The sequence below is a fragment of the Triticum dicoccoides genome, chromosome 3B (genome assembly GCF_002162155.2).
Source record: "Triticum dicoccoides isolate Atlit2015 ecotype Zavitan chromosome 3B, WEW_v2.0, whole genome shotgun sequence".
Lineage (NCBI taxonomy): Eukaryota > Viridiplantae > Streptophyta > Magnoliopsida > Poales > Poaceae > Triticum > Triticum dicoccoides.
In genome coordinates this window covers 743,701,034-743,765,266 of record NC_041385.1, presented here as the reverse complement: position 1 = coordinate 743,765,266, position 64,233 = coordinate 743,701,034, and the positions used below count along the sequence as shown (strand labels likewise).

The following is a 64,233-nucleotide window of genomic DNA, read 5'->3' as shown; positions in this document are numbered from 1 at the left end:
TCCCTACGTGCGGCTGCTAATGATCGATCGATCGATCGATCACAGCTCCATCGGTCGACCGACGGAGACTCGGCTCAGAATTCCGGGAGGCCATGATGTGCCGGCGCCGGCGTGCACGGGCCATATATCTACGGATCGATCGGTCGATCTCACGTGGTCACGGACGCCGGCCCGGTCCAACTCATCACATGTGGAAAAATGATGGATATAGCGGAAGATCACCAAAGTCGTAGGATCCGGTGCCCGTTTTTTTGGACTACGCATCTTGTTTCTTCCGCGGAGGAGAATGAGATACTACTAGATGCGATCATGCGATCGACGCAACGCGAAGCAATCATCATCATCATTCGTCCCGGCCAGCCCGGTCCGGTGGCCACCACCACCGAATCCATTCCCGTCCCACACGACGACCTCTCTGCTGCACATTCGGGGCCGCCAACCGACCGGTCGATCGAGACCACACCACACCACACGCACCTGAATAAAATTTGTGTTTCTCGGATCGGGTAGAGAGGGATCGGCCGAGGAGTGATTCAGGCGGATGAGATGATTTGGAGTGCAAGTTAGAGCGGGCATGAGTGGATTTTGTTGCCCGCCATGATTGTTCATCATCCGTTGCTTGGCTTGGGAAGAATTTTGTAACCACCACTGCTCGCTCAAGCCCGTCTCCATCAGATCGGTTTGCGCCATCGATCGCGTGGTTACATTGCGCAAGTCTTTTCTGGGATATATTGGCAACACATCAATGATCTCTTCGCTTGGTTTTACCATCTTTCCGTCTGGGCATCAAGTGCTTCTACTAGCTAGCTGGTGGTGAAAGAAAAGAAAAGAAAGGAGTATTACCATTATTGCTCGCTAATTATTACCACGAGCGAGGGGGCAAACCTTCAAGGCCGCAATGATCCCATGCATCCTCCTCCATGGATGATGAGACGGTACATCTGATCAGGGGAGGAGGGGGGAAAAGCAGAGCGAGAAATTCCCGGGAAAATCATTAAAAGGGAGATTTCAGCGGTGCAATGATTTTTCCCTACCATCCATCCAACCAAAGCTGGTGGTAGATCAGAGAGGGGGGCAAAAAAAGCGGCGATAAAAAAGGAAAAGGTTTAGGGAAAGTAATCTTTGGATCAAGCTGCTTAAGTTAAGCAAGTCCTGTAGTAAGCTAAACCAAACCAGTGTGTGTATCCGTGTTTGTGAACAGAAAGAAAAGGTGGAGCGTCCGTGCGTGCATACTGGTTTATTCACATCTTGCTGAAGCTGAAGCTGATCGATAATCCGCACACCCCCTGCTCTGCTTACACACGTGCAAAGCCCACTTTTGCTTTATTCCCTGCAGCCGCAGCAGCAGCAGCATCTTCTGCAAAATATCGCGATGCAGTGGCATCTCTGATTTGCTGCAGCTTGTCAAACTACGTGGAAATTGCACCGGCACTTCTTGCGCTGTGAGTTTCTTCTGAAACTTCCGTGTAAAATTTGCAGTAAGAAGGACCAAATTTACAGCCCTGCAACAATTCAAGCACATTCTATACGCGGCGCCACTGGTAGCCAACTAGCCATACGAATCATATGAGCTCGGGTGAACAGTAAAATCGAAAAAAAATCGAAATTTTTTCAAAAAATTTCAATTTTTTTTTGATAGAAACATTGACAAAAGTTTTAAGTGCTTGCAAAAATTCATCATGAAATCACATTTTTAGAAGGCGTGGCAAAAAAAACAAAATCGGTACTCTGAAAATGCTGCTTTCAAAAGCATTTTGGAGGCTGATTTTGTTTTTTTTTGCCACGCCTTACAGGAATGTGATTTCATGATGAATTTTTGCAAGCACTTAGAAATTTTGTCAATATTTCTCTGAATTTTTTTTTAGAATTTTTAGAATTGTTTTTGATTTTTTTCGATTTTACTGTTCACCGAGCTCAAATGAGCACTACTACTTCTACTACTACTACTAGTGAGCACTGATGGTGGTGGAGTATAATGAGACGCCGACGGATTTAATTAGCGTCGCGATTCGTGGATTATGATGGAAAAATGCCCGCCCGCCCCCGCCATGATGGTTTCCACTCCACCAGAGCACTCACTGCTGCCGCTCTATACAGACAGCCTACGGACCCTGTCGTTGCCATTGCCAGCACTGATTATTTGCCGATGGCGTGTACGCATACGAACGCGTAGCTGTACGCCTGGGCGGAGGCCGTCCGTCGCCGCGACGATCGATTGCTCCTGCTCGCTCGCCCGCCCCTCCGCCGCTTTGGCGAGCCAGCCAGCCAGGGAAGTTACCGTCACGGCTTCTTCCACCGGCCGGCTGCCATGATGGCGAATATATCGGCGAATAAAATCACTTGCCGCTGCTTTCCTCATCATGGAAAGCTCACTCGGAAGATTTATATCTACCGATCGATCGACCTCGCCGAAGCAGGGCCATTAGCCACTGTTTGTTGTTACTGTTAACAACATTATTCTGCCCGTTTATCTGCGGAGGAGGAGGAGGGGTAGCGTTAACGAAGCTTGGGACGAGGGAAAAATGTGGCGCCACGCAGGAGTACGCTATGATGCTCTTGGGAGATTATGGGCGCAGAAGAATCCGGGCCGATGGCGATGGGGACAAGCTGCCGCTCGAATCTACTCATGAAGAGCATTCAAAGCTACGCAATGAGAGGAGGGGAGGAGGCCATTCCTCATCATAATTGTGTCGATTCCACCCTTGTAATCATACACTGACCGCCCATTTCGTTTCCGCCTTCAATTAACAAAAATCTGATACTAGTACTTCAATTTCCGATAAGGGTTGAATAGCAAGAACTTGTTTGGTTTGGCTTTGCCTCTGCGGTGCCGCCCACCTTCAGGTCGATTAAAAATCCCTTGACTTAGAGAAAAAACTATTGTATTTGTTTACAGAGGATTATATTTGTTTACAGAGGAATAAATATGAACCGTAGCATAGTTATGAAAAAAAAACAATTTCTCAAGGAAAACATATGAGCTACCGTTTGTGTGGAGACAAGCGCAACGGGGTCGACCAGAAAGAATAAAGAAGGGGGAGGGGGGATGATGAGGGACACGATCTGTACAAAACACGACGATGACCTCGGTAGACAAGCTCCTACCGTCGGATCGATGCCTCATCAGCATACCAACATTTGATGCATGCAACAGTTGTGGAGTCAGGAAAACAAAAGGATGGAGAAGAGAGGAGACATAGTGGTACAGGAGGGGGCACATAAGAGAAAGACAATGTGGCACCTCGTGGATCTTGAAAATTGACAAAATCACAACGGACACCCCAATACCAATGTAAATGTAGCCTTCCCATTGAAAGAATAATCCGCGTCGACAAGGCACCATGTGACTTTGATCTCCGATGATGGGCTGAAGGTACCACTGCCCTCCTAGCCGTACAAGCATTGGTTGGTTCTCATCATGAAAACACTCTGTTTTTCTCAAGCTACCACCCCGTTAAACGATGTACAATCAGCAAGGCAAATTAGCCTACGTGCACACTTGTTGTCCTTGGCTCCTTGCTACGTTTCATTCGCTCCAACCGGAACACGCACACAATTATTCTTACTTAACCCACACCGCACCCATCCCGTTCGGCACGACAAGCAACCCGTCCGACCAACCGGAACACCACCACTGCGCTAAACTACCACACGAGTATACCAGGAGGAGATCCCGCAAAGCGGCCACAGTGGCAGCACGGCTCACGCGCGGGACGCACAGCATATAATCCAGCGGCCGCGCACGCGCCAGGCCACACGCACGGACGCACACAGCCAACAAAGAACAACAAAGAGACACACGCCCGGGGCACACGGGCGGGCTGGTTGCTGCGGGGAGGCAAGGGCAAGGCAGCGAGAGAAAAGCAGCGTGCCGACTGCCGAGCCAACCCCCACCCCACAAAAGGAGGGGGGAGAGCGCGAGCGAGAGGGGCACAGAGGCGGCCGCGACCGAGGGAAGCGGTGGCGGCGGCGGCGGCGGATGGGGGAGGTGGCGGCGCTGCGGCAGCTGGTCGGCCAGGTGCAGGAGCTCTGGGACCTCTACGGCGCCGTCCACGCCCACGCCCACGGCCCCATCCCCAGGCAAGTCCCCTAACCAATCCCCAACCCCCCCTAATCCCCTTCGCTCGCTCTTCATCCGTTCCCCTCCTCTCCGCGCCGCCGCGGATTCGCTCGGATCTGCCCCGCGCCCGGCGCTCCTCCGAATTCGGCCCCCGTTACGCCGTTTGATCCGCGCCGCGCGCGCGGGCGGGGCCGCTCCGGCGGCGCGGAAATTAGGTCGCGCGGATCCTTCGCTGGCGCGCTTACACGGTTCGTTTGCTTGCCCGCGCTGTCGCCGGACTCCGTTACGGCGGCTCCCCATTTTCCCCCATCGTTTTTGCTTGGTTGCCCCGGTCGATTTGGTCGATGAGTTCGAGGCGCGGTGGCGTGCGACACAGGGAACGGCCGTGCCGTCGCCCGCACTGCTAGCCTGCTCGTTCCCTCCTCGAAATTGTTTGTTAATGCCACTATTTTATCCGGCCTCCGGAGAAGCCGCTTCGCTTAGCGTTTGACATTGCCCCGGCGCAGTTCACGCGTATCCACCACGACCATGGATGGTGGAACGAGGCGCGACGTACAGACTATTTTAGAGCATGTCATGCTGCTGCTCCTATAACATATCCTGATTAAGTTGACTTTGGATGCGCCGCGCGTTTGCACTACTCCGTGTAGGCAAAGGAACCAGGCGACGAACGGGAAATGGTGATTACTCTGACGGCGTCCTCGTTCAGACTAGTTTGCTGCAAGCCTTGAACGGGATAGAAAAAGGAAACAAGTTTACTGGATCGCTAGCGCCAAGGTGCCGAAATTCAGGGAGTAGTGTATATGAACTGGTGAACAACATACCCCACAAAAAAAAAAAAACTGGTGAACAACATGATGATGCATGCTTATTTTATTTGTTCATCACTTTATTGCTGTGCTTCTGCAAGCATTGCATGAATAGTGCTTACAGTTTGGGGATTATCTCTAGCCTAGCTTAGTTAAGCTGTGTATTTTTAGGAAGTAAAATATTTACTTGGTTTCCTGCGGATAAAGCTATACTAAAATCAACGATTCCGTTGGTTAAAAAGCTATGTTATTTGCTTGTGCTCACCAAGTCAGTATAGCTAAAACGATAAACAATCTAGACTCCATTTTGGTAATCCTATGGGTTGGATGGTGTTTCAAAATCTTTTTAGACTGCGCACATGGTCGCGCAGCTTGCCCTAGAGCGCATAAGTATCCTGACATGTTCATCCAATATGCATGTAAAGCATATTTCTGTGCCACTTAGTTTGTATTTGCAAGAGTATGTGCATGTTTTACACTTTGGTGAGCAATTCTAATATTCGTTAGAAACATCTAGTTGGTCTGGTAGCAACATGGATTGCTTTATTTGATCAGGCTACCTCTACGTTATTACCACGTGACGTAACAAATAATATAAAATGTAACAATCATAGCTTGCTACAAAAAGCTAATTGCTTACCTGTGTTCATGATTTGACAAACCTGTGAACACAGTTGTGAAGCACTTATTAAAGACAAAGTAATGACTCCTGTCCTACACTAAACTGTTGATCATCTCCTTTCCTTAGCAGTTTCAGAATTCTTCTATTGCTTTGCAATCAACTAAGATGAACTAATTTTTTTCAATATCTTACAGGTGGTATTTACTTGACTTTGAGCATGGTTCGGTCAAGGATGATTATTGTGGAGAAAGGACTGGATACAACTCGGAATTATTGAAGATCATGGAAGCTAACCAATCTCCTCCTCGCAAGCGACCACGCAGAGACAGAAACCGAGAGAAAGCATCCTTCCTGAACTCGGCTGAAGCAATGAAGCTAGATATTTGGAGCGAGTTCCCTGAAGACCTTTTTGAAACTGTCATTGCAAGGCTTCCAGTGGCTGCAATTTTCCGATTCCGCTCTGTTTGCCGGAAGTGGTGTTCTCTGGTAGGCTCAGACAATTTCTCTCAGCAGTACTCTGAAGTCCCACAGGGAATGCCATGGTTCTATACAATCACACATGAGAATGGCAACAACAATGTAGCGATGTATGACCCTTCGCTAAACAAGTGGCACCACCCTTCTGTTCCCCTTGCTCCTGCAAACATAGTAATGCCAGTGGCTTCTGCAGGTGGCCTTGTGTGCTTATTGGATCTTAGCCACAGAAACTTCTACATATGCAACCCTCTTACACAATCACTAAAGGAAATTCCTCCGAGGTCAGTCCAGGCATGGTCAAGAGTGTCAGTAGGGATGGTGCTGAATGGAAGAACTTCTAATGAGGGTTACAAAGTGATGTGGTTGCGAAATGATGGAAATCATGAAGTCTACGACTCAGTGCAGAATATGTGGTCTCAGCCAGGCGCGTTTCCTCCAAGCATCAAGCTCCCACTTGCTCTAAATTTCAGGTCACAGCCAGTCGCGGTTGGCAGCACGCTGTACTTCATGTGCTCAGAACCCGAGGGTGTTTTGTCATATGATGTAAGCACTGGGATTTGGATTCATTTCATCATCCCGCTGCCGCTGCATCTGACTGACCACACACTTGCCGAGTTCCAGGGGAAGATCATGCTTGTGGGCCTGCTGTGCAAAAACGCAGCAACCTGCGTCTGCATCTGGGAGTTGCAGAAGATGACTCTCCTCTGGAAGGAGGTGGACAGAATGCCAAATATCTGGTGCTTAGAATTCTACGGTAAGCACATGAGGATGACCTGCCTGGGCAACAGCGGCTTGCTCATGCTCTCCTTGAAGGCCAAGCGGATGAACCGCCTCGTGATGTACAACCTTGTGAGCAAGGAGTGGCAGAAGGTTCCTGACTGCATGCTCCCTTGCAGCCGCAAGAAGCAGTGGATAGCATGTGGCACGGCATTCGGTCCGTGCCCTTCCGCCTCACCCTGACGGTTCTCAGCAAAGGTTGACATTGTCGCTTTCATTTTGTTACACATTTCTGTGTCGTCGCGACTTGGCGAGAAGGTTATCTGTTATGTTATTGTACAAATTCATGTCAAAGTGATTGTTTTCATTACTTGCTGAAGCAATCGGACCGTTTTGCTACTGTTGGTTTTATCATCTGCGAGAATTTGTGTCGGTGCAATGGCAACTGATCAGTTGAACTGAATCTGTTCAGGTTACTGCGATCAAAAGGCTGAAGAGCAGACATCTGTTACTGTATTTCAACTTTTATTTGTTCCGTTGTTGTCATGTTCGGTATGTAATATTTGTACTAAATCTTGGGCCATCTCCCCAGAACTGAGCCTACTCTATAATAATAACAACTGGAGTTGTATTGATGCTCCCGCGTATGTTCTGTTAATCAGCATCACTTGCTTGTAGTGTAATGCGCTGATACAGTAATATGGTGGTGCCAATTCATGGTGAAGGGGGATTTGAATTTTTGATGAGATTTGCCATGACCAGTCCACCAAGATGAGATGCTGACAGACTGCTGAATACTTGAAAAGTTTCCGTGTGCTCATGTAGGTTGTTAAAGCTAGCAACAACGCAGGTTCCTTTTTCCCTTTTTCAACTGCCGAGACAGGAAAACTGCCAGGCACAACCATATCTCAAGCCCTCCCCAAGTGTAAAATACACTTCGTCCATTTGAAATTGCAAGGCATATTTTTGGGTCGCCACGAAGATAAGGAGCTAAGTAAACCAAGATAAAGGTACCGTGCTATTCATACTTTGCACGTTTCATATTACGAAAGTTATATCATGGAGGAAGTAGGTTTTGCCTGAAGAAGGAACATCCACACCCGTGAAATTATTTCACCTTCGACACGACACCCTTGATAACCATGCCCCCCCACTGGAAATTGAGTGCTCCAGAAAGCAATCATTCATGCGATTATGAATATTTTTAAGAAGTGGATCATTGCAGAAACACCTAGTACATGCCTACTAAAATGCACACGGAGTAACCATAAATCTAAGCAAAAGAAGTGTCCCTGAAGTAAATCAACATGGCACAAGATTTTACCTGGCGCAACAACAATGTCGTGTAATGCGCAGATACTAATGCATGATGACGGGAGGTTTGGAGTTTTTGGTGCTGCCATGAAAATCTTGTCCTGGATTGCCATTTATGCCAGGGTACCCGTGCCTGATGTCTGTCTACACTCCAGCAGGTGCTGGACATGCAATTTTTGTGTGGGTTCTTAAACCAAGTAACAGCTCCCATGGCAGATTCTTTCCCCCCTTCTCAACTCCGAGGCAGGCAAATCGCCAGGCCCAAAACTTGCACAACTCATGCCGTCACGCTTCCAGTATACCCTACCAAGTGTAAGATGCACTCCCTCCATTTCAATCGCAAGTTCATACAGTCAGTGTACCTACCACATAAGTACATATCAATACAAGGCTAAATCAAAGGTATTCATGTCCCCAGTGGAAGACCAGTGTTCCCAGAAAGCAATCATCTGGGTGCAGAACAAATCCATGAGGAATTCAGGTGACTCTAGGTACCACCAACGTTTACCCAGACACATAACTCTACACAAGACACATCTTTCGTCCATTTGCATGTTTTACTTTTATATGTGCAATTTTTTTATTTCGGGGACTTCATGTATGGCATATACATATCTGAACGGACATTACATTCATACTCCATAACTGAATAATTAGCAGGGTGTTAGAACCTGAACTTTGAGCATCAGTCTGAATTCACACACAAAATGGTAGAAGCCTTTGGCTCACTTGAATTTGAACCAGAATTTGCCATATGAATATGCTCACAGCAGTAGTACCATGATACATCAGATCATTTACAGTCAGAAGTAGTGCTAATTATAATCTCCAGGAATCTTTGCAAACCAGATGCAAAGAAGATCTGCACGCTCGTTCTTCAGAAACAGGTCTCCGCTTACTTTGTATTCTACTAGAAAAGAGTCTTCAATTATTTCGTGCGATGGATCCATCAATCCTGCGCTCCGGACCTGACGATGAAGAGGACGGCCAGGCCGATGACGAGCGCCGTCACCACCAGCGCCAACGCCGGCGCCGGCGTTGCCACGCCGAAATTCTGCAAAACACGTCGAAGCGGGCAGAGCGCCGTCAATAGCGAGCATCTAGCTCAGCAGAGCGAGGCGTTACAGGACAGGTCGATCCATGGGAGCGTACCTCGACAAAGCCCTTGCCGGTGGACACCTCGGCGACGACCGCCGCGGCGAAGCTCATCATGGCCAGGCGGCTCGCCCACACGTCGACGACGCTGCCGCCGCCCGGCTTGCTGCTCTGCTCGCACCTCACGGACAGAGACGACGGCGCGGCCCTGGTGCTGACGCGTAGTAGGTAGACACCATGATTGGGTGGGCGGCGAGAAGAGGCCGCGGGGACGGCCAGCGGAGACGAGCGTAGGATGGAGAGGAGCGCCATGAGATGGATGCGTGGCCTGCGCTCGCGCTCGCTTGTTGGTTTTGTGCTGCTGGCCTGAGCTAGCCGAAGTGAGTGGCCGTCGGTTGGCCGTTTGGCTGTCGCTCTATCCACGGAAAAAATGGTCGGACAGCGCACGTCTTGCAACTAAATCCAGAAACGTGATGTCCCTGGGCGCCGGCCGACCGGCGCCAGTTTTGGGCCGGTCACCTCCTAGCTGTAAGATGTGTTTGATTTGGATGCGCTTGGCCGTCGGATCGGCATCTAGCCTTTTCCCCCACACACAAACACACATCGCCGTCTCTCTCCTCGCTCGTAGTTTCCATGGCATGTCGGCTCGTCGCCACACACGTCCTCCCACCACCCCCTTGCAACATCGTGGCGCCGTTTGCCGGCCCGACGGTTACGGCGCCGATGCTTGTGTGGTCCGCCCCTTTGCAGCAAAACGAGTTGCCGATCTCAGCAAATCGGCCTTGCGGTTCCACCATTCGTTGTCGGTGCAGCGCCCGCCGTAGCCGTCGTCGAAGCTAGTTGCCGCAACGGTGGGTGCCGGTTCCAGTATCCAGACACCACGGTTGCAGCATCCCGCCGGGTCGTGATCACCATGGGAAAAGCTTCCGATAGTCGCGTTCCAGCATCTAGTGATCGCGGTTCCAGTTTCTGCCAACGCGGTTGCAACACTTGCCAGCCGCCATCGTCGGGTACGACCACTGATGCAACATCCTCCCAGCCGGTTCAAGCATCCTGCACTGCCAGTTGCAGCATACAGCCCCGTCGCTGGTTGCGGCACACCGCACCGACGGTCCCTAGCTCTATCATGGCTGGTTGCAGCATGCCCCCCACCGGTGGTCGCAACTTAGTTTGTCCTCGTTGGCACCGACGCGACGCGCACCCGAGGCATCGAATCACTTGTCGGTGTTGAACCTCTTGGATTCGCAGCATCCTCCCATGGCCGCCATTGTCCCGGTGGCCAAAGAGGGCACGACACGTGGATACAAGAGGTCATCCATGGCCGTCGAAGAGGAAAAAAAGGGAAAGAGAAAGAAGCGTTGAGGGGATAATGAATGGGTGGAGGAGATAATGGGAAGGAAGCAATGCATGGGGCCCAGAGATGCGTGATGCGCTGAGCGAGCAACCAACAGAAGGCTCAGCTGGTCGGCCAATTTAAAACAATTCCCAATCTAAAATGACTACACTTTCGAATAAATTCATACCATAATTTAAGTAAATAAGATAATTTACAAAATTCATATAAACAACGCAAACAGTGCAACAAGATCCAATTGGGGAGTTGTGAACTTCTTCAGCTGTAAGGACATATAATGGCACCTGATGCGAACACCCCATCATTCCCTCCTTTAGAACCCTCCTACTCTTTGCTGGGTTCAGAAAGTGGCTTCAACATAGACACAAAGCCAACAACTTCTACAGCAAAAAAAAACACTTTATGGCAAAGATAGACACTTGATATATTGATTCAAGCATTCCCTCAGGTACTGATAGCTCATGCCACAATAATAGCAGATGTCTAAAGTGTGATTGGCATTGGAATATTATGGCACGGCACGACACATAGGGAGCTGGGTGAGGTTGGACCAATATTTGTCTACAGAAGCCATTCACATTTTCCATAGAGGAACTAGAAGGGTTATCAACATTCACTTGGGGGTTATTCTCAAGGACTCGTCGTAAAGGACTAAAAGGCCAATCACTTAGTTGACATTTAGAATCAGTAATGTATAGAAGTGTTTTCTAATCTTAGATTTCGTTATCCTTTTGTGCAAGATTTTGTACGAGAGATGTCAGAGAAAGACGAGAAGATCAACTCATTAATAAATATGGCATTTTCTAAAGATGAAGCTAATATGGTTATTACATGATGTGGTATCAGTGCTTGTAAAATTGTTGGCTTGGTGTTCATTTTCCTATGAAAAAGGCACCTTATATATATATGTTAAAATATTTAGGTGCGGGTGTTGACCTCTCTGCATTAGTTGATTCGATTAGTGCAGCATAGGTTGCACGAGATTTTAACTTACAAGGCCAACATGTACTTTGTGGTTTGATGTACATTGTAACAAGAAAATGCTTTTGCTCCTTTAATTTGATCTAAGGGCACTGCAGTATGTGTACATTTGGTAGGTTATGGACATATGCTTCAAATCTTTAGAGGGAGAAAGAAAGCAAGAATGATGGAAGAGAGCAAGAAAAAGAGGAAGCGGTATGGAGGTACAACACAAGTCAATTTGGATTACAACCATGATTAACACATATGCCTATCCCAAAACCAATGGTTGGAGTTAACCTGTCCAATTATAGCCCACCATCAGTCAGAGTAACCAAAACTATTCTTAAACAAGATATTGGACAACCTTTTTTCTACTATGAAAATTTGGCCCAAGCTCCCTAACGTGTATGGACGACCATATAAAGATTCCTATATGAAATTCAACCCGAGTGTGTATGGATTCTAAGCATTTGTGTGCAATAGCAAGGAAAAGAGGCTACATCCATAATTTGCCAATTCAGAACACAACACCTCTTATTCCCCTGATTTGTGTGCAATAGCAAGGAAAAGAGGCCAAATTTGAGGCATTCCCTCATTACAAGAAGTAGTGGCCTTCTTGGGACTCGGGAACACGACCCAACTGATTGTGAAAAAGTTTGGCAAGCGTAAGGCTGGTAGAACGGTTCAAGTGTGATCTTTCCACCATGGGCAAGCCACCCTCAAAGTGTTCAAAGATATTCCATCAATTAGTGAAAAAGGTAGAATCTTGTCTGGGTTGGAAAGAACAACGTGACTCCATTGGAGCCTCAAGAGATTGAATATCTAATCGGTTACTCAAAAGCCACATAAGGGGAGGACAACTTATTCCAAGTTGATATTGTTGCTTACCACTTGTTGATATATGGATTGAAGTATCCCCTTGGTACTGATAGTTCATTCCATAAGAATAGTAGGATGTACAAAATGTGACTGGCATCAGAATATTATGGCATGGCACATGGGGAGGTGAGGCTGAGCCAGTATCTTTTCTGTAGAAGCCATCTACACTTGGTATAGAAGAACTAGAACTGTTATCAACATTTACTAGGGAGTTATTCTAAAGAACTTGTTGTAAGGAGCTGAAATGCCGGTCACTTAGTTGGCATTAAGATGTCAGTAATACATAGTAAGTATTCTCTAATATTAGTTTTTGTCATACTTTTATGCTTGATTTTGTAGGAGATATGTTAGAGAAGGACAAGAAGATCAACTCGTTAGTAGATAATGGGATTTTTTTGAAGATGAAGCTAATATGGCTATTAAAAGATGTGGTATCAGTTCTTTTAAAATTGTTGCCTTGATATTCATTTTTCTATGGAAAATGCACCTTAAGATAAGGGCCACCTTTTTTATATTATGAAAAATTAGCCCAAGCTCCCAGACATGTATGGATGATCATTTCAAGATCTCTATATGGCATTCAACTTGAGTTTGTGGGTTCTAAGCATTCGTGTGTAGAAGCAAGAAAAAAAGGCTACATCCATAATTTTCCAATAGAGAATAGAGAACCTCTTCTTCCACTGCCTTCAAAGTCCATTTTTGAGGCATTTCCTCATTAGAGGAAGCACTGGCCTTCCTTGTACTCGAAAATGTAGCTCAACTTGCGAAGAAAGTGTGGCAAGTGAAAAGCTGCCAGAGTGGTTCAGGTGTGATCTTTCTAGCATGGGCAATCCACTCCAGTGTTCAAAAACATGTCATCAACCAATGCAAAAAATAGAATCTATTCTTGGTTTGAAAGAACAAAAGCCGCTCCACTGGAGCCTCAAGAAATTGAATATCTACTCGATTTCCCTAAGGACCACACAAGGGGATGACAACATTCCAAGTTGATACCGTTGCTTACCACTTGTTAATATATTGATTGAAGTACCCCCTTGTGAACTGATAGTTCATGCCACAAGAATAGCAAGATGTACGAAATATGATTGGCATCGGAATATTATGGCACGACACACAGGGAGGTGAGGCTCCACTAGTATTTTCTCTACCGAAGCCATTCATACTTTGCATAGAAAAACTAGAAGTGTTATCAGTATTTACTTGGGAGTTATTCTCCAGGACTCATCATAAAGAGGTGAAATGAGTTTCACTTAGTTGGCATTAAGAATCTAGTAATACATAGCAAGTGTTCTCTGACCTTAGTTTTTGTTATACTTTTCTGCAGGAGTTTGGATGAGAGATCTCAAAGATGGACAACAAGATCAACTCAATAGTAGATAATGGTTTCATTTGAAGGAGAAGCTAATTTGGCCACTACAAGATGTGGTATCAGTCCGTGTAAAAATTATTGCCTTAATGTTCATTTTCCTACGGAAAAGGCACCTTAAGATAATGGACCACCTTTTATATACTATGAAAATGTGGCCCAAGCTCCATGCGTTTATGCACGAGCATTTCAAGATCTCTGTATGACGTTCAACCTGAGTTTGTGGGTTCTAAGCATTTGTGTGTAGTAGCAAGGAAAATAAGCTACATGCATAATTTGCCAACTTAGAACAGGGCACCTCTTCTTCATGTGCCTACAAATGCCACACTTGAGCCATTCCCTCATTACAAGATGCTGTGACCTTCCTGGGACTAGAGAATGCAGCTGTACTGCTTGCGAACAAGTGTGGCAAGTGCAAAGTTGATAGAATGGTTGTGATGTGATATTTCCAGCACGGCAATCCACTGCCTCAAAGTATTAAAAAATATGTCATCAATCAATGCAGAAAGGACAATCTTGTTTGGATTGTAAAGAACAAAGTCACACCATTGGAGCCGCAAGAGATTGAATATCTACTCGGTTTGCCAAAGGACCACACAAAGGGATGACAACTCATTACAAGTAGATATTGTTGCTTACCACTTGTTGATATATTGATTGAAGTATCCGCTTGTGTACTGATAGTTCATGCCACAGGAATAGCAGGATATCTGAAATGATTGGCATCCGAATATTGTGGCACGACACATAGGGACGTGAGGCTGGGCCAGTTTTTTGTATGCAGAAGCCATTCATGCTTCACATAGAAAAACTATAAGTGTTATAAACATTTACTTGGCGGTTATTCTCCAGGACTCATCGCAAAGAGGTGAAATTCCAGTCACTTAGCTGGCATGAAGAAGTCAGTAGTACATCGAATTTTTTCACTAATCTTAGTTTTTGTTTTACTTTTGTGCATGAATTTGGACGAGAGATGTCACTGAAGGACGAGAAGATCAACTCATTACTCCCTCATCCCATAATATAAGTTGTTTTGAGGCTATGTTAGTTGGAAAAATGTCTTACATTATAGACAGAGGGAGTTGTAAATAATGCTCTCTTTTGAAGATGAAGCTAATAGGGTTATTACAACATGTTGGTATCAGTCCTTTTAAAATTGTTGCCTTGATGTTCATTTGTCTATGGAAAAGGCACCTTAAGATAATGGACCTGTTGGAAATATGCCCTAGAGGCAATAATAAATTAGTTATTATTATTATATTTCCTTGTTCATGATAATCGTTTATTATCCATGCTATAATTGTATTGATAGGAAACTCAGATACATGTGTGGGTACATAGACAACACCATGTCCCTAATAAGCCTCTAGTTGACTAGCTCGTTGATCAATAGATGGTTACGGTTTCCTGACCATGGACATTGGATGTCGTTGATAACGGGATCACATCATTAGGAGAATGATGTGATGGACAAGACCCAATCCTAAGCCTAGCACAAAAGATCGTGTAGTTCGTATGCTAAAGCTTTTCTAATGTCAAGTATCATTTCCTTAGACCATGAGATTGTGCAACTCCCGGATACCGTAGGAATGCTTTGGGTGTAGCAAACGTCACAATGTAACTGGGTGGCTATAAAGGTGCACTACAGGTATCTCCGAAAGTGTCTGTTGGTTTGGCACGAATCGAGACTGGGATTTGTCACTCCGGTTAACGGAGAGGTATCTCTGGGCCCACTCGGTAGGACATCATCATAATGTGCACAATGTGACCAAGGGGTTGATCACGGGATGATGTGTTACGGAATGAGTAAAGAGACTTGCCGGTAACGAGATTGAACAAGGTATCGGCATACCGACGATCGAATCTCGGGCAAGTATAATACCGCTAGACAAAGGGAATTGTATACGGGATCGATTGAGTCCTTGACATCATGGTTCATCCGATGAGATCATCATGGAACATGTGGGAGCCAACATGGGTATCCAGATCCTGCTGTTGGTTATTGACCGAAGAACGTCTCGGTCATGTCTGCATGGTTCCCGGACCCGTAGGGTCTACACACTTAAGGTTCGATGACGCTAGGGTTATAAAGGAAGTTTGTATGTGGTTACCGAATGTTGTTCGGAGTCCCGGATGAGATCCCGGACGTCACGAGGAGTTCCTAAATGGTCCGGAGGTAAAGATTTATATATGGGAAGTCCTGTTTTGGTCACCGGAAAAGTTTCGGGTTTTATCGATAACGTATCGGGACCACCGGGAGGGTCCCGGGGGTCCACCAAGTGGGGCCACCATCCCCGGAGGGCTGCATGGGCCAAGTGTGGGAGGGGACCAGCCCCAGGTGGGCTGGTGCGCCCCCCACAAGGGCCCAAGGCGCCTAGGGTTTGGGGAGGGGGAGCCTCCACCTGACTTGGGGGGCAAGTTTCCCCCTCTCCCCCCCCTTGGCCGCCCCCCTAGATGGGATCTAGGGCTGGCCGCCGCCCCTAGGGGTGGAAACCTAGGTGGGGGCGCAGCCCCCTCTCCCCCTATATATAGTGGAGGCAAAGGAGCAACCCAATACACGAAGTTCTTCTCATGTTGGCGCAACCCTACCTCTCTTCCTCCTCTCTCGCGGTGCTTGGCGAAGCCCTGTTGGATTGCCACGCTCCTCCATCACCACCACGCCGTTGTGCTGCTGCTGGATGGAGTCTTCCTCAACCTCTCCCTCTCTCCTTGCTGGATCAAGGCATGGGAGAAGTCACCGGGCTGCACGTGTGTTGAACGCGGAGGTGCCGTCCGTTCGACACCAGGATCTCCGATGATTTGGATCACGACGAGTACGCCTCCTTCAACCCCGTTCTCTTGAACGCTTCCGCTTAGCGATCTACAAGGGTATGTAGATGCACTCTCCTTCCCCTCATTGCTGGTTTCTCCATAGATAGATCTTGGTGATTCGTAGGAAAATTTTGAATTTCTGCTACGTTCCCCAACAGTGGCATCATGAGCTAGGTCTATTGCGTAGATTCTTTGCACGAGTAGAACACAAAATAGTTGTGGGCGTTGATTTTGTTCAATATGCTTACTGTTACTAGTCCAATCTTTATTCGGCGACATTGTAGGATGAAGCGGCCCAGACCGACCTTACATTTACACTTACGTGAGACAGGTTCCACCGATTGACATGCACTTGGTGCATAAGGTGGCTAGCGGATGACAGTCTCTCCCACTTTAGTCGGAACGGATTCGATGAAAAGGGTCCTTATGAAGGGTAAATAGCAATTGGCATATCACGTTGTGGTTTTGCGTAGGTAAGAAACGTTCTTGCTAGAAACCCATAGCAGCCACGTAAAACATGCAAACAACAATTAGAGGACGTCTAACTTGTTTTTGCAGGGTATGCTATGTGATGTGATATGGCCAAGAAGAATGTGATGAATGATATGTGATGTATGAGATTGATCATGTTCTTGTAATAGGAATCACGACTTGCATGTCGATGAGTATGATAACCGGCAAGAGCCATAGGAGTTGTCTTAATTTATTGTATGACCCGCGTGTCATTGAGCAAACGCCATGTAATTACTTTACTTTATTGCTAACCGATAGCCATAGTAGTAGAAGTAATAAGTTGGTGAGACAACTTCATGGAGACACGATGATGGAGATCATGGTGTCATGCCGGTGACAATGATGATCATGGAGCCCCGAAGATGGAGATCAAAAGGAGCAAAAATGATATTGGCCATATCATGTCACTATTTGATTGCATGTGATGTTTATCATGTTTATACATCTTATTTGCTTAGAACGACGGTAGTAAATAAGATGATCCCTCATTAAAATTTCAAGAAAGTGTTCCCCCTAACTGTGCACCATTGCGAAAGTTCGTCATTTTGAAGCACCACGTGATGATCAGGTGTGATAGATTCTTACGTTCACATACAACGGGTGTAAGCCAGATTTACACACGCGAAACACTTAGGTTAACTTGACGAGCCTAGCATGTACAGACATGGCCTCGGAACATAAGAGACCGAAAGGTCGAGCATGAGTCGTATAATAGATACGATCAACATGAAGATGTTCACCGATGATGACTAGTCCGTCTCACGTGATGATCGGACACGGCCTAGTTGACTCGGATCATGTAATCACTTAGATGACTAGAGGGATGTCTATCTGATTGGGAGTTCATAAGATGAACTTAATTATCCTGAACATAGTCAAAAGCCCTTTGCAAATTATGTCATAGCTCGCGCTTTAGTTCTACTGTTTTAGATATGTTCCTAGAGAAAATATAGTTGAAAGTTGACAGTAGCGATTATGCGGACAGTAGAAAGCTTATGTCCTTAATGCACCGCTCAGTGTGCTGAACCCCAAAACATCGTCTTGGATGTTGCGAACATCAGACATACACGTTTTGATAACTACATGATAGTTCAGTTAAACGGTTTAGAGTTGAGGCACCAAAGACGTTTTCGAAACGTCGCGGAACATATGAGATGTTTCGAGGGCTGAAATTGGGATTTCAGGCTCGTGCCCACGTCAAGAGGTATAAGACCTCCAATGATTTTCTTAGCCTGCAAACTAAGGGAGAAAAGCTCAATCATTGAGCTTGTGCTCAGATTGTCTGAGTGCAACAATCACTTGAATCGAGTGGGAGTTGATCTTCCAGATGAGATAGTGATGTTTCTCCAAAGTCATTGCCACCAAGCTGCTAGAGCTTCATGATGAACTATAACAAATCAGGGATAGATATGATGATCCTTGAGATATTCACGATGTTTGACACCGCGAAAGTAGAAATCAAGAAGGAGCATCAATTGTAGATGGTTAGTGAAACCACTAGTTTCAAGAAGGGCAAGGGCAAGAAGGGGCACTTCATGAAACAAAAAATCAGTTGCTGCTCCAGTGAAGAAACCCAAGGTTGAACCCAAACCCAAGACTAAGTGCTTCGGTAATAAGGGGAACAACCACTGGAGCAGAATTACCCTAGATACTTGGTAGATAAGAAGGCTGGCAAGGTCGATAGAAGTATATTGGATATACATTATGTTAATGTGTACTTTACTAGTACTCCTAGTAGCACCAGGGTATTAGATACCGGTTCGGTTGCTAAGTGTTAGTAACTCAAAATAAAAGCTACGGAATAAACGGAGACTAGCTAAAGGTGAGCTGACGATATGTGTTGGAAGTGTTTCCAAGGTTGATGTGATCAAGCATCGCACGCTCCCTCTACCATCGAGATTTGGTGTTTGCATTGAGAATAGACATGATTGGATTATGTCTATCGCAATATGGTTATTCATTTAAGGAGAATAATGGTTACTCTGTTTATTTGAATAATACCTTCAATGGTCTTGCACCTAAAAGAATGGTTTATTGAATCTCGGTCGTAGTGATACACATTTTTCATGCCAAAAGATATAAGATAGTAATGATAGTACCACTTACTTGTGGCACTGCCATGTAAGTCATATTGGTATAAAACGCATGAAGAAGCTCCATGTTGATGGATCTTTGGACTCACTCATTTTTGAAAAGTTTGAGACATGCGAACCATGTCTATTGGTGTATATGCATGAAGAAACTCCATGCAGATGGATTGTTTGGACTCACTTGATTTTGAATCACTTGAGATATGGAAATCATACCACATGGGCAAGATGACTGAAAAGCCTCGTTTTCAGTAAGATGGAACTAGATAGCAACTTGTTGGAAGTAACACATTTTGATGTGTGCAGCCCAATGAGTGCTGAGGCATGCAGTGAATATCGTTATGTTCTTACTTCACGAATGATTTAAGTAGATACTGAGTATATTTACTTGATGAAACACAAGTCTGAATTATTGAATGGTTCAAGTAATTTCAGAGTGAAGTTGAAGATCATCGTGACAAGAGGATAAAATGTCTATGATATGATCATAGAGATGGGTATCTAAGTTACGAGCTTTGGCACGCAATTAAGACATTGTGGAAATTGTTTCACAATTAATACCGCCTGGAACACCATAGTGTGATGGTGTGTCCGTACATCATAGTTGCACCCTATTGGATATGGTGCGTACCATGATGTCTCTTATCGAACTACCACTATCGTTCATGGGTTAGGCATTAGATACAACCGCACTCACTTTAATAGGGCACCACGTAATTCTGTTGAGACGACACCGTTTGAACTATGGTTTGGAGAAACCTAAGTTGTCATTTCTTAAAAGTTTGGGGCTGCGACACTTATGTGAAAAAGTTTCAGGTTGATAAGCTCGAACCCAAAGCGGATAAAATGCATCTTCATAGGACACACAAAAAGGCTGGGTATACCTCCTAATTCAGATCCAAAAGCAATAGGGATTGATTCTTGAATCGGGTCCTTTCTCGAGGAAAAGTTTCTCTCGAAAGAATTGAGTGGGAGGATGGTGGAGACTTGATGAGGTTATTGAACCATCACTTCAACCAGTGTGTAGCAGGGCATAGGAAGTTGTTCATGTGGCACCTACACCAATTGAAGCGGAAGCTGATGATAGTGATCATGATGCTTCGGATCAAGTCACTACCGAACCTCGTAGGTCGACAAGGACACGTACTACTTCAGAGTGGTACGCAATCCTGTCTTAGAGGTCATGTTGCTAGACAACAATGAACCTACGAGCTATGGAGAAGCGATGGTGGGCCCGGATTCCGACGAATGGCTCAAGGCCATAAAATCCGAGAGAGGATCCATGACTTTGGAAGAAATACTTGATGGTCGTAAGGCCGTTGGGTAAAGATGGATTTTAAAAGGAAGACAGACAATGATGGTAAGTATCGCCATTAAGAAAGCTCGACTTGTCGTTAAGATGTTTTCCAACAAGTTCAAGTAGTTGACTACGATGAGACTTTCTCACTCGTAGCGATGCTAAGAGTCTGTTGGAATTATATTAGCAATTACTGCATGATTTATGAAATCTTGCAGATAGGATGTCAAAACATTGTTTCCTCGACGATATCCTTGAGGAAAGGTTGTATGTGATACAACCAGAAGGTTTTGTCAATCTTGAAGAACGCTAACAAATATGCAAAGCTCCAGCAATCCTTCTAAGGACTGGAGTAAGCATCTCGGAGTTGGAATGTACGCTTTGATGAGATGATCAAAGATTTTGGGTTTATACAAAGTTTATGAGAAACTTATATTTCCAAAGAAGTGAGTGGGAGCACTATAGAATTTCTGATGAGTATATGTTGTTGACATATTGTTGATCAGAAATGATGTAGAATTTCTAGAAAGCATATAGGGTTATTTGAAAAGTGTTTTCAATAGAAAACCTGGATTAAGCTGCTTGAACATTAAGCATCAAGATCTATGAGGATAGATCAAAAACCGCTAAATGGTACTTTCAAATGAGCACATACCTTGACGTGATCTTGAAGGTGTTCAAGATGGATCAGTCAAAGGAGTTCTTGCCTGAGTTGTAAGGTATGAAGTTAAGAGTTAAAACTCGACGACGGCAGAAGAGAGAGAAAGGACGAAGGTCGTCCCCTATGCTTCAGACGTAGGCTCTATAGTATGCTATGCTGTGTACCGCACCGGAAGTGTGCCTTGCCATGAGTCAGTCAAGGGGTACAAGAATGATCCAGGAATAGATCATTGGACAGCGGTCAAAATTGTCCTTGGAGTAAATAAAGGACATGTTTCTCGATTATGGAGGTGATAAAGAGTTCGGCGTAAAGGGTTACGTCGATGCAAGCTTTAACACCTATCCGAATGACTCTGAGTAGCAAACCGGATAAGTATAGTGGAGCGACCATTTGGAATAGCTCCAAGTGGAGCGTGGAAGCAGTATTTACAACATGACCTAGAGAATTGCGAAGTACATACGGATCTGAATGTTGCAGACCCGTTGACTAAAACCTCTCTCACAAGCAAAACATGATCAAACCCCAGAACTCATTGAGACTTAATCACATGGTGATGTGAACTAGTTTAGACACTAGTAAACTCTTTGGATGTTGGTCACATGGCGATGTGACCTATCAGTATTAATCACATGGCGATGTGAACTAGATTATTGACTCTAGTGCAAGTGGGACACTGTTGGAAATATGCCCTAGAGGCAATAATAAATTAGTTATTATTATTATATTTCCTTGTTCATGATAATTGTTTATTATCCATGCTATAATTGTATTGATAGGAAACTCAGATACATGTGTGGGTACATAGACAACACCATGTCCCTAGTAAGCCTCTAGTTGACTAGCTCGTTGATCAATAGATGGTTACGGTTTCCTGACCATGGACATTGGATGTCATTGATAACGGGATCACATCATTAGGAGAATGATGTGATGGACAAGACCCAATCCTAAGCCTAGCACAAAAGATCGTGTAGTTCGTATGCTAAAGCTTTTCTAATGTCAAGTATCATTTCCTTAGACCATGAGATTGTGCAACTCCCGGATACCGTAGGAATACTTTGGGTGTACCAAACGTCACAACGTAACTGGGTGGCTATAAAGGTGCACTACAGGTATCTCCAAAAGTGTCTGTTGGGTTGGCACGAATCGAGACTGGGATTTGTCACTCCGATTAACGGAGAGGTATCTCTGGGCCCACTCGATAGGACATCATCATAATGTGCACAATGTGACCAAGGGGTTGATCACGGGATGATGTGTTACTGAACGAGTAAAGAGACTTGCCGGTAATGAGATTGAACAAGGTATCGGCATACCGACGATCGAATCTCGGGCAAGTATAATACCGCTAGACAAAGGGAATTGTATACGGGATCGATTGAGTCCTTGACATCGTGGTTCATCCGATGAGATCATCGTGGAACATGTGGGAGCCAACATGGGTATCCAGATCCCGCTGTTGGTTATTGACCGGAGAACGTCTCGGTCATGTCTGCATGGTTCCCGAACCCATAGGGTCTACACACTTAAGGTTCGATGACGCTAGGGTTATAAAGGAAGTTTGTATGTGGTTACCGAATGTTGTTCGGAGTCCCGGATGAGATCCCGGACATCACAAGGAGTTCCGGAATGGCCCGGAGGTAAAGATTTATATATGGGAAGTCCTGTTTTGGTCACCGGAAAAGTTTCGGGTTTTATCGGTAACGTACCGGGACCACCGGGAGGGTCCCGGGGGTCCACCAAGTGGGGACACCATCCCCGGAGGGCTGCATGGGCCAAGTGTGGGAGGGGACCAGCCCCAGGTGGGCTGGTGCGCCCCCCACAAGGGCCCAAGGCGCCTAGGGTTTGGGGAGGGGGCGCCTCCACCTGACTTGGGGGGCAAGTTTCCCCCTCTCCCCCCCTTGGCCGCCCCCCTAGATGGGATCTAGGGCTGACCGCCGCCCCTAGGGGTGGAAACCTAGGTGAGGGCGCAGCCCCCTCTCCCCCTATATATAGTGGAGGCAAAGGAGCAGCCCAATACACGAAGTTCTTCTCATGTTGGCGCAGCCCTACCTCTCTTCCTCCTCTCTCGCGGTGCTTGGCAAAGCCCTGCTGGATTGCCACGCTCCTCCATCACCACCACGCCGTTGTGCTGCTGCTAGATGGAGGCTTCCTCAACCTCTCCCTCTCTCCTTGCTGGATCAAGGCATGGGAGACGTCACCGGGCTGCATGTGTGTTGAACGCGGAGGTGCCGTCCGTTTGGCACTAGGATCTCCGGTGATTTGGGTCACGACGAGTACGACTCCTTCAACCCCGTTCTCTTGAACACTTCCGCTTAGCGATCTACAAGGGTATGTAGATGCACTCTCCTTCCCCTCGTTGCTAGTTTCTCCATAGATAGATCTTGGTGATTCGTAGGAAAATTTTGAATTTCTGCTACGTTCCCCAACAGGACCACCTTTTTTCTACCATGAAAATGTGGCCGAACCTCCTAGACGTGTCTAGATGACCATTTCAAGGTCTTAGTATGACATTGAACCTGTGTTTGTGGTTCTAAGCATTAGTGTCCAGCAGCAAGGAAAAAAAGGCTACATCCATAATTTACCAATTGAGAATAGAGTACCACATCTTTCTCTTCATCCAAAGACAATATTTGAGGCATTCCCTCTTTACAAGAAGCGGTGGCCTTCCTAGGACTCGATAACACAGCTCAACAGGTCACGAACAAGTGTCAAAAGTGCAAAGCTCACGGAATTGTTCAGGTGTGATCTTTCCACATGAGCAATGCATCGCCTCGAAGTGTTCAAGAATATTCCATCGATCAGTGTGAAAAGTAGAATCCCGTTTGGATTGGAAAGAACAATGTCACTCCATTGGAGCTCCAAGAGATTGAATATCTACTCGGTTTCCCAAAGGACCACACAATGGGATGATAACTTATTCCAAGTAGATAGTGTTGCTTACCACTTGTTGATGTATTGATTGAGTTATCCCCTTGTATACTGATAGTTCATGCCACAAGAATAGCCGGATGTACGAAATGTGATTGGCGTTGGAGTATTATGGCACGACACATAGGGAGGTGAGGCCGGGCCAACATTTTCTCTGCATATATAAGCCACTCATACTTGGCATAGAAAAACTAGACGTGTTATACACATTTACTTGGGAGTTATTCTCGAGGACTCAACGTAAAGATATGAAATGCCAGTCACTTAGTTGGCATTAAGAATTCATTAAGATATAGTAAGTGTTCTCTAATATTAGTTTTTGTTATACTTTTGCGCGGGATTTTGTATGAGAGATGTCAGAGAAGGACAAGAAGATCAACACATTAGTAGATAATAGGCTTTTTTTAAAGATGAAGCTAATATGGCTATTACAAGATGTGGTATCACTCCTTTTAAAATTGTTGCCTAATGTTCATTTTTGGATCAAAAGGGCACTTTATGATAATGGACCACCTTTTTTCTACTATGAAAATGTGGCCCAAGCTCCAAGACGTGTATGGACGACCATTTCAAGATCTCCGTATGACATTCAACCTGAGTTTGTGGGTTCTAAGAATTTGTCTGTAGAAGCAAGGGAAAAATGCTACATCCATAGTTTTCCAATCAAGAATATATAATGCCTCAAAAGGCCATATTTGAGGCATTCCCTCATTACAAGAAGTGGCGGCCTTCCTTGGACTCGAGAACGGAGCTCAACTACATGAGAACAAGTGTGCCAGCTATAAAGCTGACAGAATGGTTTAGGTGTGATCTTTTCAGCACGAGCAATCCACCACCTTGAAGTGTTCAAAATATATCACCAATCCGTGCATAAAGGAGAATCTTCTTTGGATTGGAGCCTCAAGAGATTGAATATCTACTCAGTTTCCCACAAAATCAAACAAGGGCACGATAACTCATTCCAAGCACATATTGTTTCTTACCACTTGTTGCTATATTGCTTGAAGTATCCCCTTGTGTATTAATAGTTCATGCCACAAGAATAGAAGAATGTCCAAAATGTGATTGGCATAGGAATATTATGGCATGACCCATAGGGGCGTGAGGCTGGTATTTTTTCTGCAGAAGCCATTCATACTTGGCATAGAAAAACTAGAAGTGTTATCAACATTTACTTGGGAGTTATTCTGAAGGACTCATCGTAAAGAGGTGAAATGCTAGTCACTTAGTTCATAATAATAAGTCAGTAATACATAACAAGTGTTCTCCAATCTTAGTTTTTGTCATACTTTTGTGTGTGATTTTGGACGAGAGACGCTAGAGAAGAACGAGAAGATCAACTCATTAGTAGATAATGGACTTGTTTTGAAGATGAAGCTAATAGGACTACTACAAGATGTGGTATCAGTCCTTTTAATTGTGGCCTTGATGTTCATTTTTCAATGGAAAATGCACCTTAAGATAATGGACCACCTTTTTGGTACTATGAAAATGTGGCCCATCCTCCCAAACGTGTATGTAAGACCATTTCAAGATCTCTGTATGACATTCAACCTGAGTTTGTGGTTTCTAAGCATTAGTGTGCAGTAGAAAGGAAAAAAGGCTACATCCATAATTTGCCAGCTGAGAACGGATCACCTCTTCTTCATTGTCCTCCAAAGGCCATATTTGAGGCATTCCCTCATTTCAAGAAACAGTGGCCTTCCTGGTACTTGAGAATGTAACCGAAGTGCTTGCGTACAAGTGTGGCAAGTGCAAAGCTAACAGAATGGTTTGGGTGTGATCTTTCCATCACGCGCAATGCACCACCTCGAAGTGTTGAAAAATGTTCCATCAATCAGTCAAAAAAGGAGAATCTTGTCTGGGTGGGAAAGAACAAAGTCCCTCCATTGGAGCCTCAAGAGATTGAATATCTACTATGTTTCCAAAAGGACCACACAAGGGGAAGATAACTTAGTCCAAGTTGATATTGTTGCTTACCACTTGTTGATATATTGACTAAAGTATCCCCTGTATATGTGTACATTTAGTTCATGCTGCAAGAATAGCAGGATGTCCAAAATGTCATTGGCATCAAAATATTATGCCACGACATAAAAGGAGGTGTGGTTGGGCCAACATTTTGTCTGTAGAAGCCATTCATACTTGGCATAGAAAAACTATAAGTATTATAACCATTTGCTTGGGAGTTATTCCCCAAGGAGTCGTCGTAAAGAGCTGAAATGACAATCACGTAATAAACATTAACAAGTCAGTAATACATAGCAAGGGTCCTCTAATCTTAGTTTTTGTTATACTTTTGTGCATGATTTTGGATGAGAGATGTGAGAGTAGATGAGAAGATCAACTCATTAGTAGATAATGTTTTTTTGAAGATGAAGCTAATATGGCTATTATAAGATGTGTTATTAGTCCTTTTAATATTGTTGCCTTGATGATAATTCTCTTTGGAAAAGGCACCTTAAGATAATGGACCACTTTTTTCTACTCTATAAATGTGGCCAAAGCTCTAGACATTTATGGACGACCATCTCAAAATTTATGTATGACATTCAACCTTTGTTTGTGGGTCCTAAGCATTTGTATGTAGCAGCAAGGAAAATAGGCTACACCCATAATTTGCCAACCGAGAATAGTGCACCTCTTTTTCCTGTGCCTCCAAATGCCATATTTGAGGCATTCCCTCATTACAAGAATGTGGCTTTCTTGGGACTCTAGAACGGTGCTCAACTGCTTGCGAACAAGTGTGGCAAGTGCGAAATTGACAAAATGGTTCAAGTGCGATCTTTCCAGCACGGGCAATCCACCACCTCAAATTGTTCAAAAGTATGTCATGAATCAATGCAAAAAGGAGAATCTTGTCTAGGTTGGAAAGAACAAAGTCACCCCATTGGAGCCCCAAGAGATTGAATATTTATTCGATTTCCCAAAGGACCTCATAAACGGACGACAACTCATTCCAAGTAGATATTTTTGCTTACATCGTTTTTATATATTGATTGAAGCATACACTTGTGTATTGATAGTTCAAGCCGCAAGGATAGCAGGATGTCCTAAATGTGATTGCCATCAGAGTATTATGGCACGACTGATACGTCTCCAACGTATCTATAATTTTTGATTGTTCCATGCTGTTATAGTATGAACCTTGGATGTTTTATATGCACTTACAAGAAGATATCATTTTTGGGACTAACTTATTAACTTAGTGCCCACTGCCAGTTGTTGTTTTTGCTTGTTTTTGGTTTTCTAGAATATTAGTACCAAATGAATTCCAAATGCCACCAAACTTTTTGGAGATTTTTTCTAGACATAAGAGACCCTGGAAGCTTTGGGAGGGGACGAGAAGATGGAGTAGTGACCCACGAGGTACCAGGGTGCGCCCTGGTGGCTCATGGGGCCCATGTGGCTCCATTTGACCTAACTCCGCCTCTATAACTCTAAAATCAAGAAACCAACAGAGGATTCCATGAAATACTTTTTCTATCGCCGCAAGTCGCTGTTCTCGAGAGATACCATCTGGAGGCCTTTTCCGGTACTCCGGAGGAGGAATCAATCACGAAGGTGCTCTACATCAACCTTGATGCCCTTACGATGATGTGTGAGTAGTTTACCACAGACCTACGGGTCCATAGTTAGTAGCTAGATGGCTTCTTCTCTCTATTTGATCTTCAATACAATGTTCTCCTTGATGTTCTTGGAGTTTTATCCGATGTAATTACATTTTGCGGTGTGTTTGTTGGGATCCGATGAATTATGAGTTTATGATCATATTACCCATGAATATTATTTGAGTTTTCTCTGAACTCTTTTATGCATGATTATTATAGCTTCATATTTTTCTTCGATCTATTGATTTGGTTTGGCCAACTAGATTGATTTATTTTGCAATGGGAGAGGTGCTTTGTAATGGGTTCGATCTTGCAGTGCTCAATCCCAGTGACAAAAAGGGACATGTTGTATTGTTGCTATTAAGGATAAAAAGATGGGGTTTATTCATGCGTGAGTTTACTTCATCTATATCATGTCATCTTGCTTAAGGTGTTACTCCATTCCTTATGAACTTAATACTCTAGATGCATGCTGGATAGCGATCAATGTGTGGAGTAATAGTAGTAGATGCAGAATCATTTTGGTCTACTTGTCTTGGACGTGATGCCTATATACATGCTCATTGCCTTGAATATTGTCATGATTATTTTCATTTCTATCAATTCCCAACAGTAATTTGTTTACCCACTGTATGCTATTTTCAAGAGAGAAGTCTCTAGTGAAAACTATGGCCCCCGGGTCTACTTCTATCATATATTAGAAATCCTAAAAATACCTTGCTGAAATTTTACTTTATTTATTGTATTTTCTTGTTTTGTTCGATCTATCTATCTACCGACATACAATTTAATATTGCAATTAACCGTTAAGGGATTGACAACCCCTTGTTCATGTTGGGTGTAAGGATTTGTTATTTTGTGTGCAGGTGTTGTTAATGAGTTGTTGCGTGATTCTCCTACTAGATTGATAACCTTGTTTCATAACTAAGGGAAATACTTATCTCTACTATACTGCATCATCCTCTGCTCTACGGGGAAATCCTAACGCAGCTCACAAGTAGCATGAAGAATTTCGGGCGCCGTTGCTGTGGAGACATCATCAACATCTATCAAGTACGTACACACTAACTTTCATCTCCTTGCATTTACATTATTTGGTATTTGCCTCTCATTTTCATCTCCCCCACTTCTAAAAAAGAGTTTTCACAAAAACATAAAATATTTTCCATTTGCCTTTTTGATTATTTGTTTGCTTGCTTTTATTGTCTTCATGTCATGACGCAAAAACAGAAAAGAAATAAGAAAAATAAAGATAACCATGGATCCACTTAAAGTTTTTTTACTTGGATCATCTTCGATCCATTTGTGCTCATGCTGAAACCCCAACTAGTTTAGTTGATGGAAAATCTTTAGATGAGCATGCTCATTTTGTGCCTCACCGTTTGTCTCAGAAAATGAGACTCTTATGGAATCAAATAAATTGTTTGTTATGCTATGCTTGGAATCTTTGTGAAATTTATGATTTTACTTGTTGCTCTAAGAACTCTAAAACACCTTCCCTACCTATGTGAGTTTAATGATAATGAAATCTCGTCTTATTATGCCAAGGGTGTTTATAGTTACTACAATATTGAACAAATTGAATAATTTGTTGCTTTTAAGGGTGCTTATGAAGTCACTTCTTTGATTGAAAAGTATGATATCACTCTCTACAAATCTAATTTTTTTGACATACTTAAATATTTCTATGAAATCTATGCTCCTAATGTCTATGTTAGTGAATTTATTGAGAGAATGTCTACTGCTTTGGAAGGAAATAGCAATATGCATGAATATGTAGATAATTATGATTCCGTTTATTCGAATGAAATATCTTGATGAACGAGATGCTTTCTATTCTTAATATTAGTGATGCTTATGGAGATGAACTTGTGGTAGTTCCTTATGTTAAAAAAAATGAAATTATTGCTATTCACCCACACTTGATAGCTCCTTGAATGAAAAGCATGATTGCAATGATATTATTATAAATTCTACAAATGCCGATTATGCTAATGATATGCAAAGCTACAAGCTTGGGGATGATGATTTTGTTATGTCCACCAGTTAATGCAATGATCATGATTAGCGTGATGATGTTTCTTATGATCTTGAAAATTTATTTAAGCCTCATGATGAATATGATATTGATAATAATGTTTGTAATAATATTGAAAGTGGGTTTGGAAGAGCGTCAAATTTAGGTAAAAATAGTCCCACATATTTGGACAGTGTTCAATCTTATGAAATTATTGATAAAAGTGGGTTTGGAGAGGTCATGACTTTAGTTGACGATAATTCCACTATTTTGGAAGAGTGTCAACTTTGCATGCATGTGGATCATGTAGAGAATATGTTATGTGATTGCTATATTGTTGAATTTGAATATGACCCTACATTTACTTATTACGAGAGAGGAAATTATGGTTGTAAAAAATTTCATGTTACTAAATTACCTCTGATTATGATGAGATCGTAAATGTTTTATTCTTCTCCCTTGCATATGCTAGAATTGCTCATCTTGATAATTTGTTTTCCTATAAAATGTCCATGCATAGGAATTATGTTATACTTAAATGTGTTGTTCACATGTTTTATGATGCTCTCTTTGCGCTTAAACTCTTGTCTTTTATGTGAGCATCATTAATATCACAAGCCTATCTTAATGGCTATAAAAAAGAGCTTGTTGGGAGACAACCCAATAGTTATTTTTTTCTGTTTTCTTGTGTGTGAAAAATTATGTTACTGTTATGGTTGTGTTTTTATGTTTAAATTAGTATTTGTGCCAAGTAAAGCCTTTGGGATGATTTGGATGATAGTTGACTTTATTCTGTGAAAAACAGAAACTTTTATGCCCAGTTCTGGAATTTTATAAAATCACAGAAACGTGATTTTGCTCTGAATTTTGTACACGTAATTGATATAAAAATTTCCCATGTTTTCCTAATTTTTCATAATTGTTGGAGTTATATAAGTATGGTCAATGTTCATATTACTACAGACTGTTTTGTTTTTGACAGATACTGTTTTTGTTGCGTCGTTTGCTTGTTTTGGTGAATCTATGGATTGTATCAGGGGTTATAAGCCATGGTGAAGTTAGAATAAAGTAGGTATAATGCAATAATAAAATATGAATGGGTTTGCAATAGTACTTAAAGTAGTGATTTTCTTTATTATACTAACGGGTCTCATGAAGGTTTTGTTAAGTTTTGTGTGATCGAAGTTTTCAAGTTATGGGTGAGATCACGATGGATGAAGGAATAAGTAGTGGCAAGAGCATAAGCTTGGGAATGCTTGAGGCACCCAAGGTAATATTCAAGGAATCCCAAGCAACTAAGCTTGGGGATGCCCCGGAAGGCGTCCCCTCTTTCTTCTACCGACCATCGGTAATTTTACTTGGAGCTATATTTTTATTCATCACATGACACTACAAAAAAATACACTTTCGTGATGATACGTGTTTGTCATAGTAGGTCGCGTTTTTTGTCATTCATGTACATCCATGACGATTTTATGACAGAATCAAGATAGTCATACCTGTGCTATCGTAGAAGTGTTCCATGACATTACCAAAATTATCATCACGAAAGTGTCCACTTCCATGACGATAAATCGCGCGTCACAGAAGTGCTTTCGTCAAGGGTGACCGACACGTGGCATCCACCGTAACGGAATGCCGTTAAGCTATCAGGTCGGGTTTTGGATCCGATAACCCGTTAACAGCCCCGACCAATGGGAAATTTCCATGTGTAAAATTCCTATTGGCCGGACGAAACACGTGTCAGCTTGTCAGTGGGTCAGATAGGCGCCTATGATATGTCGACACGTGCCACGGCCCACCACTGGCCCATTTAGCTTACAAAGCCGGCCCGCTTGACTTGGTCAAAAGTTAACAGGCTGGCCCATGAAAAGCCTATTAACGGTCTCTTCGTAATAGCCCATTTTACGGCCCATTAACTCACGGCCCGTTAGGCCCTAAAGGAAATCGGCCCAACAACATCATGTGGGCCATCGAATATAACACCAGCCCATTTCACTTTCGGCCCATGTATGGCCCACAATGTCTTTCGGCCCATATGAGGCCTTCGTATCTTTCGGCTTTTTACAGGCCCACGGTGACTCTAGCCCATAATGAACAATAATTTTCTTTGTACCCGTTAACGACCCATGATTTACATGGGCCGTTTCCAGCCCGTGTTAGCTTTCAGCCTATTGATGGCCCATACATTCTTGGGCTCCTTTTCGGCCCTCGATTACTTCCAGCCCGTTACTGGCCTGTTCCTCTAATGGGCCAAATTCGGCCCATGGCAAGAGTCGACCCGTTACTGGCCTGTTACCCTGATGGGCCAAATTCGACCCATGGAAAGAGTCGGCCTGTTTCTAGCGTGTTAACCCGTTGCGCCGTTTCCAGCCCGTCCTATATTCTGGCCTATTAACGACCCGTTATGCCTGTGACAGAATTAAGCCTTTGCTGTCCTACGACCTGCTAACGGCCCGTTACCATGCTGGGCCGATACCAATTACGCCCGTTTACGGCCCATGTAGACCCATTTATCCGACGGCCCGAGGCCCACCGATTCTACGGCCCTGTTGGAGACCCATTTATCAACGGCCCGTAGGAGACCCATGGATCCTACGGCCCGTATATGGCCCATGGTAGTTGAGGCCACTAGCAAACCAGGGAAAAAGAAGACTAGGAAATAAATAAGGCTTGTCATGGAATTATCACGTCAGATGTCCTTGTGAAAGGACTTAGTCGTGGAGCCATCGCAACGGGTTAGCTTGAAGGGGTTAAACCGGACAAGGGACACGGGAGTTATACTAGTTCGGCCCCTTCGATGAAGGTAAAAGCCTACGTCTAGTTGTGATGGGATTGATTGGGTTTCGATGATCAGGGAGCGTAATACGCTTGCCTGAGTCTCGAGTTGTTGTATGTCGTCCCTGAACCGCCGCCGGGTCGCCCCTTTATATACACAGGTTGACGCCCGACCGGTTTACAGAGCCCCGAGGCCGACTCATACAAAGTGTCCGGCTCGGCCTCTCCTTTCCTAACTTATACTACAAGTTTACATAGTCATGGCGGTTTACCACTATGGGCCTAATCCGCCTTTGGGCTTCGGGCTTCTATGCTTCCTTTAGTAAAGCGCCATATTCCAGATCTTCATGGGCTTCAACATAGTCAAGGGTGAACCGGACCCTCCTGGCCGGTTTATATTCAGTAGCTATATCCTCCACAATGCTGAAACTAACAATAGGCTATTAAGGCGATTGCATAGATTACATCCACTCGGCATCAAAGATCACCACCAGTGCAAATAGAGGGAACACCCTATACTGGTGGCTGCACGTTAAGAATAAATTTTGTATCGCACCAAAACAAATTACAGCTATATAACAAAAGGAAGGTTGGCATAAAACTTAACAGTCTAGCAGATAAATGCACCACCAGAAGTTCAGAAGCTCAGTTCATTTGACCTGACTGTTACGTTTTCATGCTGTATTGTCCGATGGAGCACCATAACCCTCGCCTTCATTTCCCCTAGGCTCATGAACAACATAGCAAATGTCTGATAGTCTGGTTTCAAAACCATGCATATCTTGACGACATCGAACAGTGTCTCTCCTTGTTTCACAAAGGGTCTCTGTTAGGGAATGGACTTGTGTCTGGAGCGCAGATACAACATTGCTTTGAGCTTGCATATCTTGATCATGAGGCAGTTTGGACGATGTTGCCTTAACAACTAACCCAGTATTACGCAGGAACATGCTTTTGGTACTGTTAGTGGACATGTATTGACCCACTGCAGCAAGAGCTGGCATTGCGGTTATAGTTGCCTCGCCACCTTCAGAAGGTGGCGGTTCCACCATTTTTTCCATAGCTCGCTGAAAAGTTGAGGTTTTACATTAGTAGTACCAGAACAGAAGATATTAAGGAGGCAGCAAAACCAAACAAAATAGCTTTGGTCTATATACAGAACTTATTCTGGTGAACCCATGTAGAATATTAGTTGTATTTTATTGCAAAGTACATAATAAAACCAGGTTCCGAACATATGACCATGTACCATCGCTAATGTATTGTCTATTTCTTCACATTGTATTGAGGGCTAAGGATAAAGAGACGAAGTTTATAATACAGTAAGCATAGTATGACATCATTCATATCACAAAACAACTGAGAACGGACAAACAGGCAATTGTAACATTGTGTGGGCAAGTCCAGCACATAACTAGATTACGGGTCAAGATCAAAGGAATATGACTCCTCTCTTTTAAACCTTTTAAGGTGCAATGATACGCTAAGACAATTGTGTATAAAATTGAAAAGAGTAATAGACATTGGCTGTAAACCATGTAGTTCAAGGCACAAGTCAGAGTAAGTAGTAGTTAAAAGGCATGATGATTAAGGACTTACAACAGTGGCTTTGACTGGTGTAGTCATGCCCTTCTTCTTGCTGGTGACAGTCCTTGAAGATTTCCACATCATTTGATTCATGTACTTTTTGGTCCTTGCGGGCTTTCCTCTGCATTTCAAACAAGTCAATATAGATCTGATAATATGGTACATCGAAAAGAGTGAAACAACAGCTAATTACAAGAGCCTCGCAGTGTGCAATATAGCTACGAGATCCTGTCGTCTGTTGGAATTTCACTTTCGTACGGTTGGCCTTGTTCTTTGAATAGTTCACCTACAAGAAGATAGATTTGCGTGGCACATGCGTAAATAGGACTTCAACATGTGATCTGATCACATATATATAATGTACCTGATACTTCGGATTAGAGAGTGTTTAACAAGGCCCCTCCAGTCTTCATCCGATATATTTTCCACTGGAGATGTTTGGGAAAGTTCACTGTTAAACTTGCCTTCAAAGTGAGTTTTCCTCAAGTTATACCGATATTGTCGCGGAGCAGACTTGAAAACATGGGTGCAAGCTTGTCTGGTTGCATCATCTTGGCTATCCAACTTGAACCTCATCTATTGAAAATTATGGGAGTCTCATTATCAGCAACCTAGAAAGTATGGGACAGAGCAAGACGATATTACTAGTTTCCATACATAACCATACTTACAGATAAATGGTCGAGGAAGGTGTTGAACTGGGTTTCATCTTTGTCATTCCTGTACTGAATCCATGTTGGGAGGATACGTACATGACACCTAACGACAACCGCTGCCTCTGATACTAACTTGGCTGACTCTGTAGCATCACGTGGCCTTTTTAAACCTGCCTCAAAACGGATCTCCATTCTTCCTCCTCTAGATTTAGTTAACCTATCGAGCAATATCCCTGATGTTTGTTTCCTCTTGCGCCTAGGTGCTAGTCCAACAACGAACATAGGAAGTGTTAGTGTACATCAAACTGTGAGACTACATATAAAGAAGCATGCAACTGTAACTTGACTCCAGCAACTACCTTCTTGCTGTTGAAGCTCACAAGGTTCATCTGATATTGCCAACTCGTCTTGTGTCAAGAGTGCTTGGGAAGTAGTGTCAGGTGGCAAGGGAGCTTGGGAACGTGCTGCTAGCTCAGTTGACGCACGAGTAAGTCGTGCAGCTGGTAGTACTGTGGTAGGTGTTGCAAGAACTAGGACTGTCTCTGCTTGTTTGGTGGCTGCTATTTGTTTCTGTTTGGCTCTTTTGTAGCTCGTGTAGCATGGGATGGCGTGTTTGTAGAATTTTCCGCTGGACTTTGACCTTCTATTGCACCATTAGTACTAGCAGAATCTGCAGGATTCATCCGCTTCTCATTCCCTGCCATTCTGTGTTTCTTCCTCTTTCTCTATGCCATGTTAAGTCAAGCCGACAAGAAAAACGAATAACAATTTAGTTCTTCAGAACAAATTGATGTGTGATGCAGATGAACTGAACTTTGATGTTAGACAACCACATGATAGGAGGATGTATTATGTATGAAAAACAAGACGAAAGAGATAACCAAAACTATGATGTGTAAACTAAGAAGAAGACATTTCACCAATTTAGAAGCAATGTAATGGAAGGTAGACACCATATGAAAGATGCTAAAAATATCGCTCTGCCAAGTTAACAGTGTCTCATCATAAATGGCGTTTAAACAAATGTGAAGCAGTACAAGAAATAAATCATATGCAAGATGCAAACAACATCACACTACCATGTTAGAGGTCTCTCGTCATTAGTGCCATTGCATATTCACAGCATTGCATATTCACAACTTATGATGTGTAAACTAAGGAGAAGGCATTTCAACAAATTAGAAGCAATGAAAGCTAGACACCATATGAAAGATGGAACGAATATCACTCTACCAAGTTAAAACTATCTCGTCATAAGTGCCATTTCAACAAATTAGTAGTACAAGCTAGAAAAGAATGTGAGATGTAACCTATATCACACTCCGAAGTCAAACGTGTCTTATGATAAGTGATTGTTGCAGGTTACACAACAGTAGTAATTTGATGTAAGAACATGGTGTGATAGACAGATATTGTATGTTCTAGAAACAGGAACACGTGTCTTATTCAAGTATAATGTGTAAAGTAAGTAGATGGAATTCAACAAAATTAGAAGCAATACAAGCTAGACATCACACATAACATGCAACCACATATAATAGTGCCAAGTTAGAGGGAGCACCGGTGATGCTGCACTAGGGGAGATGTGCTCATCATAAACACATCTTTGTTGAGTGTCTATTTATGTGTTATCTTGGAAATCATCTTGGGGGTGTGGAGGAGTAGAAACTATAGAGGCCCTCTGTTCGGAAGGAGCACCTTTATCCGCTGCCTTGCTAACTTCCTTCCGCTTTATTGATTTTGAATTGTCAAGTAAAACCGACAAGAAAAAGAAATAAAATTCTCTCTTCAGAACTCATTCATGCATGATATTGACAATCACTACTGGCAAACACATGATACCAGGATGGAATATGTACGAAAAACAGGACGGCATGGCATGTTCACAATTGTTTGTGTAAACTAAGCAGAAACCATTCCAGCAAATAAGAAGCAATGCAAGCTAGACACCACATGAAAGATGCAACCAATATGACTCTGCCAAGTTAAAAGCGTCCCATCATAAATGGAATTTCAACAAATTAGAAGCAGCACATGCTATAAATCATATGAAAGATGCAACTAATATCGCACTGCATATACTAAAGGTGTCTCGTCATATTGATTGATGCGGGATACAAAAAACAATAGTTTTATGTAAGGACATGCTTAATAGACAGATGTACTATGTACTAAATACAGGAAGGCATGTCACATTAACATGTATAATGTATAAGCTAAGCAGACTAGCACATGCAGTTTCACCAGATTGGAAGAATTACAATCTAGACACCATATGCAACATGCAACCACATATCACGCTGCCAAGTTAGAGCAAGCACCTGCGATGCTAGTGTAGGCGAAATGCTGTAATCAACTACAAAGCTACATTCACTATCTTCATCTAGCATTTCTGTTTCTTGAGAATCATGTCGGGAGGCTGACGCTGCATTCTTTAAATGAGGAGTAGTCCCCTTGCCTGCCTGCCTCGTCATAAGTGATTGATGAGGGATACACAAGAACATTAGTTTGATGTAAGAACATGGTTAATACACAAATGTACTAGTATGTACCAAAAACAGAAAGGCATGTCATATTCAAAGGTATAATGTGTAAGCTAAGCAGATGCAATTTAACCAAATTGGAAGCAATACAAGCTAGATATCCGACTGGAGTGGTGAGCATGATCATCTAGGACCCCAGAGCCTGATGGGAGGCGGGCTGCTTCGCCACCATCGCAGCTTTTAAGTTGGCTTCCAGGTGATGCCTTTCTTTGCTGGGCTTGTCACTGGCTCGGCCAGTGCCCTGACTAGCTATTTGTCTTCTGGTGCTCACGGGATGGTGGTTCATGTAAAAAAATACCTTTCCTTATTAGACTAACTTTGGCCTTTCGAATACAAGCTAGACACCATATGGAACATGCAACCACATATGACACAGTGAAGTTAAAGCAAGCACCTGGGATGGTGGTTCATTCCAAGCAAGGTCATCAACTCCAGAGCTATGTTTACCGTCTCCATCTGCTGACACTGCACCCTTTATAGTGCTGTAACGTGTCGTGCATACCCGTGAAGAAAGCTGGCGTGACTTCTCTCTTTTCTTTGCTGCTTCTCTTTCGGCAGACTCTGAAATACCCTTGCATAAAAACACAATAGTGAGAGTATGGGTGAAGTGTGTGCAGAACTAGTGCACTGTAAAAGTAGCAGATAGTAGGTGGCTGAAAAATAAATGACAGGAGACATATGATAGCTCTACAACATTGCATGGCAAACAAAATTTGATTCTACTCCATATGATTTTGTAATATATGAGCACAGGAAATGCAGGTACTCCTCCAGCACACCACCACATGTGGTCATATCTAAGATACCAGTCGACTGAAAATAAATAGGTAAGTCGATTTTTTAATGAACCGTCCGATCTATAAGGAACGGGCAGATGGCCTTCGTCTACCTCCCGCCAGTCACTGTTGATGATCTTTCTCGAATCGCCAGCGACCACTGGCCCAGACCCCTGCCTCCGCCGCCCCGCCCTGCCCTCGACCTCACACCACCGCCGTGCTTGGCAGCGCCCCCAGGCCATCCCTTTAATCCCGTCTGACCTCCAGATCGGGCGCCAGTAGCTCTAGGCCGCACACGTACCTAAGATAAACACCAAGGCGCTGCTTCCCCGGTGTAATAGGCGTACTAGCTCCTGTTACACCGGGAATGCTTCCGTTAATTGGGAATCAACTGGCCAGAAATTGAAATTCAGGGGGGCGACGGACCTCTAGCTAAGGTGAAATAGTATATGAGGAGAAACCTTGTGCATCACGAGTTACTAGGAACATCTAGTATCAAGAAGAAGCGATCAACTAGTGTCTTCTGTGGGATGAATACCGTGCAAGCAGAGACGTAAGAATTGCACGAATAAGGGAAGAGGAGTACCTTTTTTGGTTGCCGGTGTGGTCACCTCCACATGTCGCGCCGATCTTCTTCTTTTTACCGGGGAAACCGATGTTCTTGTCGGATTTCGGGTTCCGACAGACCCTTGAGGTTCGAACTCTGGGGTGCGTGCGAAGATCCCTCCCCTATCGACTCACGTCTCGAAGCCTCGCAAAGAATCTAAGCTAGGAAGATGAACACACAGGCGACACGAGGTTTATACTGGTTCAGGCCACCATTGTGGTGTAATACCCTACTCCAGTGTGCGGTGTGGTGGATTGCCTCAGGGGCTGATGATGAACAATACAAAGGAAGAACAGCCTCGCGAGGGATGTTCTTGTGGTGGTGTTGCCCCTTTGGGAGGGTTTTGGTCCCGGATCCCTTTCTGTGGTGGCTAGTCCTATATGTAGAGAGACCTTGGTCCTCTTCCCAAATATTGAGCGGGAAGGGCGCCAACAATTGGCCATTTTGAAGGGCAACATCTAGTACACTTATCCTGACTAAAGTTGGTCTTCGATTGCCAAAGACTTTGACGATGACGCCGTCTTGGGCTCCACGGTGACCTCCATCCTGCTGCTCTGCTGGTCTTGGTATTGTTGCACCAAAACGGTAACCTTTGCCTGATGCCTTGGCCTGTGCTTGCTCCCTTTGCACCAAAGGGGAAACAAGGACACTGCGCAGGCCGGCACCCGCCTGGCCTCGATCGTCATGGCTTGCGTCACGGGCACCTCACGAGGTACCACTACCTTGATCTCTCTGCGTCCTCGCGAGCCTGCCTGACGAGGCTGCTCCTGAGGAAGCTCCCTGTCGTCCGCCCTGCGAGGCTTGGCCCCTTGCGAGGGTCTTGAGCTTGAGCTGATGAAGGTGGGCCGCACTGGGCCAGTGCTTGAGCCACGCCGCAGGCCACAGGCAGGCAAGTCTGGGGACCCCCGTTCCCAGAACGCCGACAGTAGCCCCCGGGCCCAAGGCGCGCCCGGACTTGGCTTAGCAGAGAAGCGAAGGGGCAAGTGCGAAGCTCCACGGGCCCCAACAGCCTGCGGCCTTGGGCGCCGTGTGGCGGTTTATTGGACATGGGCGTCTCCGCTTCCCCACGACGCCTCGGCAACCGTCTGACGTGACTAGTCCCTGCATGCAAAACGGGTCATGATTACCTGTGATCGTGGAGGCCGACGGTTGGCCTCCTCTGACTATAAGTACGGAACGACATGAGCCCTTCCAGTCCGTATCTCCTTGCTCCGCCTCTTCTTCTTCGCTCCTCCAATTCGACGACAATGGCGCCGATCCGCCAGTTCTCGACCGAAGAGAAAGGGAAGGCCCCCCAAGAGGGGCCCGTCCTACTCCCGCTGAAGAAGCGGCCAGTTCCCTACCGCCGAGATGAGGGTGCTCGGCAGGAGGCATCGAGGCCTTGCTACGAGCGGCCTCCTCCCGGATATCCATTACCCTTGTACGCCCAGGCCGAGGGCCCTGGGGAAGAGGGCGCCGATTGCCGCCGCCCGCGTCGCCCGCGTTACCGATGGATCACGGCGACGCGCGTCATCCCACTTGGAGTCCATGCTGCGAACTCTTCCTGTGAACTCGTGCTTCACGCTGCCATGCTATGGTGTTGTGTGCTCATGCATAGGAACAACTTAGCTCGGTAGGAGGGGTTCGTTGCGGTGCCAACCTCGGGAGGCTTCGGCCGGAGGCCTTGTCATGGGTCTTCGAGGCCTGTAAGAAGAAACTTGCCGGAGGGTTAGGTTTCAGCCCCCGGCCGCAGGGGTGACCAGCTCGGGCCCGATGTTCGCGTCGTGATGCCCGTGGGGCATTGACTGGGAGGGGTGCTCCTACTGCAAACTTAGGTCGAGGAACCTCACAAAATTAAACCAGGCAACGCTCGCACGGGTGCCCGCGCAGCCTCCCTCGCAAGGGTTGCAAAAGGAAAGCAGGTTCAAGCGAAGGGCAAAGACGGAAAACACGGGCTGGGCGCCGCACAACACTGAAAGCAACTCCAACTAAAGCTTCAAACAAAGAAGAACTAACCAACTGCAGAAAGCAAATGAAAAGCCGCGTCCGGCACCTAATCTAGTCTTCGACGTCTTCTCACTAGCGCGGAGCTAAGTGCTGCCACTAGGCATGGGCGGGAGCCCCCGAGGCCCAGGGGCGGCACTCCAAAGACTCCGGGGCGTGTACAACCCCACTCATTATTACGTGAGAGTGTCATGGGCAGCGAGCTTCACAGGCATTTGCCTTCTTCATAGGCACCGGGCCTTTTCTTGAGGGGGGGGGCGAGCTTCACAGGCGTTGGCCTTCTTCACAGGCACTGGGCCTTTTCCCAAAGCGGCAGGCTTCACAGGCATTGGCCTTCTTCACAGGCTCTGGGACTTTTCCATAGGCACTAGGCCTCGCTCAAGGGTAGAACCTCCGGAGGTGTTGAATGTTCCACGCGTTCGGGATGGGCACCCCCTCCAAGTGCGCGGAGCCGGGCCTGGAAACATGAACAACCTTGAACGGGCCCTCCCACATGGGAGAGAGCTTGTGTAGCCCCTCCCTGGAGAGGACCCGTCTGAGCATGAGGTCCCCTACCTCAAGAGTTCTAGGGCGGATGTTGCGGCAGTGGTATCGTCGCAGTGCCTGTTGATATCTTGCCGCCCGCAGCGCGGCCTCCCGACGGTGTTCCTCCCCCAGCACGAGATGTCCCGAACTTTGAAAGATGTCACCTGATACTGTTGGAGATGAAGGAATGCTGAAGTAGCAGATGACGCGCGGTGAGGAAGCCGATCCTCACGAGCTCCCAGGACCTGGAGCCTCGGGAGGCTCCGGGGGTGCAGGCGGCTCCTCAAGGACCATCTCCATCTCTGCCAGGACCGTGCAATGCCTGACCTCCTGAGCCTCCAGAATGCTTCTCAGCAGGCGCTGATGAGAAGCGGCCGCGTTCGGCAGGCCGAGGGGCATGCGAACGTAGCTGTGTGTGTGGGGGGGACCCTCGCAACGTCCCACACGCGAGGGCCAGAGGCACTCCTGAGTCGCGGCTCGGTTGAGCCCTGGCACGTCGATGCAGACGCGCAACCCACCATCCTCGCCTGGATGGGGGGCTACGGCGGGTAAGCAGCGGCTACCGCGCATGACTGTTGACTCCTGTAGCTCCTTAGTGTTTCTTGCGATGAACTCCTGAGGGTTTGGCCCTCCTTGCCTCATACCTTCCTGAGGGAAATGTGCTTTGAAGCACGCCTCCAAGTGGTGCCCGAGTGCCTCCCTCATGACCTTGGCAAAGTCGATGGCCCTCCACAAGAGAGCCCCCGAGCCTTGCCCGAGGAGGGCATCGGGCGCGCCTCCCTATGCGACAGAGGGAGGCGCCCCTTGAACGGGCGCAGATCCTAACGCAACGCCTTTGGAGGTGCCTGCCTCCCGATGGTTCGGGCCAGGTGATGTCTTCTTCTTCTTAGGGACTGCCTCAGGAAAGGTCCCGCTCCTGTGATCTGGGTCTTCGATTGCCGCGGCCTGTAAGGCACGCTCCAGAGAACACACTGCATCCTTCTCCTCACAGGGGACTGTGATGACTCCACCGCTTCCTGGCATCTTGAGGACATTGTAGCCATGGTGGGTCACTGCCATAAACTTGGCCAGGGCCGGATACATGAGGATGGCGTTGTATGGCAGACGAATGTGGGCGACGTCGAAGTCAATGAGCTCTATGCGGTAGTTCTTGCGCTGTCCGAAGGTGACAGGGAGGCGGACCTGCCCTATCGGGGTGGTAGAACCATCAGTGAGTCCTGAGAAAGGCTTGGTCGGCTGAAGCTGATCATACAACACTTGGAAGTTGTTGAACGTCTCGACAGACAGAATGTTGAGTCCTGCTCCACCATCGATGAGGGTCCTGGTGACCTGCGCATTACTGATGACTGGGGAACAGAGCATTGGGAGAACTCCAGCCGTTGCTGCGCACTTGAGTTGATCCGCTGAACCGAACATGACGACACATGTGGACCACCTAAGAGGGCGCGAGGCCTCAGGCTTTGGGAGAACTGCATTCACCTCTCAAGCAAACTGCTTGAAGATGCACTGAGAGGCCGGGGCTTGAGCTCCGCCCAGGATGCAAGCGATTGCGTGTGGCTCCTGGAAGCCCCCAGCCCCCTCGTCCTGATGCCGGTCCTCATTCCTCCTTGGTGGTGGTGGCAGAGGAGGGAGGCCTGCGTTGCCTTGCGGGCTATCCTCACGAGGCTGATCCCTCCAACCCCCCTCGCAAGACTGGTCCTGCCAGCGATCCTCGCGAGGTCGGTCATGCCACCCTTTGCGAGGGCCACGGTCTTCCCATCGTCCTGCACCTCTTCCTCCTCCTCGGCCATAGCCCCGATCATTGCGCTCGGGGCGTCAGCCAATACGTCCATCTCGCATAGCTCTGAGCTCTTGGCATTCGTTGGTGTTGTGGGTGTGGAGGTCGTGGTACACGCAGTACCGGCTGCCCTTGGATGACTCCGGCTGATCCCTGCCTTGCTTGGTGTCTGGCTCAGCTGCGAGCACAACCGCTCCTTTGCGCTTCACGTCCTTGACCTTGGGCTTCTTCTCTTCCAGATCAGCAGCTGGAAGCTTGAGGAGGGAGAGGCGCCCTTCCTCAGCCCTGGCGCACTTGGTCGCCAAGTTGAACAGCTCCAAAGATGTGCACATGTCTTCATGGATTGCTAGCTCCTCTTTTATCTTGATGTCTATGACGCCGTCAGAAAAGGCTGAGATGATCGCCTCCTCGGTCACCCTGGGGATCTTGAGGTGGGCGTTGTTGAAGCACTGGATGTACTTTTGCAGGGTCTCTCCTGGCTGTTGCTTGATGCGGCGCAAGTCACTCATGGTCGGGGGCCGGTCACGAGTGCCTTGGAAGTTGGCGATGAAGCGAGTGCGCATCTCGTCCCACGAGGAGATCATGCTGGGACGCAGGTTTAGGAGCCAGGTGCGGGCGCCATCCTTGAGCGCCATGGGAAACCAGTTTGCCATGACCTTTTCATCCCCGTTGGCCGCCTTGATGCCCAGCTCGTAGAGCTGGAGGAACTCTGCAGGGTCGGTAGTGCCGTCGTAGCGAGGAGGCAGATCTGGCTTGCACTTGCCCGGCCAGGCCATGCTGCGCAACTCAGCGGCGAAGGTGCGACAGCCTGCAGTGGCCACATGGGGCCTTTGGTGACGAAGGACTTGATCTTGGAGGTCTCCGCACACTGTCGCCAGGAGCAGCGCGAGGTCTTGGCACGCTGGAGCAGGAGCGCGGTCATGGCGTGCTGGCGCAGGGAGCATGCGAGCACCGTCTTGAGGGCGAGGGACCTCTTGGCAGCTCTTTTCTTGATGCGCGGGCGCCGGACGTGGCGGGTCTCATCCAGGGGCCGCGTGCCTTGGGGCCAGGGCGCCTTTTTGAGGAGGAGGCGGCAGAGGCACCTCCAGAGCTGCGTTGCCCGCGCAGGATGGAGGGCGATGCAGCAAGAGAGACGGCGTAGGGGAGCCCCCTGCGGCGCTGACGAGCTCGGTGATGCGAGCGAGCCACTAGTTGTAGAGGTCGTCAACGGGGTGGTAGTGCAGGAGCTCACGCGCCAGGAGCAATGCGGCATGCGCGTCCGCGGGAGCGCGACGAGCGTGCGACGACGAGCTTGCTAGAGTCAGCGACGGGGTGGAGGTGCGGCCTTCCCGCCGCACCGAGGGATGCAGCGACGACGCCTGCTGCTCGTTCCCTGCCGGGCCGGTGGCAGCGTGGGCGGCAGGTGACGGGGAACAGCAGGGAGGCCCGCCGACGGGGGCCGTCTGGGTGACATGGGCTGCAAGAGCAGCCCGATGCTCGGCGCGGGCTCGGCGAGCGTTTGACATGGGGGCGACGGACGATGAAACGCAAGATGACGGAAGAGACAATTCCGGTGCACCGCTACCTGGCGCGCCAAATGTCGGATTTTGGGTTCCGGCAGACCCTTGAGGTTCGAACTCTGGGGTGCACGCGAAGATCTCTCCCCTACCGACTCACATCTCGAAGCCTCGCAAAGAATCTAGGCTAGGAAGATGAACACATAGGGGACACGAGGTTTATACTGGTTCAGGCCACCATTGTGGTGTAATACCCTAATCTAGTGTGTGGTGTGGTGGATTGCCTCAGGGGATGATGATGAACAATACAAAGGAAGAACAGCATCGCGAGGGATGTTCTTGTGGTGGTGTTGCCCCTTTGGGAGGGTTTTGGTCCCGGATCCATTTCTTCTGTGGTGGTTAGTCCTATATATAGAGAGACCTTGGTCCTCTTCTCAAATATTGAGCGGGAAGGGCGCCAACAATTGGCCATTTTGAAGGGGAACATCTAGTACACTTATCCTGACTAAAGTTGGTCTTCGACTGCCAAAGACTCTAACGATGACGCCGTCTTGGGCTCCACCGTGACCTCCATCCTGCCGCTCTGCTGGTCTTGGTCGTGTTGCACCGAAATGGTAACCTTTGCCTGATGCCTTGGCCTGTGCTTGCTCCCTTTGCACCAAAGGGGAAACAAGGACACTGCGCAAGCCGGCGCCCTCCTAGCCTCGATCGTCATGGCTTACATCATGGGCACCTTGCGAGGTACCCCTGCCTTGATCTCTCTGCCTCCTCGCAAGCCTGTCTAACAAGGCTGCTCCTAAGGAAGCTCCCTGTTGTCCGCCCCGCGAGGTTTGGCCCCTCGTGAGGGTCTTGAGCTTGAGCTGATGAAGGTGAGCCGCATTGGGCCACTGCTTGAGCCACGCCGCAGGCCGCAGGTAGGCAAGTCTGGGGACCCTCGTTCCCAAAACACCGACAGTTCTGGAGGGTGCAGGCTTGGACGAACCCATGGCCAAATTGTTGACTGTGTTGTCGTGGCCGTATGTCGGCGGAGGGGAAGCAAATCTGAGGCGACGAAGGACGGTGTAGCAGGAACATCTCCGGTGTGGTGGAGGGTTGCGAAGTTGGAGCGGCAGCGGTGAGGCGCAGGACGACATGGTTGAGCTGGCTCCGGTATGGACGGCTCAGCCTTGGCTTCAACTACTAGCCGTGGAGGGCATTGCAGTTGAGGTTGCGGTGGACGACGACATTGGAGTATCGGCTCCGGCGTGATGGAGGAGGGCGGCGGTTGATGGGTGGGATGGGGTGGTGGACGGAGGACGCCGGGGTTTCACGACTGGTGGAGAGGTAGTTTTGGCGCCCATGGAGTACGAATGGGGAATCAGACGGGTGGGGGGAATGATGTTTCAGTCTGGGACGTGCTTGTTTTTGGCGTTTTTGAACAGAAGATGGGACGCGCTTGTTTGAAATTTGGGGAAAGTACAAACTTTGCCCCCCTCTTAAATTTCGGACCTACTGCGGGTCGGGGGTAGGATGGTAATCCCAGGTGTCCCAAATAGTGGGCGGGAGCGATTTCGGCCGCGCGCATGTGTGCTTAGGCAGCCATTGTGCATGAATGTTTTTCGGAGGCGGTTGCGTGGCGTCTAGATGAAGCTACAAACCTACCCCAGTTTAGACCTTTGGACGTCGGGACGGTAGGTTTCACGGGTCGGAGTTATTAGAAAAGTAATTTCCTTGTACTACCAAACATTGGTCTCATGCGGTTTCGGGAGAGTAGAGGCTCTTTTGGTGCTTCGTTCGAAATTTTGAAACACAAGTATTCACATTTAGAGTACTCTTAAACTATGATGGTTGACCTAAATAGACAACGTTATATTTAACCTTGTATGTTTGAAAACCTCATTAAATTATCCACTTCTTTTTGAAATTTTGACACTTGAAATCCTATAACTACGATTATTTTGGAATGGAGGAGCTAAATTTGAATCTATTTTGTAGACGACTACATATGCTATTATGTACAAAATCAGAGCAAAGATTGGTGCGCCCATAATTTAGGTATGGTTTACAAATGCCATGATACCAAATTCAAATAATTGAATGGACTTCATGTTGAATTCGATTTTTTTAAACCACCTTAAGTTGAGTTCAAATGTATGCTAGTTCGTAGGTAGCTATTTATAATGTTCATTGTGTAACTTTCGTATTTATAATGTGCTTTACACACACAACATGAACTATACTCACGTTTATATTAAAGCGATGCATTGTCTGGAGTTCAAAATACTAACTATGTGGATCAATTGTGTCAAATAATAACATAGACATGCTCAAATTCGATAGAATCTAGATGTCTGATGGATCAATGACCGCTCCTTACGCGAATTGCAAATATCATGATCCCATCCTAATATTTGGACACTCTCATAACCATTTACAACTATTTTCACTAACCTTTATCACAAGCACTCTTCCTCTCGCAAACATACACACGCATAATCCACAACGACCCTTTCTATATACATGGACCTGCCTACGTGTCTCATGTAGGCACATTATCTTTAGGCCTGTCTCTCACGCATTGTCTCACACCTATCTTCCTAATCGACGAGTATGATTCTAGCAGAGCATTCTGTAGGATGCCCCTTAAAGTTAGGTTGGATGAATAATAATATCATAGATAAAGGGGTTACCTTAGTCTGAGAACCTAGGGTTACAAATCCTAGCCGGCTTTGTTAGTGGACACAGAGTCCTTCACAATTCTGGTATCTTTGTCTTGTATGACTAGTCATCTATGGGTCTTCCTAAATGCGTCACGGGCCGACCAATGTGGCGCAGGATGGAACCGAACGAAGGGCCTCACCTCGACCCACCGGACCTCACGCGGTGACACACCCTCTGCCCCCACGTCTCAATATCTTCTCACACCCACACATACCAACACAAACACCACACACACAGAATTTTTTTCCTGGTGCCTTTATTCCCTCCCCCCTTTCATATACACACTCAAGGGAATGAAATCTCTCGTTGTGACATCATATTCGTCTCTCTCTCTAGACCACTCTCATTTCTCGTGCTATCTCTCCCACGCCCCCCGTCGGCCCCTCTATCCATGCCTCTCTCGAATACGTAATACACACACATACCTCTCCAGGCCCCGCCAAATGCATCAACTACACATTCACACATGTTACATCACATACCCCATTGATCTAAAAAGCCCTCTCTTCATGTTTATTTCGCATACAACATTCCTTTTGCATAAAGTGTGGCCAAAAAAATATTTTAGAGTTTCTACATATATACAACATTACAAAGTTATATGGAGGAGTACGAACGCTAATTTGCATTGCATGGTGCCCACAATGATATTTATTCTGCACCGTGAATTTGTATATTTATTCTGCGGGTATACAAAGTTAGTCATAATAAAGAGAAATGCAGAGCATCTCTCTCTCCATCGCATACCCCCCTATACGCCCCTTTCACGTATGCACACAAAACTATCTCCAGGTCCTCTAAAAGTAAGCCCCCAGAAAATTCATGCATGTTTCATCTTTCTCTCGCGATATATGCAATGATGATCATTGTATTTGAAGCGAAAGCACGGTACGTACATTGGACTTCAGAATCCACTCATTACGGTCACCATTTATGTCTAGTGGTTATTATATAGTCACGAGGTCACCGTACAACTCTGTATTTGCTCATGACATGACTAGTTGACCAGTTAAACGCTCCACGTGGCACCTCTAGTGTTGCATCACATTATCTCACTACCATCGTGCCCACCTGTCGACTTGTATCTACTCTACATCTACACTCTTATAAAATACATAAAATACACTCTTATAAAAAACAGAGTTGGTGATGATGGTGTGCCTGCCATCCTGCAATATAGGCCGTCCGATTTATATTTGACGGATAGGAAAGAAACTATGGCAATTTTGCAAAAAGGTACCCACACACCTCTCCACATTTGCAAATAAGGCCTTCCCTCGTTCATCCTTTTCTCTCACAAGATAAACAACTCATACAAATGCGTCTTGATGTTACATGCAACACACGGGCATCTTGCTAGTAAGAATGAAAACAAACGACAAAAAAGTATTTGGACGGTGGTTCGAAGTCATGACCGCGGGCACAACGGACAAGGTGGCCTTGTATTGGTATGCTGAGCCGTCTGTTTTAACACACAGGAGCTGGTGTGGTGATTACACACACACACACGCATGCACACGAACTGCATCCACGCAACACTCACACAAACACATGCACCCACGCACGCACGCAACACTCACACGTACACACGCAGCCACGCATGTACGCAACACTCACATGCACACACGCACACATGCATGCACGCACCAGTACACCACACGACCAACACACACTCTCACGCTCAAGTGCTCAACCTACACATGCATGCACACACATCAGGCCCTGACAGACACATACACAACCAGGTGATTCCCGCGCACGGGTTGGAGCCTTGTCGCGCCTGGATAAATTTGTGTTTATCTGACCTTTTCCCTATGCGAACTGACAGGTGGGACCCATAAGGAACGTGGTCAATTTAACTAGTCAACATGGGAGCAGCCGGGGTGACAGTTTGGCCAGTCAACAGAGTGCAATCCAATGCTGAACCGTGAGCAAGTGACCGTATAATCACCGCAAAACGTATATAGTGACCGTAATCAGCTTATTCTGAAGTTCGGTGACCGTATTACACTTTTCTCTCTGTAGGCCCTCCAAAACTACATCTATACACGTTCTCGCATGTTACAGCACTACTACTACACTCTAACACAATAAATCATATGTGTTTTTAGGTTTACTAGATATCATATTGTTACTTATAATTATTCAGTTTGCATACATTAAAATTGCCTTTGAAATGTATGGCCAGTATCATCTACCGCGCGGGAAAAATCCCGCCCTTTCTGTTTAATCGGGTTTGTATCGATGGATCGTGCGAAACAACAAAACTATAGTACTATACAGTACAAGTGACAGTTCACTGGGCCGTCGTGTCATCTACTCCTTCGTCGTAAGATTGGAGCGCTCGCTTTCATAAATCTTCTAGTCCCTTTCACCGACATGTGGGACATCAAGCTACCGGGTTCACGTGCCATACCGGAATACAGTGCAGAGCAGCCGGGGTGAAGGACCCCAGTCATGGCGCCGGCGTAGTAATGAGCAATGAGGCGTCAAATTACAAAGCTGCACCTTTCCCGCAGTTAAGTTGGAGGGACGAAGTAATAATGCTAAAAAAATAAGTTGGAGGGACGAAGCAACCATCATTCACTGGTTGTTGAATCCGCTTCTCCCTCATCTTCTTCAACTTAACCACGTGTTTCTTCTACCGTTGTTCTGCCTCATGTGGGATGCAGATCGGCTTGGTAAAGCACTGACACATGGGACCGCATGTTAGCAAACCGCCAGGACAATGTCCTCCGAAAATAAGAAACCTCCCCCGCCATCCATGCGGCAAAATCACCTCCTTTTTACTAATCTTGAGTCTATAATTTTTTAGATCAATATAATTGAGATTTGTATAGATAGCACACAGGAGCAAAACCAAGTGGCACGGTTAAGGGCATCCACAATGTGTAGCCAAATGTGAAAATAGCTTTTGGCATCATGGGAACCATTGTGGACGGTGTTGCCAAAGCCAAAAAGATGGAACCGAAGCTCCCTGATTGATTGATTGAAGGAATAGAAAAATGCAACATCTCTCCTCTTTCTCCCATGCTTGGACGCATGTAGTATAGTATAGAGCATAGAGTCTACTCCCCTGTCCCTTCTATCACAAATCACAAAGCAGTGAGGCGTCAAATCACAAAAGAACGGACAAAGCAACCATCATTTCACTCTTCGCTGACTCCGCTTCTCCATTGTCCTCTTCGAGAAACCATCTCACCGCACTAGTACTCCTAGTAGAACTAGTCCTTTGGTTCAACAGACTTCCTGGATGCAAATAAGGCGGTTGTCTCGGCTTGCAGGCGGCACTTGCGAACGACTTACCATGGTCTCCCTCAATGGTGTTCTCCGTCGAACGCACTTCGCCAAACCACAAAAAAAAGATATCGTCGACGTCACCGCAATGGGGAAGGAAGTGAAATATAGTTACTACCTCCATTTTTTGTACACAAGGCCAGTATATCAAAATTACAATTTGCAAAGGGCCACTAACACTAATCGAGGCAAAATTGATGGGGTTAGCAACCAAGGACATTAATATCCCCTGCATGCATGCGGAAGTGAGAAGGTTGGTTTGCATGGTGCTGCATTAATCAAGCGATGAGGAGAGAGATGGTTAGCTCTTTGGTCTTTGGAGAAAAAAATATGCATTAATTGACACGTGAAACGGGGATTTGTATCGATTAAATCCCGCAAAGGAAAACCCCGCCTTTCTTTTTTAACACTAGTACTCCTAGTACATACGTACTTATCCTGTTTGGGTCTAGGCCTTGCATTGCCAAACTTCGGCACACATTTTTGCCAAGCTTGCCTGAAGTTTTCAAAATGAGAAGGAGGTACACTTGCGCACGGCTGTCGCGGTCGCACCGCACCCTCACACAGTTGCTCCTGCACGCCGCGATCGCATTGCACCCTCACACAGTCGCTCCTGCAAGCCGCAAACCCAACCAAGGGAACGCACCCTCACTAACACGTGCTGTCGCATGTGAACAAACCAAACTCAGCCATCCTATCGCTGACACATAATTTTCATTCATAGAGTATGTTTATCCAACCGCACGTTGGGGAGTATCTGTACGGGCCGTGCGGTGGTCTGTTGGGGAAGAAGAAGAGGTGAGGAAGAAGGAAAGAAGGGTTAGGAGACGTAGGATATTCATCAAACCACCTAAAATGGTAGACTGACCCAAGTCAGGCGACTTGCATAACAAATATATGTTTTTACACAACAAAAGATCCATAAAAACAACAGCATAAAGAAAAACTATCACTGCTCGCGGAAAGAGACGGCGTCATCGTCTTTGGCTGCCGGCACGAACCAGCCGTAGCTGTCGACGTGTGTCTCCGCACTGTGGTTGTCCTCGGCCTCCAGCTACTCGTTCAAGCGGAGCGTGCGGGCACTCTGCACGGACGAGAGCACAACCCGGTTCAAGTCAAGGACGTTCGGTTCCGCCTGCAGGAGGGCCTCGATGGCAGCGGCATCCGCGCGCTCCGCGTCGAGTCGAGCCTCCACCGGCCGGTTCAAGTCCAGGACGTCCTGTTCCGCCTGCACGAGGGCGTCGATGAGAGCGGCATCTGCACGCTCTGCGTCGAGTCGAGCCTCTGTCGCCCGGTTCAAGTCCAGGACGTCCGGTTCCGCCTGCAGGAGGGCCTAGATGGCAGCGGCATCCGCGCGCTCTGCCTCAAGTTGAGCCTCCGCCGCCCGGTTCACATCCATGACATCCGGTTCTGCCTGCAGGAGAGCCTCGATGGCAGCGGCATGCGCGCGCTCCGCGATGAGTTGAGACTCTGTCTCCCGGTCCTCCTTTAGTATGTCCATGTTGAACCGCTGGTCCGCCTGCACCATGGGGGACTCGGACGCCGGCACGAAGTCGACGTCCATCGTCTCATACCCATCGGGGGCCTTCTGCGCCGCGACCTTCGCCATGAACATTGGATCGGCTTCCTCCTCCTCGTAGCTTGGCTCCAGAGAACTTGGGGATTGGCCCGCTGCAAAGCGAGCTTGGGAACGGAGATCTGTCGCGCCGACCGCCGCCGCGATTTCTACGCGGCCTTCTAGCGTCAACATCTTGTAGTAAGTGATCTTGCGGCACACCATGGCTTTCCAGCGAACTAGGGGCCGCTTGATGCGGGCTAGGGGATCGAAAGGTGGGGGAATGGGCTGGAGATTTGGTGTGGTTTTAGGGCAGTGGCTAGCGTAGGCCGAGCAGTGAAGGTTCTGGTGTGAATAGTGGTTCCGGTGACGACATGTCAATCGGGTTTGACTGTACATTGCTCTTGTCGCGTTCGCGTTGCAGCCCGGCACGCTGGACCCTCCATCTCGCTCACCGAATGGAACGCGTTTCGTCTTGCATTTTCACTTGCTTGTGGGACCGCAGTTGAGAGCAAACCAACGTCCCTCCCCCTCCCCCGCCCGCGTCATTTATTATACTGCCTGTCCCTCTGTTTTATGCGGAGTGAATAAAAACAGAGGGAGTATACTACGGATGAGGATCCCCTAACGTGGCCGAACCCATTGAGTAACTCACATGCGGGGCCTAGCAAGCATGGGGTCTGCCAGTAAGTGACCGAAAGGGAGGGTAAGGCAGGGATACCTACGTCAGAGGATCCACTTCCACTACTACTCCCTCCTTCCATTTACTATACAGGGCATAATGCGTTTTTCGAGGATAACTTTGACCAAATGGTAGAGTAATAATATATGACATGCAACTTACACAAAGCATACGGTCAAATTCATATGTGAAAGGAGTTTCCAATGATATGACTTTATACATCTCATGTACTATTAATCTTGTCAATAGTCAAATTGGAAACCATCTCGAGTACAAATCTAGGAGTACGTACGAATCTAACAATATTGATTGGGCGTTGTTGAATGTTGATACCTTCTTGATCAAAGTAGAGATACTTTGACTACACATAAAACCTATATGTAAACTAGAAAGGATAGGAGGGAGTATATTGTACGTTCAAAAATGAAACGAACATTGAATACCCTTTATATATGATTTGCAGATGCTATGATCACGGGTTCAAAATTTTGAATCTGCCTTAGGTATCACGTGCCCCCACTCGTTCCCTCTCGATTTCATCTCGGGGTCAGGAGATCTATTGAAAGAGGACTAGGGTGAGTACATGCGAATGATACTCGGCGGAATTTTCAAATGAGGCATGCGGGAGGATGGACTCGACTAGAGGGCGACATGATCGATGGAGAAGAGGGTTGGAGAGGAATGAGAAATAAACAAATGCCACATGATTATACTTGAACGGCTCAAATAAACAATAAGTTGTCTCGCTTGGCCTACATAGTGAAAGGCCTAATGCGCAACGCGGAGCACTGACGCCCGAATATGGCCGGGAAAACAGGGAAACCAACATGTGGGGCACACACGTCGGGACGACATAGCGCAGACTAGTCCAATGGAGGAGCTGGCCCATGACCTCCTCGCCACTGACAATCGTTCATGTGGGTCGTTGGGGCCAACAACGGGGCGCAGCTCCAGCACCGCCTCTGGAGACGGAGACCGCGGTGAAAGACACGCTCATATCGTCGCTAGACACGGTTGGTTTCAATGTGCCGAGGGTGTCGTTAGTGCTGTGGCACGACCAACGGTATGTTTGGTTTGTGCCCAAGGTTGCCCCATCAAAGCATTGGGTAGCCAAAATTTTGGTTGAGGTATTGGTTGCCCATGATTTGGCCGACATTTGCAATAAAAATGAACTAGAGTTGGCTAGAGTTCATTGGCATGCCAAAAAAAGGCAACCATCCAAACAAAGACCAATCTTTGGGTCATGACCAAAATTTTGGTTGAGGTATTGGTTGCCCATGATTTGGCCGACATTGGCAAGAAAAATGAACTAGAGTTGGCTAGAGTTCATTGGCATGCCAAAAAATGGAAACCATCCAAACAAAGACCAATCTTTGGGTCATGACCAAAATTTTGGTAAGGTGCACTTTGGCCACAATCCAAACACACCCCAACACCCGGCTCATCGAGGATGCACGGGGCACCACAACGCATCCGCGGAGTGGTGTAGCGCGGCCAACTACATCCTCTGGACCCGAGACCATGCCGGGTCGTCTTGCTTTTTCAATGACATGCGGGGATCGCATGTGAGCAAAGGGCATCTCCAACGTTGCCACGACCTCAGCTGACTACCCTGGCACACCAAAACCCTCGTCCCTCGCATCGTCGCGCGGTGCGTTCCCAGCCGGCGCCAGCTGCCCGCATTCATGCCGTATGTTTGTATGTCGTCGTTAAGAGGCTCGGTGCCTGAGTGTCATGCCCAATATGCGATACTATCCTAAAGAGACTCGAAGGTCCCACCAAGGATAGAACCGCATATTGATATGCTTTTGCACGGTGGATGTCATTACATCAACAATACATAATAGATGGGGATACATACAAAAGGCATACAATGCCACATGAATACACCATCATCTTACATAAGAGCACCATCCGACTACGTATGAAACACAAACAGAAACTCAAACGACATACACCCTGCTAGCCCAGGCTGCCGACCTGGAACCTATCCCCTGATCAAAGAAGAAGCAGAAGAAGAACTCCAAAACAAGCAAACATCGCTCTCGCGTCATGATCATCGCAAAACCTGTACCTGCAACTGTTGTTGTAGTAATCTATGAGCCACGAGGACTCAGCAATCCCATTACCATGGGTATCAAGACTAGCAAAGCTTAATGGAAAAGGAAGGGATAAAGTGGTGAGGTTGCAGCAGCGACTAAGCATATATGGTGGCTAATATACGCAAATGAGAGCGGGAAGAGAAACAACGGAACGGTCATGAAGCTAGCAGTGATCAAGAAGTGATCCTAAAACTACTTACGTTCAAACATAACCCAAAACCATGTTCACTTCCTGGACTCCGCCGAAAAGAGACCATCACGGCTACACACGCGGTTGATGCATTTTAAATTGAATCTGGTGTCAAGTTATCTACAACCGGATGTTAACAAATTCTCATCTGCCACATAACCGCGGGCACGGCTCTCGAAAGTATATACCCTGCAGGGGTGTCCCAACTTAGCCCATCAAGCTCTCATGGTCAACGAAGGATATTCCTTCTCCCAGGAAGACCCGACCAGTCTCGGAATCCCGGTTTACAAGACTTTTCGACAATGGTAAAACAAGACAAGCAAAGCCGCCCGATGTGTCGACAATCCCGATAGGAGTCGCACATATCTCGTTCTCAGGACACACCGGATAGGTCAAGCTACGAGTAAAACCATCCCTCAAGTTGCCCCATGGTGGCCCCGTAGGTTACCCGGTTCGGACCAACACTTAGAGAAGCACTGGCCCGGGGGGTTTAAAATAAAGATGACCCTTGGGTTGGCCGACCCAAGGGAAGGGTAAATAGGTTGTTAGGCAAATGTAAAACCAAGGTTGGGCCTTGCTGGAGGAGTTTTATTCAAAGCGAACTGTCAAGGGGGTCCCATAAATCACCCAACCGCGTAAGGAACGCATAATCAAGGAACATAACACCGGTATGACGGAAACTAGGGCGGCAAGAGTGGAACAAAACACCAGGCCTAAGGCCGAGTCTTCCACCCATTACCAAGTATATAGATGCATTAATTAAATAAGAGATATTGTGATATCCCAACATAATCCTGTCCATCATGGAGCAATCTTCAACTTCACCTGCAACTAGCTGTCAGGACCCCGACTCGATGTCACATCGATCTAGCTTGTAACACCTCATATCACTTTGCGGCCTCACGCACGGTATCCCCACGGGTGTTGCCTTACCTTTTCCCGGGACCGTTTGCGCCTTTTGGCTCACGTATATGATAGTGTCGCTAGCATCCATATGATAAGGAGCCCGGGCTGACATGACTAGTTGTAAACCCAAAGTGGCGCAGACTTACAGGGACAGGCATCCATGACCCAGGTTCGAACGTGTCGGTCATCAGCATGTGGGTCCAGGCTGTAGCACTGGGCTAGCAGGACTCCGGTAAACCGGGCTGTAGCGGGCTAACATGACTCCGGTACTCAATGCGTGACATTTCCCCGAAGGGACAGACACAGGAACGAAGAAGGACACATGCCGGCCAGCCTAAGTGTTCCAGAGCAGTAGCAAGCTACCATGGCTCAGCGGTAACACTAGGAGACATTTCCCGGTAAGAGAGGCTACCAAAGATAAACAACTAGATAGTCAGATCCCACACATACCAAGCATTTCAATATCATACACACAATATGCTTGATATGTGCAAATACAACATGGCATCACAACATGACTCTACGACACAAGTACTTTATTTAAGGCTCAGAGATCCATACATAACATACACATAGGTATGGGTCACACGACCCAGCATTCAAGTCATACAATCATACAAACCAGCAGCGGAAGTAGCTTGTCTGGGTACAGACAACTAGTAAAATAAAAGAGGCTTGGAAAGCCTAGCTATACTACGTGGTCCTTCACAAGCTCAGGATCACCACCTGGGCCTTAGCCTACTCATTGATGTCAACGTCTACGAAGAACCCATCAGAAGGGGTTGCAGCGTCTTCTGTAAAAATGTAAATTGTAGCAACATGAGTACAAAGGTACTCAGCAAGACTTACATCAGATCCTACATACATGCACATTATCAAGAAGGGTTGGTGGAGTTATTGCAGCAAGCCAGCTTTGACTCTTGGCTAGGCTATCCTACGAGACTCCAACTTGAAATGGTTTTGCGTACACGAGTCCACTACTCACCACTTCAATACACTATCGGGGATCCACCTCCGTCTTCCTACGGAAGAGCCATCCTCGGCACTCACACTTATCTTGAGGCTTTTAGTAGTTTCCATTTACTTGTCTATGAACTGTATAGGCAACCAAGTAGTCCTTTACCACGGACGCGGCTATTCGAATAGATCATGATAACCCTGCAGGGGTGTACTTCTTCATACATGTTTCCACCACTTAGCGTCTGCACACGACATGTGCTCGGCAGACTTCAAGCGAAAGCCGACGTGGGTGTAGACCACGACCTACCTAAACACCTAAGTCTCTAGTCCAGGTTTATCGCCTATCCAGGTTCCATCCGCAGGGAGTCCGGCCGAGGTTTCCCATACGGCCCCGAACAATGTGAACAGGGTTCCCGAGATACCTAACGGGTATTCGGTACACCCGGCCACGTACCTACCGCATCACAGCCCACCCCTACGGTCAGCGCTGTCCACGGCCTCCAGTAGGCTACAAACACCAGAAACTACTTGCAACTCCTGGACAGAGAGCTAGGGTGAATAAGAAGTCGAGCGGGGTCATATTTCAGGGCCCAATGCATGGTAGTAGCTGTATCTTAAATCACACATACAGATCTCAGTGCTTAAGGTCGGCTTCAATCAAACAACCCACCATGTACTCCTACATGGCCTCTCATCGATACCTTTACCAAATCGTGTTCACCACACCACTCTCATTACCGACATAATCATTTCACTCTAGCCCATCACCCAGATGAACCAGACCTGACACGACTCTAAGCATAGCAGGCATAGCAAGGTAGGAACAACACATACATATGGCTCAATCAACTCCTACACATGCTAGTGGGTTTCATCTAGTTACTATAGTAATGACAGGTCATGCAGAGGAAGTGGGTTCAACTACCATAGCACACAGCAGTTTGAAACGCGTTGTCTTAATGCAGTAAAAGAGAGCAGGAGCGAGAACATGGGATTGTATCGATATGATCAAATGGTTGGTTGCTTGCCTGATGGTTCGATGCACTGATACGGTTCTTCGTTAGGGTAATCACGGTACTCCTCGGAGGCAGAACCTGCCGCAAGAACACCGATACACAACGATCACCAAACAATGTGCAACAATATGATGCATGCATGAAACTTGGCAATATGAGTGTGTTGGGCTAATGCAACTAAGACCAGAAGGGTTTGAACCAATTTGAATCAAAGATTCAAATTCAAACTCAAACATGGCCCTTTAAAGTGTTTTTCCTTGTTCTGCATTAAACATCAGGTTAACTTGTTTAATCATGCATGAAAATAGTACAGATGGATAGATTGGATTTTTCTGATCATTTTTCATATATAATTTGTCTGATTTGGAGTTACAGAATAAAAGTTATGAATTTTTGAAGTTTAAACTATATTCTGGAATTTCCTATATTAGATTAAATCCAGAAAATCAATTATTGCGTCAGCCTGACGTCAGTGTGGCGTCAGCAGGTCAACGGGACACGTCCGGGTCAAACCTGACAGTGGGTCCCACGTGTCAGTGTGATTAGATTAGTTAAAGTTTAATTAAAACTAAACCTGTTTAATTAACAGGGCTAGGCCCCACCTGTCATACACTCAGGGGAGTCAACCAGGGCCCACCCGTGGTCAAACTCGGGTCGGCTGCACCGGCGTTTAGCCGCCGGCGAGCCCGACGCGGCGGCGGAAGTGGTTTTTGCCGTTCCGGCAACCAAACGAGCCGCGGAGGCCACCGGAGAGGAGCTGAGGTCGAGCCGCAGCTCTTGGTGGAGTCCGTTGGGGTCGGGGTGGCCGGAGTTGGCGCCGGCGACGACTTTGGCGGCCATCGGAGTTCGGCCAAAGTCGAACTTGTCGCAAGAGGGGTCGGTGAGGTGCGGGGAGTAGCTAGTTAGGTGCTACGTGACGCGGTGAGCATGATGGACATTGTGGAGTGGCCGGAGGATGACCTGGAGCACGTCGGCGACAAGCTCCGCGGCGGTGGGTGCGGTTGAGCTCCAGGAGGTCGCTACACGGCTCGGGAGCAAGAAAAGAGGGGAGGGGAAGATGGCTAAGCTCACAGGGAGTTCGACGAAGCCCTTGGTGCGGCCGGGGACGGACCGGAGCGACGACGGCGTTGAAGGGGATCTCCGGCGACGGCGGTTCGGGTGAGGTTGTTGCGGTGGATTCGGGCGTTGCGAGCGCTCGGGGCTCGTCTTGCTCGATGAAGTGGACAGCGGCGGAGCTCCTGGACATGACGAGAGGACGCACGGGCGGCGGGGAGCACGGCTACGACGTAGGCACGACGGTGGTAGCGTCGGCCATGGCTGGGGGGCGCGAGGGGGAGGAGCTGGAGAGGAAAGGGGGTGTCTGGGGGGTTCGCGGGAGAGAGGGAGGGCGATCCACGATGTCACCGGGCGAGGGGAGCGGCGAGGCGGTGAGCAGGTGCGTGGCGCGCGCTGCGGTCGCCGTCGGGCACCTGCCTGCCTGCCTGGCCAGCAAGCAGCTCGCTGGAGCGGCGCTGGGCTGGGCCGGTAGGTGGGCCGGGTGCTGGCGCCAGGTAAGTTTTTCCATTTTTCTCTGTTTTCTGTTTTTTAAATACTTCTGCAACTTTGTTGAATTAAATAAAATACTTAGGCAACTCCTAAAATCACCAAACTACTCCTGGTCCATAGTTGGATTATTTCCAACATGAAACATTTTAGTTTGGGGATATTTGAGCATTTAAATATTTTATATAATTTTAAATGCCCAAATTCAAATATTTATGATTTAATTCACAAACCCTAAGATGGCCTAGGAAAATGTGCATCACTTTTCGCAGAGGTTCTGAACCAAGACAAAAATGATGGGCATTTTAGAAGGGCATTTCAGGTTCATTGAAAAAGTTTTTAGTAAACCCTAGTTGGTTTCAGAGGGGGCTAGGGGTTCTGTCATCCCCATTTCAGGTTTCTGATGAAAGAATAAACATGATGCAACACTCTAATGCATGAACTAGCTAGGGTGTGACAACTCACCCCCACTCAAAAGAATCTCGTCCCGAGATTTGGGTTCCTCCGGAAAGAGGGCGGGGTACTCGAGTCGAAGACGATCGTCCCTTTCCCAAGTTGCTTCATCCTCAGAATGGTGCGACCATTGAACTTTGAGAAACTTGATATTATGACGTCGAGTGGTACGCTCGGCCTGATCGAGGATACGAATGGGGTACTCTCGATATGTAAGATTATCTTGGAGATCAAGCGTTTCGTGGTCCACTCCACGGATAGGATCCGAGAAGCAACGCCTGAGTTGAGAAACGTGGAAGACATCGTGGACTCTGGAGAGATGCGGAGGTAGTTCCAACTGGTAGGCAACTTCTCCTCATTTAGCGAGAATGCGAAAAGGTCCAATGTAACGAGGAGCCAATTTGCCTTTGATACCGAAACGATGGGTTCCCTTCAGAGGGGTAACCCGAAGGTAAGCCTTCTCGTCAACCTCGAAAGTCATAGCCTTATGTTTTCGGTCATATTGACTCTTCTGACGAGATTGGGCTGTTTTCAACTTTTCACGAACGATGCAAACTTGCTCTTCTGCTTCCTGAATCATATCCGGGCCAAAGAATTGTCTTTCCCCGGTTTCTGACCAGTTAAGGGGTGTTCGACACCGTCGTCCATAGAGAACATCAAAAGGGGCTTTACCCAAGCTAGATTGATAGCTGTTGTTGTAAGCAAATTCGGCAAATGGAAGGCATTTCTCCCACTCCATTCCGAAAGAGATAACAGAGGCTCGAAGCATGTCTTCTAGAATCTGGTTGACGCGTTCCACTTGACCACTAGATTGAGGGTGAAAAGCGGTGCTAAAGGAAAGGCGGGTTCCCATAGCATTTTGGAAACTTTCCCAAAATCGAGAGGTGAAAAGACTTCCTCGATCCGAGTTAATTTCCAAAGGAACACCATGGAGAGACACTATTCGGGAGATGTATAAGTCTGCCAACTGACTAGCGGTTATACTCTCACGAACAGGTAAGAAATGAGCTACTTTGGAAAGGCGGTCGACAACGACAAAGATAGCATTATGCCCTCTCTTGGTCCTGGGAAAACCGGTAATGAAATCCATACCAATTTTATCCCATTTCCATTCAGGAATAGCTAGGGGTTGAAGGGTGCCAGCAGGCCGTTGATGCTCTGCTTTTACACGACGACAGACGTCGCAATTAGCAATATACTGAGCAATTTCTCTCTTCATCCTAGTCCACCAGAACCTCTGGCATAGGTCCTGATACATCTTGGTACTACTGGGATGAATGGTGAGAGGAGATTCATGGGCTTCCTTAAGGATCAACTGCCGTAGATGCTGGTTCTTGGGAACCACTAAACGGTCCTCAAAGTACACAACACCATGATCATTTGTGGAGAAACAACTAGCACTTCCGCTAGCAATGTTCTCCTTGATCTTAGCTATTCCCTTATCTCGCTTCTGGGCAGCGACGATTTGATCCGTAAGAGTAGGTTTCACCACCAGGGTGGAAAGAAATCCTTGAGGAACAATGTGAAGGTTAAGCTTCCGAAATTCCTCATGGAGAAGCGGTTGACTTTGTTGTAACATCAGGTTGTTACAATAAGATTTACGACTTAGCGCATCAGCCATGACGTTGGCTTTCCCTGGGGTGTAAGTTATTCCTAAGTCGAAATCTGTGATCAACTCAACCCAACGTCTTTGCCTGAGATTCAAATCCGGTTGGGTGAAGATGTACTTCAGACTTTGGTGATCAGTGAATATTTCGCAACGATTACCAAGAAGGTAATGTCGCCAGGTTTTAAGTGCATAGACTACGGCTGCAAGTTCTAGATCATGAGTAGGATAATTCTCCTCATGTGGGTGCAATTGCCGTGAAGCGTAAGCAATTACGTGTCGATCTTGCATGAGAATGCAACCTAGTCCTTGTCGCGAGGCGTCGCAGTAGATAACAAAGTCCTTAGAGAAGTCTGGCGGTACCAGTACGGGAGCAGAAGTCAGGCGTCTTTTCAGTTCCTGAAAGCTGTGCTCACATTGTGGAGTCCATTTGAACTTTTTATCTTTCTTGAGGAGTTCGGTTAGAGGTTTAGCAACTTTGGAGAAATTTTCGACAAAGCGACGGCAATAGCTCGCTAAGCCCAGAAAACTCCGAACTTGCTTGACCGATTCAGGTGGAGTCCAATTAAGGACGGCTTGAACTCGCTCAGGGTTAACAGCAATACCTTTACCAGATATTACATGACCCAGATAGGTCACTTCTGACAACCAGAATTCACATTTAGAAAATTTGGCATAAAGGCGATGCTCTCGAAGTTTCTTCAACACTAGCCTTAGATGTTCGGCATGTTCTTCCTCGCTCTTGGAGTAGATGAGTATATCATCGAGGTAAACCACGACGAATTTATCCAAATACTCCATGAAGATTGAGTTCATTAACCGAGAAAAGGTGGCTGGAGCGTTGGTTAAACCGAAGGACATGACGGTGTACTCGTATTGGCCATAACGAGTAACAAAGGCCGTTTTAGGGATGTCCCCGTTTCTGATTTTGATTTGATGGTAGCCCAACCTCAAATCCATTTTGGAGAAGATTGAGGATCCAGCGAGCTGATCATACAGGTCGTTGATCCTGGGGAGCGGATATTTGTTCTTGATTGTGACCAAATTGACAGGTCGATAATCTACAACCATCCGGTCCGTACCATCCTTCTTCTTGACGAAGAGGACGGGGCAAGCCCACGGAGATGAACTAGGTCGGATGAAACCCTTTTTCAAGGACTCATCGAGTTGTTTCTTAAGCTCGGCTAGTTCTAGTGGTGCCATCTTATAGGGTCTTCTAGCAATCGGGACGGTTCCTGGAATGAGGTCTATTACGAACTCCACATCCCTATCAGGTGGAACACCTGGCAATTCCTCTGGGAAGACATCCGGGAAGTCACGGACTACCGGAACGTCCTCAAGGTCTGGCAAGGGGCTGGCGTTAAGAGAATATAACTGTCGCTTGGCTATTCGGGTCAAGACATTGACTATCTTCCCCGAAGGATGAGTGAGTTGAACAGTCCTAGAGAAGCAATCAATTTTGGCATGATGAGCTGACATCCAGTCCATACCCAAAATGATATTAATATCTGAAAATTTGAGAGCTATCAAAGATGCAAGGAAAACAAGTCTGTCGACTTGGATTTCATTTCCATAACTTACCCTGGAGGTCTGCCATCTAGAACCGGGAGTAGAAATTTCCATAGTGGATGGCATGTCACAGAATGCGGTGTTATGCAAACGAGCATAGTTCTCGGATATAAATGAATGAGAGGCTCCTGTATCGAAAAGAACAGATGCCGGGTGGCAATTAACAAGGAGCGTACCGAGAACGACGTTGGGATCCTCTTGAGCTTCTTCGACAGAGATACAGTTGACGTGGCCACGTGTAGCGGTGGCCGGCTTGGCGTGGAACACTTTCCCTGTCGGCTTGCCATGGCCAACAGCTTTAGCAGGTTGGTTGGGGTTGGTCTGGGGACACTCACGCATATAGTGGCCAGATTCCCCACACTTGAAACAAGTCACGGAACTGGTACGTGGAGGAGCACTGTTGGTTGGACCACCATAGGGCTTGGCTGGTGCAGACTGTTGAACGGGGCGAGGCGCCTGGAAGGATGGCCTCGGTGTGAACCTAGGTGGCAGGGCAGTGTTGGGCACCCACACGCGGCGCTTCTGAGGACCAGCACCGGATGAGGAACCCACGTCACGGCCATGCTTGCGTGTTGCGTCATAATCAGTCTGACCAGTCTCAGCACTGATGGCCTTGTTAACAAGCTTCTGAAAAGATGTGCACTCATGCAGACGGAGGTCGCGGCGAAGCTCAGGACTAAGCCCCTTACGGAACCTTGCTTGCTTCTTGGCATCGGTAGAAACTTCCTCAGTGGCATATCATGCGAGGTTACCGAACTCCCTGCTGTAAGCATCCACAGAGAGTCGGCCCTGAGTGAAACTGCAAAATTCCTCACGTTTACGGTCCATGAGACCCTCCGGAATGTGATGTTCACGGAAAGCCTCGCTGAATTCAGCCCAAGTAGTGACATGGCCCGCTGGGCGCATAGCTCCATAATTCTCCCACCAGAGACTGGCGGGGCCTTCAAGATGATATGCAGCAAAGGTGACCTTGTCAGCCTCAGCTACTAGCGCAGAATGCAGTTTGTGAGAAATACTGCGAAGCCAGTCGTCAGCGTCTCGAGGCTCGACGGAGTGGTGGAACGTGGGTGGATGTAACTTGATGAAATCACTGAGTGACACCATGTTAGTCCTCTGATGGTGTGCTGTGTTCTGTTCAATACGCTCCAACAAACAGTTGGTCTCCCACTTGTTTCTTTCGGCTTCCATCATAACCTCGGCTAGGGAAGGAGGATGAGGCAGATTTGCATTCCTGACTTCACTGCCTTCGGCCTGCTCTTGGGGAGCAGGGTTAGTGCGCGTGTTGACCATCCTAGGTAAACAAGACAATGATTTAGTCAGAATGATAAAATCCCGACATA

At 46.8% G+C, this 64,233-nt stretch overlaps 2 protein-coding genes across 2 annotated transcripts; one reads left to right on the top strand and one right to left on the bottom strand.

Annotated features, from left to right (window-relative positions):
- The first annotated feature begins 3,792 nt into the window (after nucleotides 1–3,792).
- Nucleotides 3,793–7,320, top strand: LOC119278203 (F-box only protein 6-like). Its single transcript, XM_037559556.1, has 2 exons — nucleotides 3,793–4,080; nucleotides 5,686–7,320. Exons 1-2 carry the CDS (start codon nucleotides 3,980–3,982, stop codon nucleotides 6,926–6,928), a joined length of 1,344 nt encoding a protein of 447 aa, XP_037415453.1. The 5' UTR covers nucleotides 3,793–3,979; the 3' UTR covers nucleotides 6,929–7,320.
- Nucleotides 7,321–8,694: 1,374 nt separating this feature from the next.
- LOC119278202 (stress enhanced protein 1, chloroplastic-like) lies at nucleotides 8,695–9,491 on the bottom strand. The gene is made up of 2 exons (XM_037559555.1): nucleotides 9,152–9,491; nucleotides 8,695–9,053 (listed from the first exon to the last, which is right to left on the bottom strand). Exons 1-2 carry the CDS (start codon nucleotides 9,404–9,406, stop codon nucleotides 8,949–8,951), a joined length of 360 nt encoding a protein of 119 aa, XP_037415452.1. The 5' UTR covers nucleotides 9,407–9,491; the 3' UTR covers nucleotides 8,695–8,948.
- Between the last annotated feature and the right edge of the window lie 54,742 nt (nucleotides 9,492–64,233).

Bases quoted from the DNA above. Each gene is read 5' to 3' on its own strand.
- LOC119278203 (XM_037559556.1), top strand. From the start codon at position 3,980: ATGGGGGAGGTGGCGGCGCTGCGGCAGCTGGTCGGCCAGGTGCAGGAG. The intron at 4,081-5,685 runs GCAAGTCCCCTA...AATATCTTACAG, and splicing joins GCCCACGGCCCCATCCCCAG to GTGGTATTTACTTGACTTTG.
- LOC119278202 (XM_037559555.1), bottom strand. From the start codon at position 9,406: ATGGCGCTCCTCTCCATCCTACGCTCGTCTCCGCTGGCCGTCCCCGCG. The intron at 9,054-9,151 runs GTACGCTCCCAT...CGTGTTTTGCAG, and splicing joins CCGGCAAGGGCTTTGTCGAG to AATTTCGGCGTGGCAACGCC.